Source organism: Nicotiana tomentosiformis, chromosome 8 (genome assembly GCF_000390325.3).
Source record: "Nicotiana tomentosiformis chromosome 8, ASM39032v3, whole genome shotgun sequence".
NCBI lineage: Eukaryota > Viridiplantae > Streptophyta > Magnoliopsida > Solanales > Solanaceae > Nicotiana > Nicotiana tomentosiformis.
This window is the reverse complement of record NC_090819.1, coordinates 126623553-126688622: the sequence shown is the minus strand read 5'-3', so window position 1 is coordinate 126688622 and position 65070 is coordinate 126623553. Positions and strand designations below refer to the sequence as shown.

The following is a 65070-nucleotide window of genomic DNA, read 5'->3' as shown; positions in this document are numbered from 1 at the left end:
ATTGTTTTAGCTATTTTTCTTCTATTTTGGCCAAAATTCTTGCATTAACTTGTATTGTTTTTATTATTTTAATGATTATGGGTGATTTTTGGTGTGTTTTGATGGTGTTGGGATTAATTTATGTTGAAGCTTGGTGGGGGTGCCCTAGTGGCCGAAAATTGGTGAAATTTTGTGTAAAATTATGCACTTTGTGCTATTGGGAAGATGTGGTGATGTTGTGGTTATGGAGAGTGCTGTTTTTTATGTGGTTGTATGATAATTCTAACCCACTTTGAATTGAAATAATAAGGTGAAATGTATGCCCACAATGTGTTTTTTGAAATATCTTAGTGAAATAAAATTGTGTAGTGTTGCTAATGTTGAAGTGAAGTGCTTTGTGGGATGTGATGCTAGATGATAAGTGTGGGGTGAGATGTCATGTTCATATGTTGTGAAACTTTAATTTGTTAGCCCTGAATGCTAATTGATTGACCACCCCAAACTAATGTGTTGCTAGGTGCTAAATGGGCTGCCCGATTCATGCTATGTACATGTGTAATATTGTATTGTATCGTAAATTTTGTTAGTAGTGGATTAGACTAACTTCTTATGATTCTTTTCTTAATTACTAGTTTAGCTTCTTACTTTTGTCTTTTACACTAGTGTAGTCAGTGGTTATGTTGTTGTAAGGCTATGTTGGTGGTCGGGTGGATTGTTCATTACTCGTGGTGTGCTTTTAATAGGGTAGTATGAGTCCCCGATATACATTGTACTTGTAAACATGCCAATCACATAAGTGTGGGGTGGTTACCCCGTTTGGTCCTGTTTATGTTTGAAATGTTGTGGCTAATGTTGTTCGTCTTGTGCAAGTACAATGTCTTGCCGTCCTAGCAAATGTTCTAACACAGGTACCTCGGAGGTTGCCTCTAGTAGCCATCGAGGAGGTAGGCAGGCACCTCCCCTTGCCCCAGTGGAGGAGGAAGAGGAGCGCATTGATCCTGATGCGCATGTAGTGCCAGGCTGCAGGTATGGCATTTGGGATGTGCCAGCTCATGCTAGGATGTGGTACCGGACCTTTGTTACGGCGGTGAGTCCCGACCGGAAGTTGCCATTGATGATGGTAAGATAGCCGGGAAATACTCGGGGATTTATAACAACATCAGATACATGGGTTTTGAAGGCATGTTCCGTCCCAGTGAGTCGATGAATGTGAATATGGTTAAGGAGTTTTATGCTAACTGGCAACCCGAGGCCAGTTTAGATGCAGTGTATGAAGTAGAGCTGCGAGGCAAGATGATTCTATTTTCTTCTCGGGTAATAAATCATATCATGGGATTCACAGAGCATTCACATAAGTTGTTCTTAAGGTTGTTGCATCAGCCCCCTATCCGGATATTAGACGCCAGCTGTGTGGCGGGGAGTCTCTTGCCACATGGACACGAGACTCTAATGAGTTCCACAAGGACATAAAGAAGTTCCATTTCCAGCGGCCCGCTAGAGTCACTCTCCGTTTGATTAATGCAAAGATCATGCCTACCTAGAACGACATTGATGTCTCCCGGTTGAAGGTGTGTCTCATTTATGCTATTTTTGACTCGGACGAAGTTTGATCTAGGTAAGATTATGCTTGAGCACATGTCTCGAGTACGACCACTTGGGTCCTGTCGCCTATATTTCCCGAGTATGATCACGCGGAATTTGAGGACCCACCATGTGGATGAGGAGTTCTATTATGATCGGCAGATTTCGGTTTTGCGACCTCTTAAGCCTTTTGATGTCACAGCTGTGACATACCCTCCTGTTGTTGTTGTTGTTCCTGTAGAACAGAGATTTGTTCGTGTTGAGGAGACACTACAGCTACTATTTGCTAATATGTGCCTTCGCACTGCTCGGGGGGAGGTTGACTTGGCAGAGCTGCATGAGGACCATCCACTCTCCGTGGTCACGTAACAATGGTCGGGCTTAGCTGCTGGAGTACAGATGCCACCAGATGAGGACACCAACTTTGTTCCCTCTAATGATGAAGAGTACATGCGTACTTTTGAGGGTATTGATGAGGAGTAGGCCATGGGCCTTAGGGAGTTACCTTTTCACTCTTGTTTTACTGTTTTGCATTGGGGACAATGCAATTTCTTAAGTTTGGGGTGCTCCTATTTGATTGTATTTGTACTTGTTTTCTATTTGCAGTTGGTTTTGTTTGATTTGTTTCTTGATTTTTTAGACAATATGGTCTGTAATCTGTATTCTATCGGCCTGTAATAGTTAGTAATTAACTGTTTAGTTTCGACTCTTCCCGACGATGGATTTCATCGACTGGCTTCTTGAGGGATTTGAAGTCGAATGAAAAACAAAAGAAAAAAAGAAAACAAAAAATAAATTAAAAAATTTTGAAAATCCAAAAATATGTCCTTTGTTTTATTTTATTCTATTTTATTTTATTTTCTTAGGTAGTGTAGCAATTCACCCTTGGTTTTTCTTTGTGCCGCGGTTCTTTTCCAAGGGTTTTATTTGAATCGGATGTAGCTAGTTTTTTTGTTTTATAGGAGTAAAGAATCTTGAGTCATAGTGATAATTTGAAGCAACTTTCCTTGACTGCATATTCCTTGAGAGTGGTGAGTGCCTTAGTCGTGATGCCTAGGCTCAGTTCTTGACTCTTAGATAAGTGCCTGAAATTGCTTGATCGTAACTCTGCTTAAATGCTTTGACTAGAGAGTCGGGAAAGATCCGATCCTGAGTGAGTTATGTGCCAATGTGTGAGTGAGGTTTTTGTTGATATTATGTGCATGACAATTGATGTATAGAACTTGCCCTATGTGATTGCGAAGCAAAATAACAGTCTTGTTCAGTCTAGGAAGTGATATAGGCATTTTTTTGCTGAGCCAGATATATGCTTTTGCCCACCTAATTAATGCTTATCTTAGTCAGCCCCTTTGAGCATGTAATCATATTTCTTTGGTAACCACAATACAAGCCTGGCCCCTTTTTTTTAATTGACTATCTATTTGAAATGTAGACCTTTCTTGAGCACTTGAGTTTGTTATGAGCTTGTAAAAGATAGGTGGATGTATGGTTGGATTTTTGAGTGGAACTATAGAAAAGGGAAAGGTGCACAGTTGAAAAGAATAAATAAAGATATTGAGAACAACTTGTATGGAATTGGAAAAAAAGAAAAAAAAAAGAACATCAGAATCTAGAAAAAGAAAAAAAATGGTGTTTGTATATATTATAAAAAAATGATTCCTTGCTAGTGGTAGTTCTCATCGTGTTTGTGCTTAAAGAAATTGGGAGCTTGATGTGATTATGTGTGAAGGTTGGGGTTTGGTTCCACACAAGTGTCAGGTGAAAGTGTTAATGTATATGTATTAAAGTGCCTAGGGAGGTGTAGTCACTATATCCAAATGTATCCTACCCGACCCATAGCCTACATTACAACCAATTAAAGTCATACTTGATCATTGACTGAATGAGCTAAATTAGTAGAGTATTACACTACGGGCAAGCATATGGTACGTCTTCTGTGGCGCATGAATTTTATTTCTGAGAGTGAGCGAATTCTTTCTATCTTGAGTCCTAACTGCTATTGAACTTTATTGTATATGGAACTACTCTCTATTGTTTGTGTGAGAGCACATGACTTGTGAAGGTAAGGTAAAGTCTTTGACCTCTGTGTTAGAGTAAGTGAACATGTTGTGAAAAATGCGTGGTGCTTTTGAGTTGAGTCCTGAGGTCAGGATGTTATGATAGGGTGCTTAGTTTATTTTAAACATTCTTGGCATGATGTATTAGGGATGTTGTTTAATGAAAAGGTCGTCCCTAGGTGAAGTGCAGTTTGATTGCTCGAGGACGAGCAACAGTCTAAGTGTGGGGTGTTGATGCTAGGCTAGAAACCCGTGTTTCAGCCGTAGTATTGCACTCTAATTATTGTATTTTACGTGTGTTTGAGCTTAAATAATAGTGAATTATACTTATTACATATTTTATGCTTTGTAGGAAATGATTCTAAGATATTTAGGTAATTTGGAGCGAAATCGAACAAGTTGGAGCTTTGAAGTGTGAGTATAAACCCAAGAAATTAGGCTGGGATCACGTTCGGGGGTCGAGGACCAAGTCCGGATATCAAAAAGTGAACGCATGAATTCACTCTGAAAAAAGCCACTACCGCATCGCATGTGGCGCTGCGAGGCGCAGCGCGGCAGTGCAAAAGTGGCCTGACAAAAAGAATCTGAGCTCTCTGGATTTCCTCACTAGCGCGTCGCATGGCGCGGCGCGGCTGTGCAAATTTGTCAGAGTGATCTCCAAGTTCGGCTAGGAAAGGGTAGTTTCATCCGGGCTTGTTTCTACACTGTATAAATACACCAAAAACACAATTTTGAAGGAACTTTTGACCTAGGAAAGATTGGAGAACCAACAAAGGTAAGAAGACTCAAGAATTCATCAACAATACAACTTGCAATCGGTACAATACAAGAGTTTGTATCAAAATCAGTAGCTTTGATATTTTCTTTGTTCTTAAATTTATTTGAGATGTATTACTCCATTGTTATGGAGTAATTTCCATTAGGGTGGTGGCAAATACGGTGTTTTGATAATTTGATCAGGGATTCGATTCTTGATAATTGTTAGAATTGCTTGATTGAGTTTTAATTCATAGTGTGGAGTTATTTCTTATTTTGCTTAATTGAAAGAGGAGCCTTATATTGAATTGCTTTACATCTTATGCTCTAGTTTAAATTCGCGATTCAAATAGGTAATTGAAAGAGTCTTTTGAATTATTAATCAAACTAAAAAATAGGGAAATATTTGTGAGAAGTCACCCTTTAGATCATAACCATCATTTTATTGTTGCAATTGTTTACCGTGCTTCAATTGGATTAATTACTAAAATTAATGTTTAATCGAAAGAGGAATATTAACTTCAAGTGTTATCTGATTATTTGTTGAATTCGTGAGAATCAATTGTATTATAGAGTAAATTAACTCAAAAATTAAATCCTGAGTCAATTATCTTGCACGTATCTAGTCAACTACCCTTATTTTCTCATCTGCTGCCTTATGTGATCAATTGTTACTTGCTTAATTTTTAGTAGTTAATCGTAGTAATAGTCATCAAATCAAGTGTTAATTTTTCTGGATAGTAATCAACTGCAGATTATTCGAACACTGTTTAAATCAAATCTATATGGAGACGATAATTAAACTATACTATCTTTGACTAGCGAGCAATAAATTTCTACACTAGTTTTGCGCTCGTCAAAACCATCTTTGTGCATTGTGGTGGAACAATTAAATCATATAGCACATCCATATTTCTAGATAGAAATTATTTGGTTCCTGACCCTGAACCGATTGTGATAGGGAAACTTATCATAACTTGGCTAGATGCGTACAAATGCTCTTGTATACATCTCATACTAAATTTCGTTTTGGGAGTTTTGTTGTCAAACCAATGGGTTAGCTATAATTGTATGCATATAATTTCTACTAAACCAACTTGGATTTATACCAGCATTATCAAGATAAATCATCATAATTTATATTCTAGAACTGTGCTTTAATAATTTGAGCAAGCAACACTACAAAAACCAAATTACAAGTTGATAACAAATGCACATGTGACCATAGAATAAATGCATCAATTAAAATTATATAATAGTAAATGGTCCATATGGCAGGTGACTGGACCCATATATTTATCATCTTTTATTCGTTTCAAAAATCAAGGGATTCAATCCCAACCTTAACTGGTATATCATGAGAATAAGCAGCACAAGAGAATTTTTGAAGAATTGTTTGTTTCTTCAATATATGTCAATGTAACTCTCAATTAATTTTTCGCATCATAATTGAACCGGGATGGCCAACCGGTCATGCCAACTAATATTTGTTTCAGTAAACCTCTAGTTTACTTGTGGTATGTGATTTAATCATCATACTTATACTTTTGTAGTACAAATAAAAGGAAAGTCGGGTAGCCTTTCATATTTTTTCGATATGATTATAGTAATTTGAAGATATTCAATCTTCCTTTCATTTATAGTCTCAATATGCGAACCATTTTTGGCTAATATATTTGAAACTCAAAAGGTTTTGTTTAGACTTATTACAATATTAATGTCATGAACAATTTTACCTATCCGCATAGTAACAAATTAGCTCTTCCGGAACTCTTAATTGATTCTGTACTACAAGATCTTTTGTCACACCATCCATCTGGTGAATATCTCCTTCACGGAGAAAATCATATCATAATAATTGTCATGATCAAAATCATCATAAGCAAAATCATTTATTGCTTTAATTTTGCCTTTAATAACTTTTTATAAGACACGACAAAATATTTTCAGTGTACCACATGTACGTGACCAATGGCATATTCATATAACCATACAATAATGCATTATCTTTCTTTCTCTCAAACCCCCCGTAGAGGTGAGTTGTAGTACTATTCAACCATGCATAAATAGATTCTTATGTATAATTTGTATCACATATATATTTTCACATTCACTTTCAGGAATGGATCTGCATTTACAATGCTTATCACAAGTCAGATTTTCAAATAATGGATCATAATCATCTGAATGTGCCTCATATTTACATCACTTTAATGGCAAATATTTCCTTCACCTTATGAAGGATTATTTTATGAGAACTCTTATTGTTCTCTATTTTATAATTACCGGAATGATGACTATTATTATTCTGGTCTTTTGCATGCCCACATTCATCCGTCAATCACTTGTCTTCATTTAGACTTATTATGCACCGCTACCACATTCACTTCGAGAATGGAGCAAATCAAATGGGACAAGCTTCATGTCTTTTCATGAAAAATATATTATTTTTCTTTAGTCATCATTATATCATCAATATGGCATATTGGGACTCAAATCCAATGTCTTACCAATATAAAGGCATGTTAGGCCATAATGAATTGGGACTCAAACCCAACTCTTATCATCATAGAGCATCAGGACTTGAATCTGATATCTTATCCTTAATCAATGTCATAATCTGTCAAAGTAAACCGGGACCATAAAATATTACCCTTCACGATTATATGCATAAGTGAATTAAGTTTCAACAAGACATATAGAATATAATAACTCTTATGGTTAGAACATTTGTTGTAAATTCTATTGGAGTTCAGAGGGACTATAAATCAATGTCATAATATTTCTTGAATCAATTTTAGGATATTGCTACTATATGGACTAATTTAAGACAAAAAATATAAAGAATATTTCCAAATATATGTATCTGGGTGATGTTCTTTCCATACAATTTCAATTGAAAATAGATTTTGGGTAAGTTATACTTATAATTTTAAAATCATGTAAACATATATTTTAATACCATGATCATCCTTATAAATGCAAGTCTAACTCCACATCAAACAAACAAAACTAAATTGCATGCATCAAGAATCAAAATATGTAGGAAGAGAAATATCAAAGATACTTCTATAGTACGGTGCTAAGCCATGCCTTTTTTTTAATCATTAGCTTTATGTACTATTAATAAGCACCACTATGATGAATGAAGGCAAAGAAATCTTACGTATGATCGTACTTGATTATTTAACAAATTTATTTCTCTGCAAAACTATAATTATATTACCGCGCAATATAAACTACATTAACTTTTAATCACAAAATAATTTAATATAAGAATTGTAACGACCCGACTTGTCGTTTTAAGAGTTTACACCCCGTTCAATGACTTAAGGTCTCGAGCAGCCTCGCAATATGTATTATGACCCGCGTGTGTGGTCGAGTTAAATTTACGGACGATTCAGAGTGATTTGGGACACTTAGTCCCTAAAAACAAGGAAGCTTAAGTCTTAGAATTTTGATCGTAGTCGAAACTGTATGAAGACGACTCCGAAATGGAGTTCTGTGGGTTCTGTTAGCTCCATATGATGATTTTGGACTTAGGAGCGTGTCCGAAAAATTATTTGGAGGTTCGTAGTGAAATTAAGCTTGAAATGGCGAAACTCAAAATTTTAGAAAGTTGACTTTTTGATATCGGGGTCGGAATGTGATTCCGAGAGTTGTAACAGCTCCGTTATGTCATTGGAGATGTGCCTGCAAAATTTGATATTATTCCGGGTTGCTTTGATAGGTTTCGGCACGAGTTTTAGAAGTTGGAAGTTTTGGAAATTCATAAGTACGATTCGTGGTGCGATTTGTATTTTCGGCGTTATTTGATGTGATTTGAGACCTAGAGCGAGTCCGTGTTAGGTTGTGAAACTTGTTGGTATGTTTAGACGGGGCCTCGGGGGCCTCGGGTGTGTTTCGGATAGGCTACGGATCATTTCCTTCTATTTTTGAACTATTGTTTCTGTTTTCTGGTGTTCTTCTTCGCGTTCGCGAAGTGTTACTACTGACCACCTTATACTTCTTCTTCGCGTTCGCGTTCAGCCCATCGCGTCATGAAGGTTTGTCTTTTCCTCCACAGCTTTCGCGATTAGACACTCGTGTTCGCGAAGCTCTTTTTGGCAGCCTCATGTTTCTTCTTCGCGTTCACGAAGGTTTCGTGTTTTTGTTCTTCGCGTTCGCGTAAGTCAGTCGTGGGCAATTATATTTTTCCTCTTCGCGTTCACGAACAACCCATCGCGTTCGCGAAGCACAACTGTGCAGCTCATATTTCTTCTTCGCGAACGCAATCCTTTCTCTGCGTTCGCGATGCACAATCACCTGGGCAGAATATAAGTGTCACGACCCAATTTTCCCTCCATTGGGTATCGTGATGGCACCTAGTCTTAGGGACTAGGTAAGCCTAACAATAATTAAAAAAACAACATTATTTAAATAAAATCTCTTAAAATTTCCAAAATCGGTAGTACAAGTCATAAGCTCTACAGAGTATTTGTTAGAAAACTTCTAAATACAACTGTCTAGAAATAAGAATAAATAGTGCAAAATGAAAAGGTTGAAGGTGACTCCAAAGCATGCGAACGCAGCAACAGGTTTATCTTGAGTCTCCATAGCAACAATCCACACAGCTAGCTAACGAACAAGTACCTGGATCTGCACAAAAATGTGCAGAAGAGTAGCATGAGCACACCACAGCGGTGCCCAGTAAGTATCAAGACTAACCTCGTGGAGTAGTGACGAGGAACAGTCAAGACACCCACTGGTCTAATAAACTGAATAGATATAAGTACATAAATAACAGAAGTATGATGTCTACATAAAGACTATGTAATATGGCTCACAGAACAGTAATGACATTAAAGCAAGAAACAACAAGTATCAGCGGAATATCATGAAAATGACACAGACAAAGTGAATGGAACACAACCTAAATCCGGAATCACGAATACAACAAGGACAAGTAATAACTCAGTAATTACAACCGCTTTTACATCAGGTTTTAGTCAACAACTCCACGAGGTACCGAACCTCGGACAATTTACAACTCACGGGTCTCAATACCTGAACCCTAACACTTGGCATAATAACAGGGAAACTAACACGGGTCAAATAATTCCAAATAAAACAAGTCGACAAAGATATAGGATATCTAAAACTTCTTTTAAGGTTGAGGAATTGCTAAGGATTTTCAACAATTTAATTAAGGATAAGCAGCGGAAAGATAATCATAACTTCAATTAAGACTGAACAAATTATAAGATGATATAATAATAATTTCAAATAAAGATAAGCAGTTATGAAAAGATAGCATGACAATAGAGGAGGTAAAATCTTCAGTTAAGTCAAATAAGAGTAAAATAGGCAATACGAGTGAATCCTGAAAGCAATTAATTCTAATTAAAGAATGTAGAGGTGAAATTAGTAAATAAGAACTTAATCATATCAAGAACAACTTCATACTCAGTGAATATAAGGACCTAAGAATCCTAAGAGGCCAACTTTTCACAAATAAGTTCGAGCACGCATTCGTCACCTCGCGTGCATGGACTACAATCAACATAGAAGACTCAATCCTAAGGGGAAAATCCCCCACACAAGGTTAGGCACGATACTTACCTCAAACCAAGATCAACCAGTCTATAAGAATGCCCTTTTTTTCAATTATCCGACTCTGAATGGCCCAAATCTAGCCAAACACAATTGCATAACATGAATACAACCATAATAGACTTATATAATTAATAAAATCAATACTTTAATAAAAATTCTGAAATCTGCCCTAGAGGTCGACCCGGGCCCACGTCTCGGAATCGGGTAAAAGTCACAAAATACAAACACTCATTCACTCACGAGTCTAACCATGCAAAAATCATCAAATTTCGATACCATTTCTTCCCTCAAATCGTGATTTTTTATTTTGAACTTTTCTTTCAAAAACCACCATTTTTCTCAACTCAAAACATAAATTAAATGATAAAAATAAAGATATAATCATGGAAATAAATAAATTCTAGGTGAAGAACACTTACCCAATCATTTTGCATGAAAAACCCACAAGGAAACACTCAAAACCGAGCTCTAGAACTCCAAAAATGGTGAAAATGGCAAACCCTCGGAATAAAGGACTTTATATTCTGCCCAGGGGTTTTGTGCATCGCGAACGCGGAGAAAGGGACGCGTTCGCGAAGATGAGAAACAAATCTGCCCAGTTGTTCTTCGCGAACGCGACAACACGTTCGTGAATGCGAAGAGGAAAAATATGATGGCCCAACGACTGATCTTCGCGAACGCGTGAAGTAGTACGCGAATGCGAAGAGTATAATGGAATAACTACGCGAACGCGTAAGTGACACGCAAACGCGAAGAGGAAAATGATCACCAGTGCCCAGGGCCTGGTTTGCACTTCGCGAATGCGAGATAGGGAATGCGAACGTGAAGAAGGGGGGTGGCAGAACTTCGCGAACGCGAGAGGGTGACTGCGAACACGAAGAGGAAATATTTCACACTCCAAAATAACACTACGCGAACGCGAAGGCAAGGACGTGAACGCGATGAAGGAAACCAGATGACATATAACAGTAGTTCAAAAATAGGGGAAAAGACCTGTAGCCCATCCGAAACTCACCCGAGGCCCCCGTCTAAACATACCAACAAGTTATATACCCTAACACGGACCCGCTCGAGGTCTCAAATCACATCAAACAACGTCGAAACTACGAATTGCACCATGAATCAAACTTATAAATTTCAAATCTTTCAACTTCTAAAACCTGTGCCGAAACCTATCAAATCAACCCGAAATGATGTCAAATTTTGCAGGCAAGTCCCAAATAACATAACGGAGTTGTTCCAACTCTCGGAATCGCATTCCGACCCCGATATCAAAAAGTCCACTCCCGATCCAAATATCCAAAAAATTAACTTTTCGCCATTTCAAGCCTAAATCAACTACAAACCTCGGATTTATAGTCCGGACACGCTCCTAAGTCCAAAGTCACCCAACGGAGCTAATGAAACTGACAGAACTACATTCCGGAGTCGTCTTCACATAGTTCCGACTACAGTCAAAATTCTAAGACTTAAGCTTCCGTTTTAGGGACTAAGTGTCCCCAATCACTCTGAATCATCCGGTAACTGAATTCAACCACGCACTCCCAAATAACTCTGAATCATCCGGTAACTGAATTCAACCACACACTCAAGTCAATACACATGATATGAAGCTGTTCAGGGCTATATGCCGTCGAACGAGACTTAAGTTCTAATAACAATCGGCCGGGTCGTTACAATAAGATTTTCAAATCGAGGGTTAGGCCATTTATCATATTTTGACTTATAGAGCTCGGTTTTGAGCAATTCCTTGTGGGTTTTTCAAGAAAATCAATTGGATAAGTGTTCTTCACCTAGAATCTATTTATTTCCATGATTCTATATTTATGTTTATCATTTAAATTGTGTTTTGAGTTGAGGAAAATGGTGGTTTTTGAAGAAAACCTTTCAAAATAAAAAATCACGATTTGAGGGACGAAATGGTATCTGAATTTGACAAAATTGGTATGGTTGAACTCGTATCAGAATGGGTGTTCGGATTTCATGAAAATTATCGGGTTCCAAGGGGGTGGGTCCCATGTTGACTTTTGTTGACTTTTTGAAATAAATTTTTAAGTCGACGTATTATTATCCGGAATTATTTTCGATGAATTTTAATGAAGTTATACAATTAAATTGGATAGATTTGAGCTGTCCGGAGGTCAATTCAAGCAAGAAGGCTATTTTGGAATATCGGTCTAACTTCAAAAGGGTAAATGTCTTGCTTAACCTCGAGTGGGGGAATTTTCCCTTAGGCATTGAGTCTTATGTACAATTTGTGTAATTGAAAACCATGTACGCGAGGTGACGAGTACGTACTTGGTTTATATGTACAAATTTTATTGAGTTAAAGTCTAGAGAATATTGTGTAGTAAATCGAATAACTGTTGGCATGTATTTAATCATCTACTTGTCGTGCCTAAATTTTTGTTGTTGACTCTGTTGTTATATGACAATGTGATGCGATTGTTATTTGATTATTATGAAATTTCGTGAATTTGCTGTTTGATAATTATTGGAACTTAATTTCATTTTTGGATTTTTCCCTCTACAAATAATTAATTAAATGAGCTTAAGAAGAGGTGTTTATATAATTATTGAAAATTTGATCTTTATGAAGATTTTGCTTTATGTTGAGTAATTTCTATCTCTATTTGATTATTTTGGGGTGTTGTACACATTGTGTGGAGCATTTGGCTATTTGTTATGAAATTAATTGACTTGGTTGTAGCTTTGGAATTTGGTTGTGGCCATTGGGAAAATTGTGATATGAATTGATTTTTGTTATATTGCTGTGATAATATCCCGTGTAAATTATTATGTTGTGTGAGTTGTTATTTTGGGGAGATAAGGGTGGCATTTCACCGTTGATATTATGTGGTTATAAGGGTGGCATTTTACTGTTATTGTGTTTCTGGGCGAAGCGATAAGGGTGGCTATATGAGCGATAAGGGTGGCTATAAGAGCGATAAGGGTGGCTATTGATATTGTCTGGGCGGAGTGATAAGGGTGGATATAAGAGTGATAAGGATGGCAATAGGAGCGATAAGGGTGGCTATTGTCAGGGACGATATGTGATGATGTGGGGTTGTGGTGATGATGATTTTTTTATGTGAGGTTGTGATTTTTCTTGTGTTTATTTTATACCTTGTGCAATTTGTTTTGCTATTGGTAAATTGATAACAATCTGATTTATGTGGAAATTGAGATCATGTGGCTATGGCCAGGCGAATTATAAAATTAAATGTGGGCACGAGGTGTCGTGAGTAAATAATGAGGATATTTGGCACGTGAATTGTCCGTGTAGTTAATATATGAAATGTGGGTACGAGGTGTTGTGATGAGATGATAATGATATTTGGCACGTGAGTTGTACGTGCAGTTATGATATGAAATGAGGGCACGATGTGCCAGGAAATTCTGATGATTTAATTCTCGGCACGAGATGCCGTGGAAACCTGAAAAATGGGCTGAGACCCGTATTTATGATAATTATGAAAATGGGTTGAGTCCCGTATTTTTATGATTTTGAAATGAGGTATCACATGGTGACTTTTTAATTGAAAGGATTATATTCAAAATATTTATTTGGAAGGATTTTTACTTAGAAAATATTATATGAAAGATATTTATCTGAGAAAATTTTATTTGAAAAGATTTATTGAAAGAATTATATTTGAAAAATAATTATTTGAGAAAATTATATTTGAAGGAGAATTATTTGGAAGAATTATATGTGAAAGACATTTATTTGAAGTACTTGATTTAATTGGGTGTAATTGTACTTATTAATTGTTGAGCGATATTAATGGTATTTTTATTGTCTGCTGTGCATATCACTAGTTGTTTCATGTTGCTCTGTTGTTATTTGTTTCCTATTATCTTGTATATTATATTTCACAGGTTATTAGACTAGTGAGTGTCTTGACTGTACCTCGTCTCTACTCTATTGAGGTTAATCTTGATACTTACTAGGTACCGACCATGGCGTACTCATACTATACTTCGGGACATTTTTGTGCAGAGCCAGGTATTGAAGATAACGGACTTAAGCGGATTTAAAGCGAGATCGTAAGGATTCAAGGTAGAGCTGGTTGGTCGTCGCAGTCCCTTGGAGTCCTTTCATTTCATTGTACTATTAACTTGTAATCAAACAGTATTGTATATTCGGTCCTCGTGATCATTCTATGTATTCAGTTAGAGTTCGTGACTCAATACTACCAGTCTTGGGAGGTTGTATATTGTAATTATTTTCGCTGTTAGTTTTGATTATTTATTTAATTAAAAAAATGGCTTCAAAAATGCAATGGAAATCGGCTTACCTAGTCTTAGAGACTAGGTGCCATCACGACTCATGTGGTGGGATTTTGGGTCGTGACAAATTGATATCAGAGCTCTAGGTTCATAGGTTCATAGGTTCTACGAGTCACAAACGAGTCTAGTAGAGTCTTGTAGATCGGTATGGAGACATCTGTACTTATCTTAGAGGGGCTACAGAACTGTTAGGAAAATTCCATTTCTTTCATTCATGTCGTGCAGAATTTGTTGAATTTGGAATTTGAGCCTTTGTATCTCTATTCTCTCACAGATGGTGAGGACACGTGCTACCGGGTTAGCTGAGCAGGCTTCCGCTCATACTGCTAGGGCTGCAAGAGGTCAAGGTCGAGATAGAGGCCGAGGTAGAGGTTTATGAAGGGCACGTGCTGCGACTAGAGCACCTGTCAGAACAACAGCTGAGGAGCCACTAGTAGCTCCAGTTGGGGGACAGGTACCAGAAGCACTTGTTGTTACCCCAGGACTTCAGGAGACTTTAGCACAGTTCCTGAGTATGTTTGGTACATTAACTCAGGCGGAATTGATCTTTGTTGCACCAAATATTCCGCAGATTGGGGGAGTAGCTCAGACTCCAATCAAAACTCCAGAGCAGCAGGTTCACGTTGGTCAGGTTCCAGGTGTAGTACCGGGACAACCTGTTATTCTGGTTCGGCCTGAGGTCAGGTCCGAGGCATTAGAAAAAGAACAAAAGAGACTTGAAAGGTTTAAGAAATACGATTCACCAACTTTCAGTGGCACAGCTACAGAGGATGCCCAAGGATTTCTGGAAAATTGTCATTGTATTCTCCGCACCATGGGTATTGTGGAAGTGAGCGGAGTTTCCTTTACTACATTTCAAATGTCAGGCGCAGCGTATCGGTGGTGGCAAATCTATGAAGAAGGTAGACCAGCCGATGCCACACCATCAAAATGGGTTCAATTTTCGGAAAATATTCTTGAAAGAGTTTGTTCCCCAGACTCTCAGAGATGTATGGAGCACAGAGTTTGAATGGTTACGTCAGGGCACTATGACAGTGTCAGAATATGCTATTAGGTTTAGTGAGTTAGCCCGCCATGCACCTATCTTAATTCCTACAATCAGAGAACGGATCCGCAGATTCATTGAGGGGCTCGATTATGATATTAAAATATGCATGGCTCGAGAGTTGCAAACGGATCCTCCATTTCAAGAAGTAGTGGAGATTGCAAGGAAGATTGAGGGTGTTTTAGGCGAGGAAAGGGAGTCTAAGGAGGCCAAAAAGTCTCGAAGATCTGGAGGGTTCAGTGAATTTTACTCTTCAGCTATAACTCATTATAGCGGAGGCTCGAGCAGTCGGTCAGCTCAGTACGCACATCAGATTACTCAGAGTGCTCCAGTTTACAGTGCACCACCGACACGAGATTCTTACAGTGGTTATTCCAGTTATCCGGCACAGACTCAATACGAGCAACCGCGACCTCTGAGGGGTTGTTATGAGTGTGGTGATAATAGGCATATCATGAGAGATTGTCCCAAACTTGGGAGGGTGGATTTCATCATAACACTCTAGCTACAAGCTTTATTCCAGTTGATACTCCACATGCACAATCAGCTAGAGGTGGAGGACAGGCGGGTAGTGGGCGCCTAAGAGGTGGAGGCCCGACCCGTTGATTTAATCACGGTGATTTGGTTGAGGCCAATACACCAGATGGTGTCGTTACAGGTACGATCCTGATTTTTATTATAAGAGGATATTTTCCTTAAATTAATTCGGTTCTGAATATTGAGGTGAATCCTCCTACTATGTTTCACTTATGGGTGAGCTTCATAAATTTGTGACCCACTTATTTGTGTATCCCTGTTTGAAGATTTAAAGATATGAGCCTGTGTCTGTCACTTTATTTTTGTGCACCATTGAGGGCTATAAGTCCAAAAACAAAAATTTATTATTCAATACAGTGGGTTTAATGTGTTTCGAAATAATTGATTCTATTTTTTATGAATTATACGCCCTACCGGTATGAGAGTTCATTATATGTTGTGAAAATTATTTATCAAATATATTAAAAAGAAGAAATAAAGGAAATTGAAAATTTTAGTTGGCACAATGTGCAACAAAATTGTGATTCGGATTTGAGGACGAGATCCTCACATTTTTTTACATGATGTGAAATATTTAAACTGGGCTGCAAGCCGCGGTGAAAGTTATGTAAGGACGAGGTCCTTGTGGTGAAATATTTATGAGTTTAAATTTTTTCCTTTATGAAATATAATTGTAAAGTAGTATTAATAGGGAGTCATGCCTGTTAGGCTTATATGATAATTCTTGTATATTTTTCTGTGCATATTCAGCCATGTTGGTGCTGTAAACATTGAATTTTAACCTATGAGATGAGTGCCCATGTAGCGTTAATTGTGACTCATTAATCCGAGTAAGAAATCATAAGGTCTTCATGCCCCATATTCTGTTGTAAGTATTGTGAAAATTCGAAATGAGGTGGTGGTTAATATGAAATTAATTGATGATGCTAAAATTAATTATGAACAGTTTTTAAGACCAGAGATGTGGTGATGAGCATACATATGATGTGCTTCATGTCCTGATATCATTATGATAATGCAGTGCTTGTAATGCTGAGATTGGTGTTATTGATATATACCTTGTGTGAATTGTGTTGGGTTGTGGATGTGTTGTTAGGAGTTATTTTGGTATTACTCTGGTAGGTGGATAGGCCCAATTACAGGGGAGACTCTGCCGAAATTTCTGAAAAATTTGGGAGTTAGTAAAATTTGAAGGATTGAGATTTGCAAAGGAAGAGATAAGTTATGTTATGTGTTTGAGGGCGAATGATCCTAAGCGGGGGAGAATGTAACACCCCAGGAAATTTTTGAAGTACTCCAACACTATTAAGAAAAATTGATGTGTGTGTAGGCACGAGTTGCTATAGCCAGTTGAGACTAATACCGTGCGTTATTGTGAAAAATCAGACCTTTTGAAATGTTTGGAGTGTAAGGAATTGATCTTAAAGTTTACAAATATGGATAAAAGAAATAAACTCAAATGAGATGATGTTGTCATGCTTATCTCAAATGCGGTATCGTGGAATCAACCGTGAGTATATGTGTAAAACTAAAATCATCAATTTGGTAACCGCAGAATAATTCGTAGCACGTTCGAGGACGAACGTTTGTTTAAGAGGTGGAGAATGTAATAACCCGATTTATCATTTTAAGAATTTACACCCCGTTCAGTGACTTAAGGTCTCGAGCAGCCTCGCAATATGTATTATGACCCGCGTGTGTGGTCGAGTTTGATTTACGGATAATTCGGAGTGATTTGGGACACTTAGTCCCTTAAAAAAAGGAAGCTTAAGTCTTAGGATTTTGATCGTAGTCGGAACTGTGTGAAGATGACTCCGGAATGGAGTTCTGTGGGTTCTGTTAGCTCCGTATAATGATTTTGGACTTAGGAGTGTATCCGAAAAATTATTTGGAGGTCCGTAGTGAAATTAAGCTTGAAATTGCGAAACTCAAATTTTTGTAAAGTTGACCGGGAGGTTGACTTTTTGATATCGGGGTTGGAATGCGATTCCGAGAGTTGGAACAACTCCGTTATGTCATTGGAGACGTGCCTGCAAAATTTGACGTTATTCCGGGTTGCTTTGATAGGTTTCGGCACGAGTTTTAGAAGTTGGAAGTTTTGGAACTTTATAAGTTCAATTCGTGGTGCGATTTGTATTTTCGGCATTATTTGATGTGATTTGAGACCTCGAACGAGTCTGTGTTAGGTTGTGAAACTTGTTGGTATGTTTAGACGGGGTCTCGGGAACTTCGGGTGTGTTTCGGATGGGCTACGGACCATTTCCTTCTATTTTTGAACTGTTGTTTCTGTTTTCTGGTGTTCTTCTTCGCGTTCGCGAAGATCACCTCGCGTTCGCGAAGTGTTACTGCTGGCCACCTTATACTTCTTCTTCGCGTTCGCGTTCAGCCCATCGCGTTCATGAAGGTTTGTCTTTTCATCTACCGCGTTCGCGATTAGACACTCGCGTTCGCGTAGCTCTTTTTGGCATCCTCATGTTTCTTCTTCGCGTTCGCGAAGGTTTCCTGTTTTTATTCTTCGCGTTCGCGGACCTTTGCTCGCGTTCGCGTAAGTCAGTTGTGGCCCATTAGATTTTTCCTCTCCACGTTCGCGAATAACCCATCGTGTTCGCGAAGCACAACTGGGCAACTCATTTTTCTTCTTCGCGAACACGATCCTTTCTCCGCGTTCGTGATGCACAATCACCTGGGCAGAATATAAGATTTTCAAATCGAGGGTTCGGCCATTTTTATCACATTTTAACTTACAGAGCTCGGTTTTGAGCGATTCCTTGTGGGTTTTTCAAGCAAATCGATTGGGTAAGTGTTCTTCACCTAGAATATATTTATTTTCATGATGCTATCTTTATGTTTATCATTTAAATTGTGTTTTGAGTTGAGAAAAATGGTGATTTTTGAACAAAAGTTTTCAAAATAAAAAATCACGATTTGAGGGACGAAATGGTATCGGAATTTGATAAAATTGGTATGGTTGAACTTGTATCGGAATGAGTGTTCGAATTTCATGAAAATCATGTCGGGTTCCGAGGGGCGAGACTTTTGTTGACTTTTTGAAATAAATCTTTAAGTCGACGTATTATTATCCGGAATTATTTCCGATGAATTTTAATGAAGTTATACAATTAAATTGGATAGATTTGAGCTGTCCGGAGGTCAATTCAAGCAAGAAGGCTATTTTGGAATATCGGCCTAACTTCAAAAAGGTAAGTGTCTTGCTTAACCTCGAGTGGGGGAATTTCCCCTTAGGCATTGAGTCTTATGTACAATTTGTGTAATTGAAAACCATGTACGCGGGGTGACGAGTATGTACTTGGTTTATATGTGCAAAATTTATTGAGTTAAAGTCTAGAGAATATTGTGTAGTAAATTGGATAAATGTTGGCATGTATTTAATCATCTACTTGCCGTGCCTAAATTTTTGTTGTTGACTCTGTTGGTATATGACAATGTGATGCGATTGTTATTTGATTATTATAAAATTTCGTGATGTTGCTGTTTGATAATTATTGGAACTTAATTTCATTTTGGATTTTCCCCTCTGCAAATAATTAATTAAATGAGCTTAAGAAGAGGTGTTTATATAATTATTAAAAATTTAATCTTTATGAAGACTTTGCTTTATGTTGAATAATTTCTATCTCTATTTGATTGTTTTTGGGTGTTGTACACATTGTGTGGAGCATTTGGCTATTTATTGTGAAATTAATTGACTTGGTTGTAGCTTTGGAATTTGGTTGTGGCCATTGGGCAAATTGTGATATGAATTGATTTTTGTTATGTTACTATAATAATTTTCCGTATAAATTGTTGTGTTGTGTGAGTTGTTATTTTGGGGAGATAAAGGTGACATTTCACCGTTGATATTATGTGGTTATAAGGGTGGCATTTCACTGTTGTTGTGTTTGTTGGAATATTATCTGGGCGGAGCGATAAGGGTGGCTATATGAGCGATAAGGGTGGCAATATGAGCGATAATTGTGGCTATTGATATTGTCTGGGCGGAGCGATAAGGGTGGCTATAGGAGTGATAATAGTGGCAATATGAGCGATAAGGGTGGCTATTGTCAGGGACGATATGTGATGATGTGAGGTTGTGGTGATGATGATTTTTTTATGTGAGGTTGTGATTTTTGTTGTATTTATTTTATATCTTGTGCAATTATTTTGTTGTTGGTAAATTGATAACAATCTGATTTATGTTGAAATTGAGAGTCTGTGGCTATGGCCATGCGAATTATAAAATGAAATGCGGGCATGAGGTGCCGTGAGTAAATAATGAGGATATTTGGCACGTGAATTGTCCGTGCAGTTGATATATGAAATGTGGGCACGAGGTGCTGTGATAAGATGATAATGATATTTGGCACGTGAGTTGTCTGTGCTGTTGTGATATGAAATGAGGGCACGAGGTGCCATGGAAACATGAAAAATGAGCTGAGACCCGTATTTATGAAAAATATGAAAATGGGTTGAGGCCCGTATTTTTATGATTTTGAAATGAGGTTGTCACATGGTGACTTTTTAATTGAAAGGATTATATTCAAAATATTTATTTGGAAGGATTTTTACTTAGAAAATATTATATGGTGAAAGATATTTATCTGAGAAAATTATATTTGAAAAGATTTATTGAAAGAATTATATTTAAAAAATAATTATTTGAGAAAATTATATTTGAAAGAGAATTATTTGGAAGAATTATATGTAAAAGACATTTATTTGAAGTACTTGATTTAATTGGGTGTAATTGTACTTATTAATTGTTGAGCGATATTAATGGTATTCTTGTTGTCTGTTGTGCATATCACTGGTTGTTTCATGTTGCTTTGTTGTTATTTGTTTCCTATTATCTTGTATATTATATTGCACAGGTTATTAGACTAGTGAGTGTCTTGACTGTATCTCGTCTCTACTCCATTGAGGTTAGTCTTGATACTTACTGGGTACCGACCGTGGCGTACTCATACTACACTTCTGCATATTTTTGTGCAGAACCAGGTATTGAAGATAACAGACTTAAGCAGAGTTAAAGCGAGATCGTAAGGATTCAAGGTAGAGATGCTTGGTCATCTCAGTCCCTTGGAGTCCTTTCATTTCATTGTACTATTAACTTGTAATCAAACAGTATTGTATATTCGGTCCTCGTGATCATTCTATGTATTCAGTTAGAGTTCGTGACTCAATACTACCAGTCTTGGGAGGTTGTATATTGTAATTATTTTCGCTATTAGTTTTGATTATTTATTTAATTAAAAAAATGGCTTAAAAAATGCAATGGAAATCGGCTTACCTAGTCTTAGAGACTAGGTGCCATCATAACTCCTGTGGTGGGATTTTGGGTCGTGACAAGAATGAATAATGAAATTCACTCCCTGGACAATAGAGATCTCGTACATCTCAACTTCTTAAATTTTCACTTTTGGGTTTGGTTTAGGTAACAATTATATTCCTTACCGATAATTAGTACTAAAACTCTACGAAAAGGAACTTCATATTAGATCTAATTTCTTAGGATTAAAGAACATAAAAGTAGATATTTGTGTAGTGGTATGAATATATAAACCCTTACCACTTTGAAGAAAAATTAGAATAAAGTTACCTTGTCGCCAAATTGGTATTTGCCAACGCCAGGGAAGTTAAAGAGCACCTACCACATAATCTTGATAGAAGATTATGAAATGAATCATTCGTGCTGATAACGTGTTATAAAATATTGCTCGAAGTAACAATATAGAATAAGGAAAAACAAGCTAAGAGATATAGAGAGAAAGAGATGAGAGATTGTTATTTCTTCTTCAATTGTGTTATCTTTCCTATATATTATAAGGTCTTTATATATGCATGAAAAGTGAAGAATCACTATTGTAAATTAGTGAGTGGAATGGCCACTATTGAGAAAAATGGTCATTACATGAATATGTCATTAAACATTTGAGAGGAAGATCATGAAGGAAGATCATAAGGGAGGTTATGGAGATAATTGAATATGTCATTAAGCATTTGAGAGTAAGATCATAAGGAAGATCATAAGGAAGATCATAAGGGAGGTTATGGAGATAATGGAGAATAGTAGTGAGCATTACTCCTTTGGTGGTTATGGACCTCCACCATCATTCAAGATTTTATAACAATAACATTTATATATAATATGTGTATAATACACCTATATGACTTTTGAAAAAGTAAAAAGTGAATTCATCTCACTATTTGGGTAAAGATTTCCTTGGATAATTAAATGGGCTTTGAGTTGCTTTCTTGGGCTCCGGTGGGCTTAGTCTCAAAACAGTAGCAAAGTACACCGGTGACTCCATCGTCGACGTGAACGGTGCTAATGGTTTCTGAAAACCTTTTTGGTGAAGTCGTTCCTGTACTCTAAAACCAGGTTCTACTTTATGGTTTCTGAAACAACGTGAATTAAACTTTGTCTGAGCGCAGAATAGTACGATGTATTTGTCTTCTTGTTCATCTGGGAATGCTTAGTTTCTTCTTCTTTTTTTCTTTCAATAGAAGCAAAAAATGTTACAAACCGAACAACAAGCAACCGTTCTTGTTCCCAAATTGCTGAAACTCCCACCACTCAAAGCTCTTACGCTCTTCACATCCTCAACAGAACAAGGCTTCCAACAAACTCATCAATCATTTTCCATAATCATAGATCAACTTCTCTCTTGCAACGCGCTCTCACGCGCTCAATCGCTCATCTTACAGTTAGTTTCTGGTAAAATCACTTCACCCCATTTCACAGTGTCTTCCTTGCTTCACCATTTGACACATACCCAGTTCTTAAATTCTACTCCTTTATATGAAATCATCATTACTGCCCATGTTCAATCTCAATTAGTAGATAAAGCTTTGATCTTTTTTAATCAAATGATTGATAAAAGACTTGTACCTACATCAAATACTTTTAATAGTATACTTTCTTCTCTTATAAAGAATGGATTCTTTGAAAAGGGTTGGTCTATTTTTGAAGAATCAATTGGAAAGGAGTTCTTGGATATGCATAGTTTTGGGATAGTGATAAAGGGTTGCTGTGAAAATGGTGACTTGGATGGTGCCTTTGAGGCGTTAGCCAAATTGAAAAACTTGGGTTGGCTCCCGAATGTTGTAATATATACAACACTAATCGATGGATGTTTTAAGCAAGGTGATGCTGGACAAGCAAAGGAGTTGTTTAATATAATGTCGGCTGAGGGTATCGTTCCTAATCAGTACACTTATTCTGTTTTGCTTAGTGGTTTATTTAGGCAAGGGCTTAAAACTGATGGCTTTGAGCTTTATGAGAAGATGAAACTTGACGGAGTGTTTCCCGATATATATACTTATAACTCTCTTATTAATGTGTATTGCAGCGATGGAAAAGTTAACAAAGCGTTTGAATTATTTGATGAAATGCAGCGTAACGGGGTAGTGTGCAATGTTGTAACTTACAACACTTTGATTAGAGGGTTATGCCAAGAGAAGAGGGTATCAGAAGCTGAGAAATTATTGGAACGATTAAAGCAGGCTGGCTTGCACCCTAATTTGGTCACATACAACACTCTAATAGATGGGTATTGTAGCGCTGGAAAGCTGGAGAAAGGATTAGCTTTGTTCAATCAGATAAAGTCCAGTGGATTAACACCTACTTCAATCACATATAATACTTTAATTGCGGGTTTCTCTAGAGCTGGAAATCCATCAAGGGTTGTTGACTTTGTTCGTGAGATGGAGGAAAGAGGCATATTTCCTTCAAAAGTCACATACACAATTCTAATTGATGCATTTGCTCGATCGAAAGACATGGAAAAAGCACTTGAGGTGTTCTCGCGTATGCATAAAGCTAGTTTGAGTGTGGACCTTCGTACATATGGTGTTTTGATACATGGATGGTGTAGTCAAGGGAATATGAAGGAAGCATTGAAGTTGTTCCGATCAATGGCTGAACATCATCTGAAGCCTAACGATGTAATATATAATATGATGATATTTGGATATTGTAAAGAGGGAAGTTCGTATAGAGCCTTGAAGCTGCTCAAAGAAATGGTTGAGAATGGAATGGTTCCAAATGGAGCAAGCTATTGCTTGACAATTGAAGCTCTTTGTAATGATGGGAAATGGAAAGAGGCCAAAGTTCTTGTCAATGGCATGATAAAATTTGGTCTAAAACTTTCAGTTTCATCATGTGATCTGATTCAAAAGGCAATGAACATGACAACTTAAGTATATTGTGAAGGTGGTCCCTAAATTATTTGCACAGAATGAGCAACAGGAATGAACATTAACTGAAAAAGGGGTGAAGCCTAAAACACCTCAGAATGCCTTGTGCTCAGTATCATGGGAAGCTTCACTGCAACTAACACCTTTTGGTATTGACCGGTGAGTGTTTATTGCAGTTTCATGTCATTGGTTTATATGTTATGTTTCTAGTGTATCTAGTGAATTGTGTGGCCATTCTCTTGTTTCATGTTAATGTAGTTCATGTCATTATTTTGCAGCCCTTCTGCTAAAGATTATGCAGACCACTTAATCACAAGCTTACACTGATTCTTGACAGAAAAGAAAAGAGGAGGCCTTCTTAAACACGTTTGTAAATGATTTGGATATTATACTTACTACAGAAGTCTCGTCAACTTGGGAGTTCGGTAACAGCTGCATGCTACTTTTTTTCATCATATGAGGCATCAGAATAACTTGTTCATCTGTGTAGACATGTCTCAGATTAGGTTGAAGATACAAACTATAATAGTTATTAGGGTCTCTTGTTGTTGTTGTTAGTGTTGTGTTTTCTCTATAAAAGGAGCTTAATGAAGTTGGGATTACTCTTTTTGGGTGGGAGATGAGGTGTTGGGCTCACCAAAGTTCTTGAACCAGCCAATAGAGCAGCTGATCTTTATTCTTCAGACCATTCATCTTATATTAAAGGGCAAATTAATATTTTGGACAGGTCATTATGCATGCAAGAGTTTAGCTAAAGTATCTGATCATTATAATTGACGAAAGACTTTACTATGTCTTATTCCTTTGCTGTATTTCTCTTTTAGGAACATAGTTATAAATAAATCTTCTGCCTTCTTTAGAGGTAGTGGTGAGACACGGTTATGGCTGCTGCTGGTACTGCGAATAAATATGTGTGTGTGGGGGGGGGGGGGAGCGGGAAACTAAAACTCAAGATCAACCACACTTTCACTGTTTAAGGGGCAGCATCTCCTCCTGTTTACAGGATCAATACTTTGAGTAATAGGAAAATAATCGATATTGTAATTGTAAGCATAGTCATTCTAGATTGATGCATTTTTTGCTGTGGAGGTTTCCATAGTAGGATGAGCAAAAGTTTTTTGAAGGTATTTGTTGGTGTTGATCTGAATATTGTGTCGAGAATTTCGAGTAAGCAGCTATTAGTATTTGAATATTTTGCACAACCCCCGAATTCTGTCACCAAAGAAACTAGCTAATGATATAATCCAGTTTTACTGATGTGTATTGATGCACATTATTTCAGTTGTTGCCCACTTTGGATTACATACTATTCTAACCCTCAGTCCCTCACAAGCCTTCTGATTCCACATTGCCTTGTATCTGCACTCTCAAACTTGAACCAAAGTTGTGAGAAGGTTTACATATTGGTGGTTCCTCATATTATTGCTTCCTTTTATTTCTCTGCTAAGTATGGGAGAATTACGCTTATTATCACTTGGTCCAACAACCCATCAGAAAATGGCTCACGTTTGAAGCCTTTATCTGATATGTCCCAGGTTGTGCATAATCTGAAAATTACTTTTCACCAATTAGCCCATCCCATTTAATTGTTTGTTTTTTTCTTTTCTTCTTTCTTCTCCAGGGAGACACGACTTTGCACCCCAAAATTTCTCTACCATTATATTTATTCTTTAATTCTCCTTCCAAATTCAAAGCTGATAACCACTACTTAGATGAGAAAAAAAAATACTACGTAAAAGAATTATTTCTTTTTGGAGTCGTATGAAGATCACTTCCTCCATTGGAATGGAGAGAATTGTGAGGTTCACTTGGTAGGTTGTTGGATCATCAAAGTAGAAAGAATATATTGGCATTGTCTCAGTCTTATCCTCATTCCACATGTAATTTTAATCTCAGTGGTTGATTAAAAACTTGAAAAATAAAAGTCACCGTTAAAGGTCGTTCGAGCTTCAATTTCAGAAATTGAATTTTTCGATTTGTTAGTTGTTTGGATTGGGTGTTGTCCCAATTGGTTGGGATCATCAAGGGAAGTTCAAAACTCAAATTTGAAGTGATTTGGAGTAGATTTAAGCTAGATTTGAGTTAAATTTCAGAAGATGTCCAAGGAAGAATAAGAACCCGTGAAGCTCTATTGATAGGATTCATTTGTATAATAGTGTATAATATTGTATAATAGTGTATAAACACCATTTACACATTATTGTATACAAGGTTGATACATTATTTATAGGTATTTGAAGGATTTCTCACACTTCTTATACACCTATATACAGTGTGTATCACGAACATTTTCACTACCGTGCTTATACATCTTTATACACTTTTTAACAGTTATATATATAATGTACCTCTTTGTATAAAAGTTTATAACATTGTATAAAAATGTATAAGCATATTTGACGAACTTTTTGTACGATTTCACTATAATTCTTGTATAAAACTAGTCCAAATCTCCATCAAAGGACTTCAAACTTTGTATATAGCCTACTTAGACTATTTCTAATAAGTTCAAACAATACCCCCTTCAAATTTCTCGTAAAATCATATTCGAAATATAACAAGATTAACATTAAAGGAGATGGGATTTTAGGTTTCTCGCGTCTATTTTTACGTTTTATAGTTGTGATAGGTATGTATAAACTTGAGGAAAAGGGAGAATAAAAACTCACTGATATTTCAGCCTGAAGATATACATAATCAAAAAAACGAAAAAATAATTCGGATCTAAGCTTATTGATATTTGGCTACACATTTATAAACTTGTAGGTCAACTTATGAAGTGCATTATTCGCTGTAAATTGTAACTCTTGTCTATGTGCATGTGAGTTTAGCAAAGGTGGTTCCAAACCCGAATAAATGAGAGCTACTTAACAAACAATAGAGAGAAATTGTGGTAAGTAGATAGCCACTATAAAAATATTTTAACTACGAAGAATACGTGCGAGTAAGAGGGTAGTTGGCGAAATTATATAAATTGAATGGAACTTCAGCTTCGACAATCGTATCATCCTTCCAGCAAATAAGGTGGAGTGGGCAAGGTAGAGAAGACATGAAAACACAAGCTCAAACTTCAGCATTTCCATTACCTGCGGAAGTAAAGTAAGCATTTTCAGTGAATAAGAACTAGAATTTACATTGGGTCGGGAGCTAAGAGAGATTGAAAAGGTTTAAATAAGAGTATGCCTAACATCTTTCGCTCTCCTATTAGAAGAAGGAAGGGGTGCGACCCCACTCAGCTCGAAGAAGTAGCTCTTTCAACTAATCTATACTTTTCCTTTCTATCTCCTCACTACTATAAAAATGTTGAATTTCTTTTTCTTTTCACTGGCGAAGATGATTTCCCCTAACAACTTGTTTGGATGGTTGTTACATATTGTATTGTATCGTATTGTTACTTTAAATACGATGTTTGTTTTGGTTGTTACTTAAATTTTATTGTATCATATCGTTAAATTTGTCGTTACGTAACGACGAATGTGCCACTTTATGTAACGACTGATTTGGTGTGGTTACGTCGTTATCTTATCTTTTTCTCTCATCTCACCCTGCATTATTATTGAATAATTTTATTTTATCATTTAACCTACCTTTTATATAATAAATTTACCATGTATCATAATTTTTCTTTATAATATTACAAGTTTATTCTCCATATTGTTGGTATGTGATATCATGAAACAACAGCAAACGATACAATCTATCCAAATATTGTATTAATCAAACGATATTGTACAGTACAATACAATACGTTATGATACATTATGAAACAATGTGTAACAACCATCTAAACAAACTGTAAGGCTTCTAGATGAGTAGGATCTTAATGATACGTATAGTTGATTCCAACTAGTTTGATTTAAGACGCAGTTAATATATACTATGGTCTAACAGTTGTGGACTTGTAAAAAATTTCTGGAAAAGTTGAGCCCTCAATTTTGAAATAGAAAAACTATAGATTGATTGCATATGGAATAGTATCTTGAGAGGATAATAAAGAGTGAGAATAGATTCATAAAGTGTAGTACCAAAAGAAGAAAATTTATCAATTATAGTCATGGATTTACTTTACCATATAGAAAGGTTCTTTTGGTCATAAATTTTTTTTCTTTTTTTGGACTGAAGGACCACTATATTCTGAAAACTGAGTACTACTCTTTTTTTTTTTTTTTTTTTTATAAGTGAGCTTGCTCGGTTGATAAAGTATTTTCACCCACGATCGTAAGATCCTTGGTTTGAGTCACACCGGAGAAAAAGTGAACAATATAGATTCTCCTAATTTTGGAAGAATTTTAAAAAACAAATTACTACTCCTTTCATGTGGTAATTGGGACCAGAGAACTCCATGTATGAAAAATCACTGACAACATGACCAATGAGGAAGAAATTGCAAGCAGTATACAAATTTCAGTTTGCAAAAATAAATACTAGGTTGGGGACCATATTAGGTTAGGAGACTTAGAGCTCGTATGGACATAAGAATTTTTTCACTTTTTTTCGATATTTTTTTATTTTTTTTCGAAACCAGTATTTGGTCATTAAATTTTCAATTTTCACTTGAAAATAAATTTTAGAATTTTTCAAAAAATTGAAAATTTTCAAAAAGTTATTTTTTTAAAATTTTCACTCAGATCACTCACAAAACTTCAAAAAATAACCCAAATTATATTTATGTCCAAACATAACTCTAATTTTCAAATATCATTTTCACATGAAATTTTTTTTAACTTTTTTTTTGAAATTTTACAATTCTTATGTCCAAACGCCCACTTAATAGCAAACAATTGTTTGATAGTCATCATATCTAATAGAGCAAAGTCTAATAGTATAATATGTATATCAACCATACAGATTTAAGTTATATACAGTAACAATGTAAAGATTTTGTTACATGATCGGCGTATTTTAACATATTATAGTAATGGATTTTTTAACCAAATAAACAATTATAATACTTATCATAAGATGCATCTCTAGTTATCCTATGATCTGATTGTATATATATTTTTACATCTTAAGTCATAAGACTTTGAGATATTGGATCGATAATAATAATAATGATAAGTAAATAGTGAACAAAAATTTGACAGTAATATCCTTTTCTCAAAAATAACATTTTCTAGATGGGTTGGGATCAATATGCTATTTTTCTGAAAAATGTTCCACTAATTCCTCTTAAGAATATTCACCTAATCGTCAATTTGATGCTATATTTATCTTCCTTTTTCTTCATTCTTTTCAATCCATTTTTATTATTGGAAAGCAAACTAATATACTACATGATTTAGACCCTTACACCTGCAGAAAATGGTGGGACCCTTTTCTTATTAAATTGTTCTTTACAAAATTAGGATTTCCGTGAAAGGGACGGCTAGGTTTGTATTGGAGTATACTGCATTATTTGAAAAAGGTGATGCCGAGTTCACGTGTTCAACAAATGTTCTGCCATATTTATTACTACTACTTCTTTTTTTCTGTAAAATAATTAGTACGTATATTGTTTCCTTTTCTCGGATTTGATCATATAAATCTATTCATGTCTTTATCCTCCAACTCAAATACGATAATCTATTGAAATGGTTTATTCTCAATAATCGCTTAAGTCGAATTCAATACACTATATTGAGAATGGTGAATATCAATTAAGTACAATACTTTATACACTAAGGGTGTGTTTGGTACGAAAAAAAATATTTAAAGAAAATATTTTCCTGGAAAATGAGTAGTTTTATCACTTATTTTTTCTTGTTTTGTTGGTGAGTGGAAAAACTTTTTCCAGAAAATATTTTCTATTATTTAGTTAGAGAGTATAAAATATTTTTAGAAAAATAATTTTTTATGCTACATCATGAAAAGAAAATACTCGTTTTGTTAAAATAAAAAATATATTTTTTTTCTACATCATGAAAGAAAATACTTAGTTTGTTGAAATTAAAGAAAATTCTTTTTCTACATCATGAAAACAAAGTACTTTTTTGTTGAAATGAAAGAAATACTTTTTCTACATAATGAAAAGAAAAGTGCTCGCTTTGTTGGAAAAAAATACTTTTTCTATTTTTGGAAAAGAAAATACTTAGTTTGTAGAAATGAAAGAAACTATTTTTTCTACATCATGAAAAGAAAGTACTTGTTATGTTGAAATGAAAGAAATTATTTTTACTTTTTCTACATCATGAAAAGAATGTACTCATTTTGTTAAAATTAAAGAAATTACTTTTTCTACATCATGAAAAGAAAGTACTCATTTTTTGAAACAAAATACTTTTTCTATTCCAAGAAAAGAAAATACTTACTCTATTGAAATAAAAGAAAATACTTTTTTCTACATCATAAAAAGAAAGTACTCATTTTTTGAAAAAAATACTTTTTCTATTCCGGAAAAAGAAAATACTTAGTTTATTGAAATGAAAGAAAATACTCTTTTCTACATAATGAAAAAAAGTACTCATTTTGGAGTGGATAGGGTGTGATCTGTAACACCCCGAAAAATTTCGAAATACTTAAGCGTTATTAAGAAAGTTGATGTGTGCTAATTATATTATTTTATGTGCGAGCGAGGACTATTAATATGATGGACATCAATTTGATATGATAATAAGTGTACGAGTCATATTATAAGTGGTGTGGGGTATAAGGATAGCCCTAAGTCTAAGTCAAGTTGGAAATTACATGATAGACTAAAGTTCCAAATGAGTATACACAAGATAAAACTTTGGACGAGCATATATACATATATGTAAGGAGTTATGTGATGAACAACCTATCATATTAAATCCCTTTGAGTCTAATTTCCAACGTACCAAACCGTTTGTCATTTAGATATTTCTACAGAAAGTTATGGCCATTTTACCGGACCTATGCCACATGCGCGACCAGATGCGCGACCGCGCATATTAGAAGATATTATGCCTCAGGTGCGCGACCAGGTGCGTGATCGCGCACGTAAAAGCCCATTAAATAACCCCAAGGTCGTGTAGAGAGAGGGGTTAAGTCATTTATTGAGCTAAAACCTGATATTTTTAGAGTGAGAAAGTGTTATAGAGTGGGAAAGTATTCCTCAACAATTGTTCTTCAATTATTGCTCAAATCTTGAAAGATTAACAAGGAAAACCCACAAGGTCTTCATCCTAAAAGTAGGATTCTACACCCTAACCCTCAATCTCGAATTTTATCTAGAATTTGATAATTAGTAAGATAATTTTTGGGCATGGGAGTTGTTCATCTTGCATACATGTGTTATCAAAGGGTGTAAGAAGATTGTTGAGTTAAGAATGGTAGATAATGGTTTTGGGATGATGGAATCCACCATATGAGGACCTTGAAACCTTAATGCACACCTAGTGTTTGATAAAATGCTCAAATGAGCTAGAACCATGATCATCCTTTAAGGAAGCTCAATTGAGGTATGTTGGCTAAACTACTCTTTTAGAAATGAATTCCATGATCTTCACGTAAGTTTCAAATATTGTTGGCTCAAGTTCCTAATTCTCATGTTTTGAGTTGTTCCTAATAAATTCGATTATCCCGAGTAAGCAAAGTGTAGAAAGATGTATGTATTCAAAATGTTCCTATCACATTATGTTATCCTCCGGGAATGCGTTCAAGAATGATATGTGTATTAAAATGTTATGGCTTTGAGTCGTGTTTCAAATGAAAGCTAGTATGCTATACGCCAACTTGTGTGAGAAAAAATCGTTATGCTTAAGACTCTTAATTACTCATATGTGTACCTGAAATCTTGATTGAAAATGCCTTGTTGTTGATAATTTATAAAGATGCTCGAAAGTGAAAGAAGTGGGTTGAAGATATAAAGTGTGGCCACTGTGCCAAGAATGAAAGTTATACTTGTGGCTAGATGTGCCAATGAAATGAGATGATGTGAGAAAGATTATGAAATGAGCCTTGATTCAACTGTTCCAAAATTACTTCAAAAGTAGATTTGTCTAAAAGCTTATGCCCTCGAGTCATGCCCCAATGTGGTTGTTTTAACTAATGCTATATTTTATGAGTATTTTCAATATGTTTTGTGTTCTGACATATTCGTGAGTGAAAATTATGTATTGCCCTTTTTGGGGAAAAGTAATTCAAGAATAAATGGTGTGTTACTTGTTTATGATTTTAACCTGTGCTTCGATATTTTTGGAAAGAAATATATTGTGCTTAAATTCTTCATTTTCAATGAACTTAAAGTTATGATTTCCGGAATATTATATATGTTGATATCTATGATGACGATCCATGAAAGGAAAGAAATAAAAGTGTGGAATATGAAATATGATCATTATGCCATGAATGAAGAATCATATGTATGACCAAGAGAGCCAATGAAATAATGATGTTGTAAGTGGATGGAAATGCCAATGAGGCTATAAGTGGTGTGAAAGATTATGAGGTAAATGCATGTGTATTGTAGTTTCCTTTGTATGCAAATCAAAAATATTTTTGGGAGTATCGATAGTCACCGAGAAAGGGTAGGCCGAAACAACTTAACATCGAAAAAACACGTGCCGGTGTAGGAGTGGATTGTGATTATTCCCCTTATTTGGGATGAGATTGATGTGATAGTATTATTCCCCCTATTTGGGATGAGATTTATGTGATAAAATTATTTCCTTTAATTGGGATGAGATGATTGATAGAAAAGGATGATGTCGATCCACACGACATTGTGGTGAGATGGCCTAGTCGATCGGGTCGTGATCGGACGCTATGCAGCACACATGGTGGTGATTGTGCTGGAAATTATAATTGAAATTGTGATTGTGGTTGGTGTCTCAGATGAGATGTCCTAGTTGATCGGATCGTGATCGGACTCCGTGCTTAGTATTGGTATTGTGAACATATATCAGTGCTAAAAATCTCCCAATAAAAAATATATATATTATTTTCGTATTATGAAAATTGTTATGTTTTAACTGGACATTTGGATATGGTTGATTGTGACTTCCTATTTATATGATTTTCCCTTTCTTACATTGACTTTCTATTTTAAAAGTGGGCAGTTAACTTTACATACTAGTACTATTCCATATGAACTAACGTCCCTTTTGTCGGGGGCACTGCATCTTCAATGGATGCAGGTGGTTCATCAGCGGGTAGCTTTGATCCTCGTTAGCAGTCACTCTCTATACATCAGGTTTTGGTGAGCCCTACTCTATTTCCGGGCCTGATGTCATTTGAGTTGTACATTGTGTTTTAAGGTATAGCGGGGGCCTTGTTGCCGGCACTTTCATACTACTCTTCTATTGTACTTAGAGGCTTCGTAGATTTATTGTAGGTGGTGTTTGATGTTGGTAATTAAACTAGAAGTGTTGGTATTTGGCAAACATATTTTTCATTATATCTATAAACTGGTAATATTTTGGAAATTATGAATGAAGCTGCTAATGAAAATGGAATGAGAGTTGTTAATGAAATCTTTTCAGTGTTTGATTAATGTAGTGCATCTCCTCTTTATTCATGGTTGAGTTTGGGTAGAAGGAAATCTAACAGGCTTGCTCGGCCGGGTTCACTCGGTTGAGCGTCGGTCGCGCTCCCTGAGTATGGGGCGTGACATGGTCGGGGGAGGGGTTAGGGGGTTGAGGTGGTTTGGGGGTGGGCTGGGTTGGTGAGGATTGGTGGGCGTGGGGAATAGGGCGGAAAATGTTGAATAAGAGTTTTGGAAAATATTTTCCCTACTTTTGATAGGGAAAATATTTTTCTCCAATTGGAGGAAAATGAGTTGATAAGAAAAATATTTTCCAAAACATTTAAGCCAACCAAACATGAGAAAATTGAAAAATATTTTCCGGAAAATGTTTTCCTTCGTACCAAACACACCCTAATATTAAAAAGAAAAAAGGAGAGGGAGAGAGATTAGAGAAAACACTTGTAAAAAGAGATGGGAATATATCATAATCTGTACTCAAATAGACATGTCATAAATCGTAACATTACGAGTTTAATTCTTAATGACATCATAATCGTTGTTAATTAGCTAGACTAGACTTACTTTTCTGTTAAATATACAAAAGAATGTGTTACTACATTACACTGAGTTTTACTTTGTTCCCATGGTATTATAGTAAAAAATGTGTAGTGTGGGATGTTAATAAGAATGAGTTAGCATTTATGTTGGGATGCTTTGATGATAAGAGCAATTAGGAAATGCATAAACATAAATTAATCAAAGAAAGGAACTAAAAAGAAGCAGTTTATAGAAAACAGCAAATAGAATCGCAGAAGTTTTTTTTTCTTTTAGCGCCGAAGATTAATATAATTGTAACGGCATGAATAAAATCATTTCATCCTTAATTAAATATTTTGTGTTTGATCTGAAAATAAAACAAATTCTAATAAGGAGTCTTCAATCTTTTGTACTTCAATCATTAAACAAATTCTAATAAGGAGCTCTGAGATTTGAGGCATGCAGTCCACGTTGAATATTAGGACTTTCCGTCAGACGCCGTTCACGTTTTAGGGGAAGCTTTTACACTAAAAGACATAAACAAAGTGATTTTGTACCTTACACTAAAAAAAACTAAAAATAAGATTCTTTTGCTGCTTTTCGCTAAAAGACATGACAAAAATAGAGTTAACAAAAACTATAAAATAAGATTGTTTAATTCCCCAATGATAGTGGATTAAGCGCTGCTTAAGTTTCTTATCATAAAAAAACAATATGGTGCATTTGGTACCAAGGAAATGTCTTCGTTGAAAATGTGTTAACATAAAAAGCTTATGTTAATCATTTTCTAGTATTTAATCACCTATAAAAATATATAATAACAATACAAAGAAGAAGATAGACTATGAGAATACTAGTGTTCTTGAGCCGTTTACGAATTGGTTGAAACAAGTGATACATAAATTTAATATTTATCAGAAACAATAACTTGCGAAAATAAGTTAAGTATTTTCATCAATACTAAAAAAGGTTTAAGTATTTTCAATTTTTTACAAAGTTTCTAAACTGAGTTTGCAACAACAACAACGACCCAGTGTTATTTCCACAAGTGAGATTTGGGGAAGTTAGGACAGACAGAGAGTTTGTTTAAGATAGATTCCCAGCTAAAGAAAAAATAAAAGAACTACGGATAACAAGTAATAACAATACAATATATTTAGATCTGAGACTAAAATAACAAAATAAAAGATGAAATAAGCACTTATAACAAGTAATATAATACAAAATATGTAGTAATAGCCATCTAAGGATAAAATAATACCATACTAACACTAACACTACTTAATTAAGTAGGATCTGAACTAAGTTTGCGAACACAAAATATTCAACGCTTCAAATAAACGCAAGCAGTTCTTTAAATAAGTTTTTTATTTTTATTAGACTAAAGAGGGGAAATGATTACATTGATTGTAGAGAAACAAAGAGCCCGTTTGGACATATTTTTTTTTTCCAAATTTATTTTACTTTTTCCCGAAATCATCATTTGTTCATAAAATTTTCAATTTTTATCTGAAGATGCATTTTAGAAATTTTCAAAATTTTTAAAAATTCCAAAAAAAATATTTTTTAAAATTTTCACTCAAATTACTCACAAAACTTTAAAAACAATCCAATTTTTTTTCCTTCTATTTTAAAATTTTACAATTCTTATGTGAGACGCCCACAAAAGTACTTTTCGCAGAGAAATATCAGACGTGTGTTAAAATGTACTTTTGATAGAGAAATTAGATACCATTATGATAAGGTGCCTCAGCGAATCGTATATAAAGCATTCCAAATGTTTTCTTAGATCATCATACTTTATTAATTTTGTACTTTGACTAAACTCTTTTTATTTTTATTTTCATTCTCTGTTTTTTTTCTTTATTTGTTTTAAATATCTTTTTGAAGTTGGGTGACCAGGAAAATGGTGAACAAAAAATAAAGAATGGAGAATGATATGATAGGCCAATTGTAACTGCATATAGCAATATTCTTTTTAGAAAATACTATAAACCTTCTCGCGAACAAATTACAGAAAAATTAAGCTATTTTAAAGTTGACTTTCCTCGACTTTGTATAATACAATTGTAGCGACCTACTTTGATTTAGAAAGAAAAAATGTTATGGAGTTGACAACAAATGAATGAAGATTTTCAAGTTAACTTTTCTCGACTATGATGAAATTTATGATGACGAAAGAAGAGAAGGAGACGCAAGTGAAATTTCAAGTACATAATCTTTTTATAGATAATTCATTAATTTGACAATATAATATATGTATCTCATCTTACGGTATTACTTTTAAATTATGTGTTCTTCTAGGTGTAAATTTCAATTAATTTGTACAAAGCAAACTATAAAAAAATTTATTTTATCTCGTGATCCAACACAATTATATATTTCTACATTAGGTATTTCATACACATGTATAAAAAAATACTCTCTCCGTTTTAATTTATGTGAACATGTTTGGCTGGACACGAAATTTTAGAAATAAATAAAGACTTTTATAATTTGTGGTTCTAAACAAGTCAAAAAGACCCCAGAGTATTTGTGTGGTTATAAAAGTTTCTCATTAAAGATATAATTGTAAGTTTAAGCTAAATTATTTTTAAATTTTAAAATTAATCATTTAATTTAAACGAATAAAAAAAAGATAGGTTTACATAAAAACTAGGACCTGCCTAACAATTTGTGGTAAATTGGAAATATGAAATACTATCAGTTTGCCACAAAATTTGAGGTATAGTAAATCCCATCACGTCACAATTTCACATGACTAAAAAGGTTATATTACCAAGAGAATAAGTGTGAAAAGTAAACTTTTACTTTTTGACACCGAATCCCAACTCATTTCGAACTGTTATTGATGTACCCACTTGCCTCTTTTCCCTCTCAATAAAGACATATTTTTCTTGTTTTTCGTAAATGTATTCACCTATAATCCTTTGATACCAATTTAACTTCATCCAATATATAGTCCAATCCCCCAAAAATTGATACCCCTTCTTTAATTTTGAGAGTCAAAACGAATTGTTATTTGACCATAAGTTTTTTATATACCTTTTAAATTTTTAAAGTATTAATTATTATGACTTAGAGTATTTTTTTTATGTAGTTTCTAAATATATAAATTTTATTAAAAAAACTGAAGATTCTATGAGGCCGAGAATTAGTTGAGGTAAGTTATGCAAATGTAATTGTGCTTTATTAACTGTTTTTGTCCATGTTAATTATTTTATTGCTCTAAATCTCATACTTTAGTTTTTTGAATACTAATCACTCCATTCTTTGTATTTGTCTTTAAGCCTTTAGAAATCTCCTTAATAATAAATTATCTAATATCATTAATTTTAAGATGTATTTGATAAAATTATCATATATATTCCTTAAATAGGTACACGACTTTCGTGAGTGGTAATAGCGAAAATAATCAAAGTCAAAATGACAAATATTTTAAACCTTTCTTTTACTAAAATGACAAAAAAATGATGAACGAGAACAATATGTAAGTCTTTAAAATTTTTTTAAAAATTCATTACAAACATATCGGAAGTGCTACAATTACTATTAGTACATCATATAGAGTTTTTGGTATCTATTTTCTTTTGTTCTTAACTAAATTTAAATTAATTTCAAAAGAATGTAGGTTTAATCTTATATTAATGTGATTTAAAATTAAATAGTACTTACAAGCAATTTTAATTCTTCAAAGTTATTACTCCATTCATTTCAAATTATCTGCCGTGGTTTCTAAAAATAATTGTTTCAAATTATTTGTCATTCTAGAAGTTCAAGAGTAAATTAATTATTTTTTTCTATTCTACCCTTACTATTAATTATTTTTGAAGACTACAAATACCCTAATTATGAGTAAATATTAAATGAAGTGAACTTATATCTTAAGACAAAAATAAGGATAAAATAATTAAAAATATTTCTTATTTAATACTTTAATTTATCATTTTAGAAGTTCAAGAGTAGATTAATAATATTTCTTATTCTACCCTTACTATTAATTGTTTTTGAAGACTATAAATACCCTAATTATGAGTAAATATTAAATAAAGTAAATTTATATCTTAAGACAAAAATAAAAATAAAATAATTAAAAATATTTTTTATTCGGCAAAAGGCCAAATATACCCCTTTACTTTCGAAAATGGTTTAAGAATACCTCTCGTTATACTATTGGGTTATCTATATCTCTACCGTCATACTTTGGATTCAAATATACCCCTCATTTAAACGGAGGGACACGTGCCATCGTCCTGTTGATCAATTCTAAATATCTCATAATTAATTAATTAAAAAGAAGCATTATCCATACCCGAAAAATATTTTTTTTGTAAAAACTGGAAAAAATAAAAAAAATATTTTTACTAAAAACTGAAAAAAATAAAAATATTTGTTTTTTCATTTTTTACAAAAAACTGCTTTAAAAAAACTGAAAAATAAAACTAAAAAGTAATTTTTTAAAGCAATTAAAAATTGAAAAAAACTGAAATATTTTTAACTTAAAACTGAAAAAAATATTTATTTTTTCAGTTTTTACAAAAACACTGCTTTAGAAATTTGCTTTTTAATTTTTTTTCCAGTTTTTACAAAAATATTGTTTCAGAAAATATTTTTCAGCTTTTTTAAAGCAGTTTTTTTTTTGTAAAAACTGAAAAAAAAAGATTTTCATCTAAAGCAATTTTTAGTAAAAACAATTTCAGTTTTTACAAAAAAATTGCTTTAGAAAATTGATTTTCAGCTTTATTTTTTCAATTGCTTTAGAAAATTGATTTTCAGCTTTATTTTTTCAATTTTTTCAAAAACATTGTTTTAGAAAATATTTTTCAGTTTTTTCTAAAGCAATGTTTTTGTAAAAACTGAAAAAAAAATATTTTCATTTTTTTCAGTTTTTAGTAAAAATAATTTCATTTTTACAAAAAAAAATTGTTTTACAAAATTGCTTTTTGGGTATGATTAATCAGTCTTTTTAATTAATTAGAAGATATTTAGAATTGACCAACAGGACGATGACACGTGTACCTCTGTTTAAATGAAAGGTATATTTGAACCTAAAGTATGACTGCAATGGTATAGATAACCCAATAGTATAACGAGAGATATTCTTAAATCATTTTTGAAAATAAAGAGGTATGTTTGACCCTTTACTATTTTATATTTAATAGTATTTTTTTTAAGAAGATGTAAAGAGAAATACAATAGATAATTTGAGTTTTGCAAAATACAAATCCTTTGTTATATAAAGAAATTGGAAAGAGTGACATATAAATCGATAAAAAAGTTGTAAGACAACTCTATTGTTGGGAAATAAAACGGGTTAAAATAGTAATTAAGGTAAAAAAACCAGGGTTTAAGTATCTGACAGAATCCACCCCCATAACTTTTGTCGTAACTGCGACGCCACTCACAAACTCGACGCGACGGTTACATCCAAAAGCCCACTCCATAATCTCGAACTCTGAAACCAAACCCTTAAAATCTTTATGCACTCAATTTTCACATTATTTACGATTTTGTCTAGAATTGTGTAGCACAGTATTAATTTCCCAGCCTATTCCCTTTTCTTGAACCTCTCTGCTTTTAGCTGTTCTGTTTACATTAAAGTTCTTAAGCTTTTGCCAGAACAAGACTGTACTAGTCCCTTCAACACCCCCACTGCCCCACCCCACCCCCACCCCCTCAACCAAATCAACAACTGCTTAACTCTTAACTCTCAGCTTCTGGCAAAGGTAAGTGGAAGGCTTTGGTCTTTTTTTGGTAAAAATCTAAACTTTAATATCAATGTGGATGTTAATATAGTGTTGAATGATCATTTGATTTTTTCTTGATATTTTTTTGTTTCTTCTAATGTAAAGATTGGATTTTTTTTATCTACTGATCACTTCTCTAGCTGTATATGTGTAATATATGTATAGTTCTGTTTCTTATTTTTTTGCATGTCTTGTGTAGTTGTGTTATTGGTGAGTAATGGGATAGGGCAATGTGGATTTTAAGTTCTTTTTTATTTTATTTGTTTGGATTAATGGGTGTTTGGTGTTTGAACTGTTTTGCTTATAGAGGAGGGTTTTAGGATCAATGGGGTTTTAGACTTTTGTCTTGTTCTTTTAGGTAGTAAAAAACAAAAATTTGGGCCCCCTTGCTTTACATGTGCTTGTTAATGGATAATTTGCTTTTCAATAATGAAACATGATGAATGGTTGTAATGTGAATGTATGTCATTTATTGCAAAGTACCAGCCGGATTTTTGCAGAGGGGAGTCAAAATATATACATAACAAAAATTGACCTATATACACGGTATAATTTCCGGTGAAGGGGCGTCAATTGACTCCCCTTGGACAAGGGGTAGCTCCGCCCCTGCATATCAGTTGATTTCTCTTCTTATATTAGGAAGAAGATCGTTTTTTGGTTGGTTACTGCAGAGTCTTGATGAAATTTAGGTTTGAATGCATTATTGTCAGGGAAAAAAAGAGAGGCTCCCTGCTAATTTGAGAACATTTGGGTCAAGCCTCAACTAGCAGGTAAAATGTGTTCTTGTTATCAGTTTCATTACCTGATTTCTTTTCTTGGGCGGAGGTTAAATTGTTATTTTTTCATCCCAAGAGATTACCCTTTTTTTTAAAAAAAAATAATTGTATTTGGCATGATTTTAATGTAAGAAAGTTGAACAAAACTGTTTTGTTGTTAATTTTTGGATTAGAATCTATTTGGGGCATTAAATGTACTAGCATGCACAATATCTTCCCCGTTGGATATATGTATGGGCATCCGTGGTTTATAATATTCTTGGGCTATCCCACTCAGGTATAAGGGTTGCAAGTTTATCCAATTCAAGTACACATAAAATTTAACCTATGTGAATTAAGGCATTAACAGTTTCTGTTTGTTAGACAACGCCTACATGCTGTCTTGCTGTTTTGCTAGTGGCATAGAAGAGTTCTTTGCATGAACAAAATGTATTTGTTAAAAACGCTTACTTAAGATCATCAGCGTGTGTTCTTAGGTTGTCAAAGAGAGGGCAGACATGATTATTTAAGCTATTGATGTTCTGAATTGAATTTATCGGATGCCCTTGCATGCTAAAGCCAAGTTATTTTTACGTTATCCCTAGAGTTAACAAAATGGCCAGTGAAATAATAGGGTAAAGATTTTATTTAGGGGCTATATGTGGTCCTAAAAGGACAATATGGTCTAAGCTTGGTTGAGACACTTAACAAAAACAACGAAGTCCAATTGAGGTTGTGGGAAGACAAAATAAATTTGCTTAGTGATTCTCTTCAATCAATCAACTATGTCTCAATTCCAAAGTAGCGGGAGTCTGCTATATAAATCCTATATATCCATCTGCTCTATTCGGGCTTATTTCATTCAAATATAGGATAATTCATTTCTTAAAGAAAATTAGGTGCTCTCTAAAACCAAAGGTTCTTTGACACTTATCCTTACATTGACGTACAAGTATCTAACCAGATTAGTAAATATTAGACCTAATGTAAGTGTAAGAATAACAATTACATCATAATCCTAACTAGTTGGTATCGTTTTTGTGAATCCTTTGTTTTCATTGTGTTCTGTTCTTGCTAAGTCTACATTGATTCCGAGAGTTTATAGGTCTTGGAACTCTACGATAGACCTACTCGTGCTCTTTTTTCACCTTCAGTCATCATAATGTTGCACCTGTCGACATAATGTTGCACCCGTCGACTGGTACATTTGGAGGTCACTATCAAATAATCTTGGGTGACCTTTGATTTTGGTTCCTCCTATTTTATCTTTGTGTGCAACTTGCACTTTTGTAGGATAACTTGTCCAATATTGTATGATCGGATATCCATCTTAACATTCACATTTTTATGGAACTCATCTTTTGATTATGTTGGGGTGTAACATAGTTAGTCTCACGACCATTATATGGAACTTTCCCTTTATTTTGTCAGGTATTGTTTGGTAATTTAGCACTCTTATTACATCATCTTCTCTTAGTTAAGAATTTCATGGGAATTGCTTCTACCATCTCAGGTAAAGAAGGATGAGTATTGCAGCGATTTAGAGCTCTAAGGTCATTTAATTGACCTTAATGAAGGAAAATATGCTGACACCATTTCCAAAAATACCACTTTGTGCACCTTAACTAGCAGCTGCATTGTTACCTCCTTATGTGCTTTTGGCTAAACCAAAAACCTATTTTAACAGTATCATCCAATCACCAAAAAGATATGAAAGTTGGTTCTTCTTGTAAAACATTCTCCCCTTAAACAACTCAATTTTAGCATCTGGTATTTGAAAATGATTGTTGGAATATCTTTATGGCAGGCTGGCAAGTTAACATCCCGGTTTTGGTTTCCCGTTGACTGTCCACAGTCCAAGCCCCGGCTTGGCTAGTCAGGCTCTTGGAGGTATACTTCTTTTATGCTCCATTATGATGCAAAGTGATTGATATCCATATATATATTTCACAAAGCAATGTTATTTGAGGAACTAATTATTCTAGATATAGGACTAACAATATCAATTAAAAATCTTTGATATGCTAATATGTTCATGTTTTACTTCTGGAATTATCTAATTATCAAATCAAATCCTTTGGGAAGGTTGGCAAATAACTCATCCCAAGTAAGGCAGACAAATGATTGTAAAGAACGCGGAGCCATATTCAAACGATCCCATGTGCCGTACTATACTGCTGTCTTGATCGGGCGTAATGCTCCCCCCTTCGTCATAAGGCGTGCTTTCTCACCACCTAATGATGATCAAATCACGATCATGGGGTTGCCCGGTTCTAATTCCATATGCAGAATAGAATGGAAATCAAGACCCCGAAGCTTCTTTAGTTCCAGATGATGCGGATCCAATCTCATCTCCTGAGCTATACCTATAACTTATGCAAATTTTGATTTTCCCGAACTTAGTTAATAAATAAGGCGAGATGGAGACCCTGATTTGGACCCTCGTGATCGAGCTTATGATTGTAAAGAACGCGGAGCCATAGTCAAACGATCCAAACCAGGTTGAGAAGATAGTTTTTTCCTGTTCTAAATATCAAATAGGCCATTTATTTTATAAAAAATGTCACAAGGGTTCTGGACTTTTGGGTTTGTTTAATCTAGTGAGATATAATCGCTATGTGGTCTGTGATCGTATAAATGCTTCTAAAACGAATGGTATGTTTTCTTAAACAAAGCTTAATGGGCTTGTCTTATTGCATGGGGGTGGAATTGTTTTGAAGGCATTGCTGAAGTATTTTCTCATTGTTAGATGAATTATGCTTACTTTTTTTTTCTGTTCTTTCTCTGTAGTATATTCTTGAACCACTTTGTTATTTTCCAGAGTTAGATGGAGCATGATCTTATTGAGCAGCAAGTGCCTTCAGGTACTCTGAAGGGCATAATTTTCAATATCTTATCGGAGACTGATGCAGTAAGTATATGTCAAACTTCTGGTGTAATTTAAATTAGAAAGCATGTCTGCTTCATTCTCTTGGTTGCTTGCAGTGGATCTAGTCCCACTGGCCAAAGTAGCTTGTCTCAGTTTTCTTTTCTGTCATTCGCAAAATGGTGTGCGATCCTAAATAAAGGTTTCATTTACTAACAATTACATTATAAATACCGTGCTACTTCAAAATCTGTCAGTCCCCAGTTTTATTCCTGGAAAATCTCAAATTGATATGAACTATGAAGTAATCTAAAACAAATTTGGAGCCCGGAGCCCACCTTTCTATAAACTGCCATCTATTTCTTAGTCTAGTCATAATAGGTTATGTCAAGTCAAACTAAGGCTTATAAATTTGGTATGGATGTAGTTGCTAATTTAGACCTTTCTAATAAATTTAATTATTAAATGGAGATTATCCACATTTATGCCTTTCCTGTTTTTCTAGGCCAAATTGGCAGCTAAGGTTATTGGATCAGTGAACGAAGTAACAGATCCTGCATTGGGGTTTCCTAATCCAATCTTTGAGTGCTCCACCTGTGGTGCAAAAGATGGGAAAAAATGTGAAGGTATGAGTGGAAGCTGATGATTTGCTAATAGCTCATGCATTACTACTTTCACCTACACTGGAAGTAATTGTTTTTAATATTTAGTCTATTACATCCTTTCCAGGTCATTTTGGATTAATAAACTTCCCGTTCACAATACTCAATCCCTATTTTATATCTGAGGTTGCAAAGATCCTGAACAAAGTATGTCCGGGATGCAAATCTGTGCGTCGTGATAAGGTCAAGGTCAGGTACTATACACTCAGTGCTGAAACTTGATACCATTTCATTAAAGACGAGAACTTTAGCAGCATAGCTTATTTTTCCAGTAACATATGTGGTAGCTATTTGTCACAAAAACATCTTAGTGGATTCTTCAGGTAACTATTTGTCATAATTCTTCAGGTAAATCACATTTAGGGAAGTAATTCCTTTTTCTAATTCAGTTACTAACAGTTGTTTAGTGTTACTTTTGTTAATGCACTTGCTCCAAGTTCCTACTCCACCATTCATGTTTTAGCTGATGTAATTTGGGTTTTGATAGTAGTTAGTTTATGGAGATAAAACGAGTTGGCGTAGCATTGTTGTGGCGAGGTAGCATGCTATGCTGGTATTCTGGGCCACCACTCAGCACTATACAATGAATAGATGCTATTTCTTGTGCATTTGTATAAACAACTGTGTGCATTTTCACTTTCCTAAACAATGCTGTCAGTTTTCTGTTCATGTCCTGGTTGACAAATTGATTAAAATCAGGTTTACAGGGGAAAAATAGCACCTTGTATTTAAGAAGTCTGTTACATCTTACTGGTTTCTTAGGCATATCGCCTTTTTTTACTTCCATATTATGAGTACGGTTGAAGTATTTTGCCTCTTCAGACTTCCCTCCGCTTATGGAACATTCAGTCATTCACAAATATGTGGTCATGTCCAGTTGGCTTAAGAAATTAGTAGCCCTTATTTCTGTTGCATATAATCTCTTAGCAAGAAGGCACTATGTACTATTGTCTGGAAGTAGTTCAGAAGACTTGGAATTAGTTACTCCGGCGGAATCGAGAGAAAACGGATATGAGCTCATTTGTCAAGATGACATTTATTACTTTCATTCTTGTGTAGAGCTTTATCATATGTTTTTTTCTTGCTATTCCAATAGGCAGTAAAGATGCGCTATTTTTTCTAAAAAACATTCCATGCTGTTATGGTGGTTGGTACTTCACATTCGACACATCGATATTGGTGCTGTTCTTTTTGCTCCCAGGGTGAAAATTCTTTGCTTTGCCTTTTCCAGGGTGCTGATACGACATCTGCCTGCAATTACTGTGATGTGAGTCTTACTGGCTGTAAATTATTATATTCTTCCCCCCTGTAAAAATTTCTTGACCTGTTATCTGTCTGATAAGCAGGGAATTTTAAGAGGTTATCCACCAATGAAATTTAAAGTATCTCCTAAAGACATGTTTGGAAAGACTGCCATTATGGCAGAAGTGAGCGAAAAGAAGCTTCAGCAAACTTGTGGAGGAAGTTTGGCTTCTGACTATTGGAATTTTATCCCAGATGATGCACAACAAGATGCAAGTTTAAATTCTTCAAAGTACAAAAGAGTTTTAACACATGCTCAGGTAACAAAAATTCTTACCAGTTTCAGTTGGTTTCTTGCACTGGCCTGTCTTGTCAAAATTTCACCCTGTTTTTTTAATTTTAAGATTAATTTTTTTGGGGAGGTAAAACTTCTAGTTGTTGTTTTTTCTTTTCGTGATATATTTTATCTTTCCTACTGATTAGACACAACTTGAAGATTGAATAGCCCTTTCACCGATAACTAAGAAATTAATGTGCTGAAGCCCTTTTTAGTTAGCGTATATCTTTTACCAGGAAGATGCAGCTATATTTCAGTTAATATATCCGTTAGAATGACGGCACAGTATTGATAGTTTTCTAGATCTTTCCCTCTTCATTTGTAGTAAAATCAGAAGCTTTTTGTTGTTTCTCGCTTGCGATAATCGCCTTATAATGAAGGGTTAGATGAGGAATGTAGATCCAAAACTTCTGAGTTTAGCTGAATATGTAGCAATATGTATGTTTTTGAACTTTGAATAAGCAGCGCATTCATTTGATCTTCAGTCAGAACTCCTAAATAGACACCTGTACTTGCACCAGATTGTAAAGCTGGCCCCCAGCTCCCGATTTCCCCATTTGAACACCTCTACGTGGCGGAGTATCCGTAAAAAGATATATGAATCGTTCCATTTGAGGTTGATGTATGGAGATGAAACCAGAAATGGATTTGGCTGATTCAGTTTAATATCTGAAATTTTTATAAATGGTGAGTTTGGTTGAAGAAGGCGCTTGCAGCTACTGGAGTACATACTATAAATTTCTTTGGATTGTAGTGAAGCTACCGTAGTGCTTGGATGTGGTTGAGCTTTGTAGTTTGAAGAGCTTAAATGGATAAAAAAAATGATGAAGAGATTGATGGAGCCAATCCCTACTGGTGATGATTTTTTGGTAATGATTCTGGGATTTTGGACGATTGAAAAAAAAAAATAAGCAACTGATTTTGGTGATGATTTTGGGTTGTTGTTCGGTGGGCTTTAAGCGAAGAAGGGGTATGCATCTGATTAAAAAATTCTGTCAAAAAATGATTAAAAAGAAAGAAGTGGGACCTGCAATTTTACGAAATGTCAAAACTCAAGAAAAAGTGAATGAGTGGAAGACTGGAAGTAGAAAAAGTTTTATATCGTCCAAATCTGCAGCAGTTGAACAACACACACGATCAGAGTGTTTGTTAATAGCCATTTTGTCAAGCACTGGTGGTTAAATGAAAAAACAGATGAGAGTTGCTTTTGGGGTGGGGTGGGGTGGGGTGGGTGGGGCTTTAAAATCTTTTGCAAGTACAAGTGTCAATTTAGGGCCTTTTTAATACTGTCCAAGCACCCTTGTCAAATACCGTCCAAGCTTTCTGATGGAACAGTGAACCAGCTTGTCTCTGTGTTTTTCATTAGTGATTTATGTTTTTGCTGTCTTCCCTTCTATTCTTTGGTGCATCTGATTAACATTCTGACTTTTAGGTATATAGCATTCTGAAAGATGTTGATCCAGGGTTTCTTGAAGGACTTCTCAGAAGGAAGAACTCAATCTTCCTTAAAAGCTGCCTCTTGACTCCCAATAGTCATCGTGTCACAGAATTTGGGCAGCACATGATATTTGTAAGTGATTAGAAATGTGTGCCTTTTCTTTGATTGTATCATTGATTTACAGTTTTTGGCACCCAGCTTTCTTATATCCTGGTCACATGCCGCTTTTAATATCCCAGGATGAGAGTAATAGGCTTTACAGAAAGCTGATTGACTTCAGAGGGACAGCAAATGACTTGAGCATGTGTGTTTTTAATAGAATTAAAGTTTCCAAGGCAAGAGATGCAACCATGTTTTGCTTTCCCTTTATTTTTTAGCTTTCCGTAAAACAATGTTACATTTGATTTGAGCCTATGCTACTGCAGATACGTGCGGAGAGGTCACTAACCAACGATCCTAATGCCCCTGCTACTGGTTTGAAGTATGTGAAAGAACTGGTTCTGGCAAAACGCACTAACCATGCTTTCCGCATGGTTGTGGTTGGTGATCCCAACATAAAGCTAGGTGAGATTGGTATTCCGTGTCATGTTGCGGAGGATCTCCATATGGCGGAACCCCTAAGTTCACGGAACTGGGAAAAGTTGACTGATCACTGTGATCTTATGATTCTTCAGAAGGGGGCGATTCACGTTCGTAGAAATGGTGTCTTAGTTCGTATTAGTGTAATGGATCAGTTGCAGAGAGGGGATATAATATATAGACCTCTTATTGATGGAGATGTTGTGTTGATAAATCGACCTCCATCTATTCATCAACACTCACTAATTGCTCTGTCTGTTAGGATTCTTCCAATAATTTCTGTTCTTTCAATCAATCCTCTTGTCTGTTCTCCATTCCGTGGGGATTTTGATGGTGATTGCCTTCATGGTTATGTTCCGCAATCAATCGATTCTAGGGTTGAGCTTAGTGAGCTTGTTGGTCTGAATCGGCAGCTGATCGACGGACAGAGTGGCCAAAATCTTCTTTCGTTAAGTCATGACAGCTTAACTGCTGCTCATTTAGTTTTGGAAGGAGGAGTTTTCTTGGACCGTTTCCAGGTGCAGCAGCTACAAATGTTTTGTCCTCATCAAGTGGGGATGCCTGCTATTGTACGGGCACCATCAAGAAACAGGAGTTATTGGACTGGGAAACAGTTATTCAGCTTGTTTTTGCCATCTGACCTTGACTGTGATTTTCCATCAAATGGCGTCTGTATTAGTGATGGGGAAATTGTGACATCTTCCGGCGGTTCTTCTTGGCTGCGTGATGCCAGTGAAAATCTCTTTTATAGTCTTGTTAAACACCATGGAGGTGACACTCTTGACCTCCTTTATGCTGCACAAGCAGTTCTTTGTGAGTGGTTGTCAATGAGGGGTCTTAGTGTTTCATTGTCCGATCTTTACATCTCTTCTGATCCATATTCCCGAGAAAATATGATTGATGAAGTCTTTTGCGGTTTGCAAGAGGCAGAGCGACTATCTTATATCCAACTGCTGATGTCGAGGTATAATCACGATTTCCTTGCCGGAAGCCTAGAAGTAAGCCAGAAAGCCATGGGTTTTAATTTGGAGTTTATGTCTATCATGCAGCAGAAGTCAGCTTCTCTGAGTCAAGCTTCTGTTAGTTCTTTCAAGCATGTTTTTCGGGATATCCAGAATTTAGTATATAATTATGCAAGCAAGGAGAATTCGTTTCTGGCTATGTTAAAAGCTGGGAGTAAGGGCAACCTGCTAAAACTGGTCCAACACAGCATGTGTCTTGGTTTGCAGCAGTCTTTGGTTCCATTATCGTTTAGAATGCCGCGTCGACTTTCTTGTGATGCATGGAATAATCATAAAGCACATCTTCCTTTTGAGAAAGCTCATAATGTTCCTGAACGTCCTGGTCCTTACATCCCGTGTGCTGTGGTTGAGAATTCATTTCTTGCGGGTTTGAATCCTCTAGAGTGTTTCGTGCATTCATTGACAACCCGTGATAGTTCTTTTAGTGGACATGCTGATGTTTCTGGAACATTGAACCGTAAGCTTATGTTTTTCATGCGTGATCTGTACAGTGGATACGATGGAACAGTGAGAAATGCTTACGGGAATCAAATTGTGCAGTTCTCTTACTACAGCGCAGACCAAATTTCTTCTACATATAACCGTGCTTCTCATGCAATTGGTGGCCATCCTGTTGGTTCACTGGCAGCCTGTGCCATTTCAGAAGCTGCATACAGTGCTTTGGATCTACCTGTCGGTGCACTTGAGCCATCACCTTTACTAAACCTAAAGGTTATCTCTCTATTTCTGCTGATTTATACTTTTGGGGCGGCATTACTATGTTATGTGGACTAGATCAATGTTCTTAACGACATTTTCCTGGAAACTTACCCTTCTAGAAAGACATATCCTTGTAACCATATTCTTTGGTGTCACCTGCTGGACGTACCCCAAAAAACCAAATTGATTTAGGGTTTTCACAAGTTTTTAAAAATTCATTTATAGCAATTGCACCATGATTCAGAAAAAGGTTCTACTAGGATCCAAAAGTCATTTTTTTAATGAGAGGGCTTAAGCTGGCCCAAATACTAACTTATTCAATCAACAAATTCAATTGTCAACTTCGCAAGTTCAATCTATTCAATAATATACCAGAAATAACTGCAATCAGTTGATGCTTTCTATCTTTAAATATTTGGCTTAGTTGATGATGAAGCTGCACTTCTGTTTTGCTAAATCTGTTCTTTCTAAAAAAAAAATGTGATATGACTCATAGGGTAATTTGCAATGACAATTTCTGCAACCTCATTTTTCCTGTATTTGACCTTTGATAGTGGGAATAAGTTTTAGTCTCTATTTTAGAAACCTTTTGCTTAGTGGCAAATAAAGTTGCAAGTGATCTTGGAGTGAACTCGGTGTTACTGTTAGAATAGGAAGAGTGAAGTTATTTCTGTATTTGATAGGTAAGTTAGCTCGAAAGATCTTTCACTCCCTTTTAGCATCGACAATAAAACTGATATGGATGCAACAGTGAATTAGTGGGACCATTTTGGTGGGCAAAAGTGAAAGTTCATGCTCAATAATATTAATATATATTTTTTTTTTTGTAACCGTGGTGCACTTGCGGGAAACTCCTTGCCGAGGGCCTGTGCACCCCCGGGATTAGTCGGTCTCTCAAAGAGACTCGGACACCCGGTGCAAATAAAAAAAAAAAAAATAATATTAATATTTTTATTATTATTATTATTACTTATTATTTTTGTTATCATTTTTTTAATTATCACTTGAGAGCTTGTTCTCTGTTTGTGAATATTAGTGGGAAAAGGATAGTAACCCGAGATTAACAAGAAGCAGCTGTAGCTAGGCATTGAAAACAGATTCTAAGAGGAAGAGAAACAGAAAATTGGAGGAGCAGAAGAATGAAGATGCAGAGAGAAAAGCAGCACAGGGGCCTGTAGACGAGATAGAAGGATCCATCTTTTATAAGCGTTGAACACACTGAAATTTAACAGCATCTTCCATGTTGGAAAATATTTGTTGACCTAAAAACACAGATAAAATTAAACTAATAGAAGCTTTCTATTGAATTGATCAAAAAAGGAAAAAGAATAGAAGCTTCCTATTGTCTTCAAAAGCGACCATATACACTTATTTTCTTTCTTCATTGGGGTTCATATTATTGATTTTTGCTTTCCATGTAATTGTATAGAACAAGCTATAGCAATGGTAAAACATCTTGCATGCCTTTCGCGTTGACTTCTTAGCCACTTCTTCTTGCAAGATTATATGATCTAAATAATGTGATGTTGAGCTGGTTGCTGCTTGTCCTTTTTTGGCCCTTTATGATTCTTTTGTTGCTGAAATGCCTTGTAAAACTTTTCGGTATTCCGATGTGACTTTAACAGAAAATATTGGAAGCTGGAGTAAAGAGTAATAGTAGCGAGAAAACTGCAACTCTGTTTCTTTCGAGAAGACTTGGCAGATGGGCTCATGGTTTTGAATATGGAGCTATAGAGGTCAAGGGTCATCTAGAAAGGCTTCTTCTTTCAGATATTGTTTCGACCGTAATGATATGGTACACGCTCTTCCTACATTTTCAAACTTTTGCAATCCAGTTTTGTTGATATCCTTTCGGTTGATTCTTATCTGACTAAAGATTTCTATGATGTAGCTTCTCCCCTGAAACATGTAAAAGCACTCACAGTAGTCCCTGGGTTTGTCATTTTCATATAGATAAGGTAATGCAATAAGAAATTCATTTCTTATCCTTTTGTAGTTTTATTGGTTTTGTGCTCTTAAATTCTGCTCTCTCAGGAATATGTGAAGACAAGAAGGCTGAAGCTGAAATCAGTAATAGATGCTCTTAATATGAGATATAGATCAACTAGAATGGAAGCTGGAATTGATCTTCCAAGCCTGCATATAACATGCAAGTAAGATGCTTTGCTTTGGGTTTCATCTTTTAATTGTTATTGGATGCATGGAAATGGGGATATGAAATAAATTCATTCTGAATCCTCCACTACCTTATTGTACAGTCTCTTGATCACTGTTAGGCCTTCATATTCTCTTATTTCTTGTAAATGTTGTAGGGATTGTTCAGCCGCTGAAATGCAAAAAGCGAATTCCAAAATTTGCATCACAGTTGCTGTGGTTGAGACCTCAAAAGATTCTTTTTCACTACTGGATACACTTCGTGATTTGGTGATTCCATTCCTTCTTGAGACTGTGATCAAAGGTTTAGATCTTTTTTCTGCTTTCCATATTATTGCCTAGCAAGCTGATGTCCTTGAGCTATGTACTTGTTAATTTTAATATTATAATTTTTTTTTTTGTGAAAAGGAGTTTTGACTTCTGCTGTTATTGACAAAGAACATGGAATCTGTTCCTTGCTGGCTATGTTCCTGGTCATTTTTCATTAAAAAGGGATTTCGTTGTCTGTCAGTATCCATTTCAAGTTTATGACTTTTGAATCCATTCCTATTCAACTACGGGACCAGACCTGAAAATCTTTTAGTGATTGTTAACTAAATTTTCGTTTAGATGTTTATGTTGTTTGGAAACTATTATCTCTAGGGGCTCAAATCATTTTACAAACATTTTGGCCACTTTAATGTGGGTTTAGAAACCATGAAATGGACATGCTATTTAGCTATGCTTTTGTCCTTATGACTTAGTCTGATGTTGAATGATATTGCTATAAAGGTGTAGTCAAGTGATGAAAGAGAAACAACATTTTTCTTGCATGAATTTTTATGGAAGGAAAAAGGGAGGTGCTTGATACGGGCAGTATCAGGGTTGAGTTAAAGGTTAAACAAGAGATTAATTCACAGCTTTTGCAAAGCTGAAGTTACAGGAAAGTTTTGACATCTTGGACATTGAGTTGTTTAAAGTCATTTCTATCATTTTATCCTGATCTTCATAAAGAAGAGTGTAATTCGCATGTGAATTGTCTAGCGTCTGTGGCCTCTTTAGATTATTGAAGTAGTTGGATTCCTTCGGCCAAAGATTGTGAAAAAGATTAATGAATAGTATCTATCACAAATGAGAGGACATTTGAAAGTGACTTCAACTTTGGATATTTGTTCTATCTCTAAAAGTTGTAGCACAATTTCTTCTTGTGACCTTTTGTTATTCTGGTGAGCTGCTATTTTAAAGTACTTGATTTTGTCGTTTATCTTTGATGTTTCCTTTTTTTAGGTTTCTCCGCATTTAAAAAAGTTGATATCTTATGGAGAGAGTTGCCAAGTACATCAAAATCTTCCAGAGGCTCTACCGGGGAACTATATTTGCAGGTCTTCATGTCGGAAAGTTGTGACCGGAACAACTTTTGGAATGCACTTGTGGATAGTTGCCTCCATATAATGGATTTGATTGATTGGGAGCAGAGTCATCCCGATAACGTCCATGATCTGACTGTAGCCTATGGAGTTGATGTAGCATGGAAGTACTTTCTACGTGTGAGTTCTGGTTACGAGATTCCTGTTTTTTCGTCTAAATTTTCGACAGCCGTTTTTTTTGTTGATATATAACTTAACCACATTTTCTTTACTCTGATGTTAACGTTATTTCCACTTAAGATTCCTTTTATTCTTTACTCCAAGAATAAAATGGTACAATTCTGACAACGCTGAGTTAAAGTGCAGAATCTAAATTCTGCTGTCTCTGAAACTGGCAAGAAAATCCTTCTGGAACACTTGGTACTTGCAGCAGATTGTCTCACAGCTACAGGAGAATTTGTTCCCTTGAATACAAAAGGGCTGGCACAGCAAAGAAAGTGTGCTGGTGTTATTTCACCATTTATGCAAGCGTGCTTTTCGGTAATGTGATTCACATTTGACCTTTGTTCCGCTAAAAGAAAAGAATTTTGATAAAATTTATGTGTTGCCAATTTTCTTACTCTTTTTTCCATTATTTTTTTTTCTAATAGTCTACTTCTCATATTACAAGTGATAACAGTTAATATGTCAAGGAGATGTATCTCCAAGTTTTGAAACTTTTCTGCGTGTTGAACCCAATGCAGCATCCCGGGGACTCTTTTGTTAGGGCTGCCAAGACAGAATTAAGTGATGATCTTCAAGGAAGTCTGGAAGCATTGGCGTGGGGAAAAACTCCTTCCACAGGGACTGGTTTTTCATTTGACATTATCTATTCTGGAAAGGTATAAAACCAATTTTCTTTTATTGAAGTTCACATTTGTTGAATTTTTTTTTTTTGCGGAATTACCAAGCTGGTTTACCAATTATATTGCTATGATATGAACTCAGATGGATTAGCGTAATTTGGTTGTAGGAGAGAAAAAAATTAATAATATGATACTTGTCTCCGATGGAGTTGTTCTGCTCATGCTTTTAAATGGAAAATAAGTTCTAAAAAATCTGGCAACTATACAATCCTAAAGCAACTTGGGAGAATGCACGTGTTTATTGTTCAAGATAATCATCTCCTTCTTATTCCTTTTTGCATGTATATTTATAAAAGAACTTCAGTCTTCTCACCAAAAAGAAGATATGATTTTCACAGTGAATATAGTGCATATTATGCGATAATGTATTAATGTCTCCTTTTATTTGTGACTATGTATATATAAATAGAACGATCTCAAAATCCATTATTGACATTATTGACTATGTATATATAAATAGAACGATCTCAAAATCCATTATTGACATTACATGTGAAGTATTACCGCATAAGTTGAAAATATTGACCTTAGGGAAGCTGTTTTTTTTTGTAGAAAACCATGTTTTTTGTAGGTTTTCTACCTTTTTGGTATACTACTTGTATATGGGAGCTTTTATTTTGGCCCAAACATTTAATGATTATTTTTTTATAAAAAAAGAAGCTTAATGTGAATAGATTCGTTCCAGCCTTGTCATTTCTCATCTTAATTTTATGGATCTGATAGACCAGGATAAGTGATATGATAAAACAATTTAAGACTTTGACTAAAATATCCGGACCTTTTTCATCAGGGATATGAGCCTGCTGCACCAACAGATGTGTATGCTCTGCTGGGCAACCATGTCACATCAAATAGGCAACAGGTGAAGGTCACTCTTGACGAAGACAATGAAACGGCTGACAAGGCTCTTGCACGACGTCTTTGTAAACTTGATGATCTCAATACAAAGAGATGTAAAAGCCAGTGGTCAATTGCAAATTTGAGAAGTTTCCTTTCATTCAATGACATAAAGAAGCTCTCTCAGGCATTGAAGCAAATGTTGTCCAAGTATGTCAATGCTTCTCTTATGCAATTCCTTCTTCGTTGATAAAGTTTAGTTCTTTTAAACTGTTATATTTGGAATTTGCGTACTTTTTCTCGTATTTCTTTGAAATTAAGTTTCAAAGTCATCGGAATGTTAATGACTCTGATTAGTCTATGCTAATATGAGTTAGTCCGGTGGGAGAATATCCGAGCATCTAGTTACTTTAGAATCTGATAGTAGATACTAACCCATCACCAACGAAAAAGTATTTGAAGAAGAAAAATAGAATCTGACTATCTATTTAGCTGCAACTTATTGACTATGAATTATATTTCTCCTCCTCCTTATCTATGTATATTTTATCTTTACCTCTTATAGTAAGGTTATTCTTTGTTAACAAAGTCGAGCTGTTCCTCGGGGCAACCACTTGGAACACAACACGTGAACCCAACACAACAGAACCTCTAATCTTCACCTTTGCGTCAACCTTTGGGTTTCTAACAACCTGCTTAAAGCTCATTAGTATGTCAAAATGAGCCCATCTAACTTGTTAAACACAATGACTTCGATAGTAATTTTGTATTTTCAGTTGCCTGTCTTCTACACCAAAAGAAATTTAGCTAAAAGATTTTGTGTTTGCTTTCCTGGTTCAATATTTATCTCTTGAGTATTAATAGGTATTTTCTTTACTACATAGAGATTGTGTTGTTATCTAGAGATTTTGTTTTTGTGCTTATCAAGTTAGCATATATTTTGATATGTAAATTTGCTAAATTGTTGGTCAGATAAGTGAAGTTAGATGCATTGATATACATAGTATTCTTATCTATTGAATGATTTGCTTCATATTATTTTTAGATGATGTGTATGTAAAAGATATGATTTTACAAGGCACGGGCTAATGCGTAAGTTTGAAATGATCCAACCATTAGTATTAGATGGATTGACAAATGACAACTCAGATGCTTAATCAGTAGCTTCACGGTTAAGATTTTCGACGCATGACCCATAAACGATGAGACCCGACCCATTGCCGCCCCTAGCTCTTCATTACTCTCTTTTTATCTTTCTCCGTGGCTCATTAGAAACATATGTTTATTAATAGGTGCGTTAAAGCCAAATACGAATCTTAGTTTGAATTAGGAGCATATTTTTTTCCGTAGAAGCAAAATGGGCACTCAGGTTACTGATTTCTCATTGACTATCGAAGAAGCCTTCTACTTCTCTCTTCTTTCCAAGCACTCTCCTCTAGCTTTCAGGATATTCTCCAGCCGGCTTAATCCACGTACTACTTTAAGCTTGCTAAACTGCCATTTATAATCAAGTGTTTTCTTCACCTAAGGCTTCTCGCCCCTTCCCCCAATAGAAAAAAGAAAAGAAAAGATAAAAGGAAACTAAGCAAAGGAAGAGAACGGAAGAAAAAGTGAGCAAAATTTCCCTTCCTCTTTTTGGTTTTCAAAAGAAAGGTTGGAGAGAGAATGTGCTATGGAGTAATCTTTTTTATATTGGATTGCGCGTGAATTCTTCATCCATGACACATTATTCTCCATTTTATCTTGTTTTCTGCTGGGACCAGACAAGGGAAAGACGATGTTTCAGAAAAGATATATGTAGAGGCTTATTATTTAATCCTTTGACAATGTTTCAGACATTGAGGCTTCAAAACCTCTCCTTTGGGCCTGTATGTCTACATATATCCCTAGGCCATTGTCATTTTAATTCACAATGGTCCGTGCAAGTTCTAAGTATGGAACTCAATTTTTCTGAGTCTTCCAAGTTGAAGTATCATTATTTTAAATTTGCAACTAACTTATTCCTGATAAACTGACTACCTAAGCAAAACAGAAAGCATTATACTTGCCAAGACTTTTCGGTGATGTCGGGCTATATGCGCCAGGCTGAAATCATTCTCTGAATTCATATTTTACGTGAACAACGTCACACATACTTTATCTTCAATTTCTCAGGAGTATGCTTAAATCTGAGGAAACCCATTATTTTGCTACAATTTGTTTGTTCACGTATTATCTTTCCTTTTCATGTTGCTTACCCACCTTGTTGCTTTTCTCTTGTGGGAAGTGACTTCTCTATTTCAAATTTCTCACTAACTTATACTTGTCAAAATTGGTGCAGATATGCTATTGATCGCGAGTTAAGTGAAGCAGACAAGTCCATAGTAATGATGGCATTACATTTTCATCCCAGAAGGAGTGAGAAGATCGGAAAAGGAGCAATGGAAATAAAGGTGATCTAGATGAAAGTTATTCATGATTATTGAGAAATACTAACTAAAGTCATGAAACGAATGCCGATGAAATTGCTAGAATTACTTGGATTTTCTTTTAAGTTAAATCCACCTTTTGATGGTGAGATGTTTGACATTGACCGCTACTTTTTACTGTTGATAACCAAAACCGGAGCTTGTGAAGAAGGGGGACATAGTGTCCCCCCTCCTCAATATCGTATGATAGGGATGAACATGCTCATCCCTTTACAGATGTTAAGCCTTAGATAGTTTGTGCCTAATATGAGTGATGTACAATGTTACCAATGTACTATGGGTAAGACTCCTCCCATTTACGTTTGACCTCGCGATACTACTACTCCTATGTACTAAAATTACATAAGCAAAAATAGAGAAATACATGTGTATATCTACTGATAGTCTTTCCCTTTTATCACAGATTGGTTACCACAAAGAATATGAAGATTCCCGTTGCTTTATGTTGGTACGTACAGATGGAACAGTTGAAGATTTCTCGTATCGTAAGTGTCTACAACATGCTCTGGAACTAATTGCTCCTCAAAAGGCAAAAACCTATAAATGGTTGAATGGAGCATCGCGTGGTCCCACTGCCTCATCCTTGCAAAATGAGGTCAAGTAAAATGATAAAGGCGCCTTTGATAAACTAAAATAAAGACGTGTTATATTCACTCGTTTACGGGTATGTATGTATACAGTGGTGTGTGTAAGTATCTGGTACGGGTACGTTTCTGCCACTTTTGAACAAGTGACACCCGCCAGACAAGGTACGTAGGCAACTGAAGTATTCATGTAACATAGTTGTACTAAATACGTGAACCAATTTTGGATACCCCGTTATCTTATGCTTCTTTTTGCTGCTCCCACTAAGGTTTGTTTGCCTTTCATAGGGTCTAAGGCAAAGGGAAATTAGTGGGAGTAGCAACGAAAAGCTCTGAGGGGCTATGCATTTCTATTGTTGTATCAGTAGAATGTTTCATCAATGAAAACATTTTAATCTTCTAGTATCCCCTATCTTCTTAGCCTAAATTTCTCTTTAGCTTCCATTTGTTGTGTTCTTAAAAGTTTGATTTAGAGTCATGCACCTAATTCAAGGCTCCTTGAGCCGATGGTCTATCGGAAACAACTTCTTTACCTTCACAAGGTTGGGATAAGGTTTGCGTATACACTACACACTATCCTCCATTGATCCCACTTGTATGATTATGTTGTTGTTACACCTAATTCAATGCTGATATGATTTGTAATAGGGCATTTGAGAAGTTCTTTATGTTGTCTTAGTGCAGAGAATTCCAATAGTTTTCTAACATAATTAGGTTATTGTCCCTACCATATGATGCAAAGTTATTTTTAGTCTAATCGAGCTAAAATAGTTATAGGGAATTTGAATTTTGCTTTTGTAGGAAATGTCAACATTGTTAACCTTTGGGAGCTCATGCAAAATCCATTCCAATTAATGTGCACTTAAGTTTTCATATCATCTATAGTAAAAAAAAAAGCAACTTTATGCACAAAGTATCTCGTGTTTATGCAGGGTTGGGATGGACCGCACCTCAAGGGTGTGACGTAGGCGGACCTATCTTAAATTTTGATTTTTTACCATCTATACGACCTTGTTCTCTTTTCTTGGTAAATTTTGCTCGAATCAATATAAGAATATATATGAATATGGTAGGCTTATATAGTTATTGTTAGAAAGATATGAATATGATTGATACTCTAACACAAGGGTGATTTTGTCTTATTGCCGACAATTATTCATGTTCTTCAATTTAGAGTGTCAGTAGAGTCTCCCACGTGATGGTGTTTTATAAGTGACTGCTTGGTTGACTTGCAAATGAATGGAGCCTAAGATACTCTCTTGTTGCTGTCAACCAAAATATAATAAACTACTATATATTATAATAATAATAAACTACTCCATCCGTTCCAGTTTATGTGAATCTATTTTCTTTTTTGTCCGTTCCAAAAAGAATGATCCCTTTCGAAATTGGAAAATAATTTAGCTTAAACTTACAATTCTACCTTTAATGAAAAACTTTTATAACCACGCAAATACTCTGATCCCCTTTTTAGTTGTTTATGACCACAAATATTTTCTTAAACTCTTTGCCTAATCAAACAAATTCACATAAATTAGAACGGAAGAAGTATGTTATAATAACTTTTTACGTTTATAGAGCTACAAGTCATGACCCGCCACATCATCATACCATGTAGGTGCCATTTGACATGTATTTTTGCCATATGGAAGCTTATATATGAAATAGACTAGCACATTTGGAAATGTTCTAGAGAAATATGGAGATTTCTCGTAGAAGACCTTAGAACCCTATGGAATTGATAGGAAAGTTCTTAGAAGATTCTAGCTATCTAAAATATTCTAGGAAGGGACTTAATTGTAAATAATAAGGGCATTATGTAATAATTATTATTTACTCACTAACCCCTATGAAACTAGTATATAAAAGGATTATTCATTTGTAACTCATCAAGCAAAACGATCAACTTCTCTCTAATACAAAAGCTTCCTTTGGCAATTCTCTTGTGTTCTAACGTTCTCTTAGCAATCTTGAGTGTAGTAAGACTGACTTGGCATAGCAAAAATGTGAACAAGTTGGGCAAGATCGTGAGCAAATTGTCAAGTGCCGCACGTGTACTTAGTTACCGACTAAGGACGTGACATTCAACTAATTAAGATTCCTAGTGACGAGGCCCTAATCTAATACTACTAGTACTACTAGTTAAAGGCATATAGTGGGGCTCTCCATCTTACAAAATCGAAAGTTAAATCCTAACATTAGTTAGCGCTACACATGTTGTTAATGTACTCCTAAAGTGGAAAAAAAAAAGAAAGAAGAAGAGATGTTCTTTTTTAAAATTGATTAAGTTGTTCGTCATAGTTTGATTTTTTTATTTGACAATATGATATATGATGTCTGAAAATTATAGACCCGACTAATTTGGATTCATGTTGTAGGATGCCCTCTAACGAACTTTGGTGCCTCATATCACATTTTCAAGAAATCTGATTAACATTGGATTAACCTTTATCATTCAATCACTTCCTTTGGTGGTTAATAAATTGGTTATTGACAATCATATTCTCATAATATTCAAGTAAAAATGGACGTGACTTAATGAAGGAAGATATTAAGATTTTTTAACTATGCGTATTAAAAGGGAAAATAATGGTCTTTCACGTAATCACGTACTGAGATTAAAGGTGTCAATGGATATTTAAAAATCAACCGAATCGTACCGTATCGAACCGATTTTCGAGTTTCTTTTAATAAAATCGCAGGTTTTAATATAAATCTATAACCGTACCGATAATTAGGGTAAATTTGTTATTTTATGAAAATAAATCGAAAAAATACCGAAACGTACCGAATAAATTTAGATGTGAAAGTATATTTATATATTACGTTTAAAAATAACAAAGCATTAAATTCTTCCTTGGGCCGTGGAATTATGAAAGCGGTTACAAGCCAACAAGTAAACTCAAAATCCTAATTCCCAAAGCTATTATACTACTCCTATTGAAATTAAATTATTTCCAACATATTCACTAGCAAGACACAAGGTATTCTAGCAATTATGAGTAGCAAACTACAATGTATTGAATATATTTCTTTTCGTATGATTTAGATTTATCTTTTTGAATATTTAATCTTCTATAGACTTTATTCAACAGTCCCAGGTTCATATCTTTCCACTCGTGTAATTTATATTTTTTTTTATCTTTGCTTAGTTTCTTTTACACTGCTATAGAATAATTGATGGATTTATACTCTGGCCATCTTTCATGTTTTCTTCATTCATCACCCTTTAAACAGTAAAATGTCCAGAGAATTTTGTGAAGTTCTATAAAAGTACGCATGTTATTGCATTCTACTTCTACTAGTGACTTTTACATGACACTAAAAAAAATAACCGAAAATTACCGATACCCAATAGAAACTGACATGATTGGGACGGTTTCGAAAACTCTAATTTTGATTATACATAGTAGAATAACCGAAAAATAGTATGGTACAAATTTTATAAAATAACCGAACGAACCGAACCATTGACACCCTACCGAGGACGAATAAAATTGAATAATTTGGTCATTTTCTTGTTCACGTAGTTGTTATTGCTTTTATTCCAATGTCACGAAAGTTTGAATTAAGTTGTGAATATGGTAGGAGAGCAACTACTTCCTACTAAATACAATGGTTTTCTCTGCTTGCTTGTTTTTCGTTTCTATTTTTAATAGGGCAATAAATTTAACTTATTATAAAACCAATAATGACATAAAAAAAACCTTCTCCCTAAGTTTGGTGATATAAAGTGATACACAATGGCGGAATCAGGATTTTTACCAAAAAATTCACAAAATAAGTGTAATTCTCCGGCGAAGGGAGTTCGAATGAATCCCCTTCCGCCATTGGTGATACATCTAGTAAGTGCCTTAGCTGACGGTCTATCTGAAAGAGACTCTCTATCTGCATAAGATAGGGGTAAGACCTGCCTATATATTATCCACCCCATATCCCACTTGTGGGATTACACTGAGTATGTTATTGTTGTATATAACAAGAATTAAGACACTGGAAAAAAGAAAATGATCTCACTTATAAGAATCTGACCTAAAAGGGAGAATGAAAATTAACTTCAGAATTAAAAAGAGCAAGTATGAAAAGAAAAGGGTCAAACATATTGTTATTGTTAGAAGAAATATGGGGGAGAATTAGGCATAGATCGAGAACCTTGTGTCCCTACAAGATTTTCTAGAATAGACACAACATTTGACTAGTAAATGAATGGAGCCAAAGCCATTTTCTGTTCAATTTAAATAACCAACCTACCACAAGTAAAGGAAGGAAATGTAAGGTGACAGTGATTTCACTGACTTCAAAATCTACATTTATAATTGATGAGAATTCATCTAAAAAGAAAATTATTGTGAAAGAGAGTTAAAAAAAAAAACTCAGTTAATTTAACTCTTTGAAATGGGAATATTAAGTAAATTGGCTATTGGAAATTGAATATATTCTCAAAAATTAAAGTTCAGATGGAAGAGAGTGGAACTTTTTTGTCCTAAAGGACTACACAATTCTCATACAGTTGTTACGGATTTTCTTACTTTAATAATATCCTATCGTTAGAAACAATATGAATTTGAAATATATATGTTACAAAAAAGATAAAAAAAAAAGTTATAATAATATCATATTCATTTTAAAAACTATAATGAATTAAGATTCTCCAATCCCGGATTCTGTTAAGTGTCTATTCACAAATTGGCTCTATAGATGCTTTAATTTATTCTTATTGCTTTACGAATTAAAGAAAGAAAAAAAAAAGAATAGATTTTCCATAACATAATTAACTCGTTTGACTAATTCTCATTATATTCGGGTAACTATCGATGTGACTTACTACAGGAAGATTTTAATATTGTATAACTAAGCCGATTAATGAAAAAGAATTTGTCTTTCAAGTTAAGAATGTCTGTTATGGACGACATAAATTATATCATAAGGCCATTCTCTTGATATACAGTAATATGAAAACGTGTTCTTATTCCTTTGAATTATAGTAATTTGATAAGGACAACCACACGGCTTTCTTAGTAATAAATAAAATCATTTCTGTCTTTACTTTTGTCATAATCTTTTTACCAATTGTTGTTACGATATGAAAGCAACTAACTCCTACCACCCCAAAAAAGCATAAAGTTATTAGCTCCTGCTAATATAATATGCAATGTCTTTTGACCAATATTTTGGCTAATGGAGTACATCTCACGTAAGCATAAACATATTTGCAAAGTGTAAACTTTGTTAACAATATTATTTGGGATCCAAAAATAGTGCATTGTGTGGTGGCCGGATATTATTTGCACAAGTTATATCTTTTCTTTTACAACTAAGGGGCCAAGATTTTTTTGCCTATAAAAGGAAAGGTCATTAGTTCATTTTAAACACACCAACAAGACTTAGTCTTCATTTCTTATTTCTTCCTTTCCTCCTTTATTAAGAGTCTTTTATATGAGAGTTGAGTGTTGGGAAGCACTTGTGTGAACCTTTTATTTGGAGTGATCTTGTGAGGTTATTCTCTTAGGGTATTTGGGATTAATTAGAGTATTTACTCTAATTTTGTACTCTCTTTTGTACTCTTGTTGATATAGTAAAATTGCTCCTCTCCGCTTTTAGACGTAGGTCATTTTGACCGAACCACGTTAAATTTGTGTCTTCTTTATATGCTTTAATTGTCGTTATTATGAACTTGTATTGTCTTTATTATTGTTATTATAACATTGTTTGGCTAAATTCTGTACTACCCAGGTTTCCGATCCTAACACCCTTATTACTAGATGTTTTCTTCCCTAATTCTAATATTCGAAAGAAAAAACAAGTGGGGTGCAGGGGCGGAACTAGAGTTTAGATTTCGGGTCTGGCTGAATTTCGTAACTTTAATTAAAACTCTGTATTTATTTTAAGAAATTATTTATTAAATATGTATAAATTATTAATTTAGAACTCAATAAATTAAAAAGACTTGAATCCCGAACTCATAAGCTCCAAAATCTTGGCTTCGCCTCTGGTAGGGTGAACACAGAGGCAGATCTAACTGGCATTCTAGTACATGGATGCACTACTTAAAAAAAGGAAGAAAAAATGGATTAAGTAGGAATTGATCCCCATTCCTCTTAGTAATTAACTCACCCTTCAACTAAAGATGCCAACAATTAATATTATATTAATTTAAAAAAAATATATACATAAAATATCTAATTTTGTAGAAATATCATAGGTTCACATACCCCATAATCTTTCCTATAAATTCACCCCTGAGTGTACATGCGTTATAGAGCAACGCTTAGGTTAAAGCGCGAAAGGCATAAGTAGCAAGCTGCTACTTTGATGGTCCTTCCGCGCTAAAATTAAGTTAATATAATATGAGTCAATAATTGAAAAATTCCGATATTAAATTGATCAGACAGATACTATATCTGTTCTTAGCGGAAAAAATCCCAAGAAATGTTCTCCCAATTAATTTCTGATAACCACATGAAGTTAACGATTAACTTAACAAATGTTTTAAGGTGCTTATCCAAATGAGGAACAAATTGTACTGAGATTTATTTTATATGATGAATGAAAAGTGGCAAACGATAATATAATAATGCAGATCGACAAGTAGTTCAGATCAGAAGTGGCAAATAATTGGAGGGCCATGTTTGGCAACATAATTAATGAGATCTACATGTAAGATTGAACTGTTCATTTGCAAAGAAGCCTTTATCACTTCATATTTATATTTTTTTATCAAATCTGCAACTATAGTTTTGTAATTAATTTTGATAGACAAAATCATCAGAGTTGCATGTGATAAAGTATAGGCGATCGCGATATTATAAATATAGATCGGATCCCTGTGACGCAGTAATGTTTCTTGTCTATCTTTTAATTAATAAGGATATTGGATGAATTATTGTCATTTCAAATAATATACAATTGCATGAAAAATAAAGTACTAAAAATGTGCTTAATTTTGTTTAGTCGAGTTGCATGGCTTGTCCTTTATGTGTTAGGGATATAGTGGATATGTCCTAAATCCAATCTCATAAATGATGATTTGAATATATTTTGTGAATGTTATTTGATATAAAAATATATGACATTTGATATTCGTTTATCATTGTTATTATTAATTGTTTAATTAACTTGATAAAGTTCTTGATTAAATTTTAAAACTTGACATTGTGATGGAGATCATGATAATTATGAGAGTGGAAGTTTCTTATAATTTAATATAAATTTGTTCTTGATTATAGGATTATTAATTTGGACATTAGTAAACTGGTTAGATCAATATTTATGTGATCGTCTTTATGGGATAAAGATTAGTTGATCTCATTAACTAAATCACATAGATAGATGATGCATATAGAGATATGAACATTGAACCGACTCATTGGATAATTCCTAATGGTTAGAATAACCATAAACTGTCAATAGGATATTCTTTTGAAGAATGTGATGTAAGAGTTTTCTT

At 34.7% G+C, this 65070-nt stretch overlaps 2 protein-coding genes across 8 annotated transcripts; both read left to right on the top strand.

The window, feature by feature from the left end:
* Positions 1–22106: 22106 nt before the first annotated feature.
* Positions 22107–25299, top strand: LOC104089996 (pentatricopeptide repeat-containing protein At4g11690). Its single transcript, XM_009595021.4, has 2 exons — positions 22107–24198; positions 24318–25299. Exon 1 carries the CDS (start codon positions 22357–22359, stop codon positions 24040–24042), a length of 1686 nt encoding a protein of 561 aa, XP_009593316.1. The 5' UTR covers positions 22107–22356; the 3' UTR covers positions 24043–24198; positions 24318–25299.
* A 14096-nt stretch (positions 25300–39395) lies between these two features.
* On the top strand, positions 39396–58028 carry LOC104089997 (DNA-directed RNA polymerase IV subunit 1). Of its 7 annotated transcripts, XM_070182763.1 has the most exons (21): positions 39396–39708; positions 40440–40499; positions 42292–42374; positions 43306–43395; positions 43856–43976; positions 44080–44201; positions 45244–45279; positions 45359–45574; positions 47024–47161; positions 47269–47364; positions 47455–49341; positions 50955–51124; positions 51221–51287; positions 51364–51482; positions 51642–51787; positions 52750–53009; positions 53196–53369; positions 53573–53710; positions 54525–54781; positions 56892–57003; positions 57443–58028. In XM_070182763.1, exons 4-21 carry the CDS (start codon positions 43312–43314, stop codon positions 57641–57643), a joined length of 4344 nt encoding a protein of 1447 aa, XP_070038864.1. In that variant the 5' UTR covers positions 39396–39708; positions 40440–40499; positions 42292–42374; positions 43306–43311; the 3' UTR covers positions 57644–58028. The 7 variants fall into 7 exon arrangements, with proteins under 7 accessions (XP_070038864.1, XP_070038866.1, XP_070038865.1 ...); XM_070182765.1 differs by lacking the exon at positions 42292–42374; XM_070182764.1 differs by lacking the exons at positions 39396–39708; positions 42292–42374 and having other exon boundaries at positions 40221–40499.
* Positions 58029–65070: the final 7042 nt, after the last annotated feature.

Bases quoted from the DNA above. Each gene is read 5' to 3' on its own strand.
- LOC104089997 (XM_070182765.1), top strand. From the start codon at position 43,312: ATGGAGCATGATCTTATTGAGCAGCAAGTGCCTTCAGGTACTCTGAAG. The intron at 47,162-47,268 runs GTAAGTGATTAG...TTAATATCCCAG, and splicing joins TTGGGCAGCACATGATATTT to GATGAGAGTAATAGGCTTTA. The intron at 51,483-51,641 runs GTAAGATGCTTT...TAAATGTTGTAG, and splicing joins AGCCTGCATATAACATGCAA to GGATTGTTCAGCCGCTGAAA.
- LOC104089996 (XM_009595021.4), top strand. From the start codon at position 22,357: ATGTTACAAACCGAACAACAAGCAACCGTTCTTGTTCCCAAATTGCTG.